The sequence below is a fragment of the Natator depressus genome, chromosome 24, assembly GCF_965152275.1.
Source record: "Natator depressus isolate rNatDep1 chromosome 24, rNatDep2.hap1, whole genome shotgun sequence".
In the NCBI taxonomy this organism is placed as follows: Eukaryota; Metazoa; Chordata; order Testudines; family Cheloniidae; genus Natator; species Natator depressus.
Window position 1 is genome coordinate 19,367,119 of NC_134257.1, and position 70,427 is coordinate 19,437,545.

The 70,427-nt window shown below is 53.9% G+C and overlaps 1 protein-coding gene and 1 long non-coding RNA gene across 3 annotated transcripts; both read right to left on the reverse strand.

The window, feature by feature from the left end:
- Positions 1–2,800: 2,800 nt before the first annotated feature.
- Positions 2,801–45,152, reverse strand: LOC141977103 (uncharacterized). The gene is made up of 3 exons (XR_012636172.1): positions 44,985–45,152; positions 5,415–5,579; positions 2,801–2,915 (listed from the first exon to the last, which is right to left on the reverse strand). It is a non-coding gene; the product is annotated as an uncharacterized LOC141977103 (long non-coding RNA).
- On the reverse strand, positions 22,385–46,249 carry LOC141977102 (phospholipase A2 inhibitor and Ly6/PLAUR domain-containing protein-like). 2 transcript variants are annotated; one of them, XM_074938413.1, is made up of 6 exons: positions 46,112–46,249; positions 31,480–31,606; positions 28,382–28,507; positions 26,263–26,427; positions 24,442–24,582; positions 22,385–23,399 (listed from the first exon to the last, which is right to left on the reverse strand). In XM_074938413.1, exons 2-6 carry the CDS (start codon positions 31,532–31,534, stop codon positions 23,395–23,397), a joined length of 492 nt encoding a protein of 163 aa, XP_074794514.1. In that variant the 5' UTR covers positions 31,535–31,606; positions 46,112–46,249; the 3' UTR covers positions 22,385–23,394. The 2 variants fall into 2 exon arrangements, with proteins under 2 accessions (XP_074794514.1, XP_074794513.1); XM_074938412.1 differs by lacking the exon at positions 46,112–46,249 and having other exon boundaries at positions 31,480–31,873.
- Between the last annotated feature and the right edge of the window lie 24,178 nt (positions 46,250–70,427).

Sequence of the window (70,427 nt, forward strand, 5' to 3'; positions counted from 1 at the left end):
CTATGTTCAAAGAACATCATATGGGGTGCCCGGTGTGTACATATACACAGACAGCCAAGCAAAGTCTTATATGTTTATGCCCAAATAAATTTGTTAGTCTTTAAGGTGCCACAGGACTCCTCGTTTTATATGGCTACTGCATCTGACAGGGCCCCAGTCTCCTGCGGACGGGCTCAGCAGCGAGCAACCCGAACGTAACCACACACCGGGGGCTTTATTTAGGATTCTGATTTATTCAGTGAATTTGCAAATCCACAGAGAGATTCCAGCCAGCCATGAGGTACTGGGACAGACGCACACACCCATACACCGTGCAGATCCTTGACTACGCAGCGGACCCTGTGCATTGTCCTGGCAGCACAAAGGCCTCCAGGGAAGGGTCAGTGCAACTGGAAATCCAGGCTTTTATTCTGTAGCCCATCGAGCCAGCATTAGCACTCATTTCATTCGGCAGTAGCCCAAGGAACCCACAGGCCTGTCTCCTGTAAGACGCTGAGTGCAGCTGTTAGGATAAGGCTTGGGACCTACGAACTCTGGCACAGATAAATGGCCCAACAATCACCCCTAAGTTCTGGGGGACTGGGAATAGAGTCTTTAAGGGGGAGGTTTCTCCATAACGACACCAGCCAGCCACAGGGACGTGAGCTAACACCGGCGTTGGGATGCTGTAGGACGGGAACATCTGCAGATGTCTGACCACAAGCCGGCCATGGCAAGGAATTGACATGTCTGATAATAAGCTGAGATCACTAACATACTAACCTATAGGAGACGGGACCCCAACATTGGCAGGGTGAGGAGAGACAGATCAGGAAGAGGGGAGAACCCCCTAAGGAATAGGCATTAGGCACAGTGACGTCGGGGTAACATTATAAAAGTCGTACCCCAGCCTGTGGGCAGGAGGCGGGCGAGATGTAGCGTTTGGGGGGTGCCTGGACCACGGCACCAGCTGGTGATGAGGAAGGTGATGGTGATGAGGAAGACGATAACTAACATTTCCGGTTGTTCTGCAAGGGGCGGTGCGAGTGTGGGGCGGGGCGGGTGGGCATTCTGTCTTACCGCTGTCCCCCAGGCATGTGGGACTCTGCTACAGATGCTGATCAATGATTAGAAATACAGGAGGGTTCCTCCAGTGCGAGGGCTGCGACCGGCCCCAGCGGGGTCCCCAGCTGAACGGCAATTTTAAGAACGCTGGGGCGGATCTAGGCACCAGAACCTGTCAGACCTCCCAGTGATCCCTGCAAATTTGTAAGTAATCAATAGAATTAACGAACGATATATTAGTTGGGCTCCAATGGGCAGGAATCGGGCGCTGCGGGGCCCGTGCAGGGCCGGGCTCAGGAGAGCAGCTTCCCCAGCAGCACCCAGTCAGGCCAGGCAGTTAGAGGGCAGAGGGGAATTGCTCCAGAGCCAGATCGATGGTTACTGTCTCCGCAGGTGTGGAGGTCACCTTTGTGAAGACATACACGTAGTCTGCCAAAGGCAGGGAGATTCCAGGGGTAACGTCTTTTATAGATGTAGTAGCACACCCTTTGCCAGAAAATCTTGATATATCCAAAGCAGGAACACCTGGAGAAGAAGATGGACCCGAGGGAGGAAACGAGCCTGTTATGAGGCGGGGGCAGCTCTGGTTCCTTCTCTGCCCCCAGAACCTCTGTCTCCACCATCCAGCGGTTCCCGCCTCTGCCCCCCGGTCCCACCCGCCCGGTGCTCTCCCTGCTCTCGCTGTAACCGGCCACGGCAGGCCGGGCGTCTGGTCCCCTCTTGCCTCCCCCGCGCCCCTTTCTGCAGCTCCACAAGAGACTGAAGCTGGAGTTTGGAACCCAGCTGATCGCCCGGGGGCGGATCCTTCCCCAGCGCGCGGCCCCCCGGGGAACATGCCCGGCTCTCAGCGTCCCCGGCAGCCCCGACCGCTTGGTTCAGTTATTTTATAAACACCCCAAAGCACTGGGAGTCCTGGACACACACTGAGAACAGGAGCTTCCGCACTGAGCAATGGCTTAGCTCCACCTTAAACATACAGCGGGTGGGGTCTAGTGGTCAGAGCAGTGGGGGCTGCTGGGTTCCCTCCCCAGCTCGGAGAGGGGGCAGGGTCTAGTGAGTTAGAGCAGTGTGTGGGAGGGCTGGAATCAGGACTCCTGGGTTCTCTCTCCAGCCCTCACAGGAGACTGGGGGCTAGCGATTAGAGCAGGGGGGCTGGGAGCCAGGACTCCTGGGTTCTCTCCCCAGCTCTGCATCATTGACATAACAACCCTTCCCGTGGCAAGAGACGGTGTTGTCATAACTCCAGGAGCCGGGCAGCATCACTGAGATGGGGGAGCTGGTCTGGAAGGGAAAATTTCCCAATTCCTCTCTCCTTGCCCCCAGCCAAAAACCCCTCTTGGCCGCCCCCACCCTCCCAAAGCTTCAGCACAGCCCGAGGGTCTGGGAGACTCTAGGGGCCTGTCTACACTACAGCTTGGGTAGGTACAAGTTATGTCACTCCAGGGTGTGAATAAGCCACCTCCTTCAGCGGGTGTAAGTTACGCCACCCTAAGTGCCGGTGCCCACTTCCCGCTGCCATCCCCACTGCTGCTCGCGGAGGTGGTTTTATTATGCCGACCAGAGAGTTCTCGCCCGTCAGCACAGAGCGTCTTCACCGGATGCGGTACAATGGCACCGCGGTCGCCCTTCTAGTGTAGACTGGCCCTAGGTTTCACCAGCCCTTTGGGGAGTTCCCGAGGCGTGAGGTTCCCGGGGTCGCTCCCGCACTGTGGCCAGCTGGCAGCATTTACCTTTGGCTCGAAACCCAGCGAAATCAATGCAATAGTTCTCATCCCCTGTACAAGGGGTGATTTGGCTGTTGCATGAATCAGAGTTCAGATCAAAGCAGGTGGGGCACTGTAGCCCGTTCCCGGCGGTGTTCTCCTCGGGCACTGAGAACCGAGAGAGAGAGAGACATGGTCACAGGGTGGGTTAAACTTCGTTCAAATTGCAAGGCGTGCCCGCCGACCTGCACTGGTCAAGCATGCGAAGGCCCCACCCCAGCCTGAGAGCATTGCTCCGTCTGTCTATCACACGGCAACCTCTGAATCTGGCAGCCGATCAATTCCAGCATTTCCAGGTACTTTCTAGGCCAGGGGTTCTCAAACTGGGGGTTAGGACCCCTCAGGGGGTTGCGAGGTTATTACATGGGGGGTTGTGAGCTGTCAGCCTCAAACCCAAACCCCGCTTTGCATCCAACATTTATAATGGTGTTAAATATATTAAAAAGTGTTTTTAATTTATAAGAGGGGTCACACTCAGAGGCTTGCTGTGTGAAAGGGGTCACCAGTACAAAGGTTTGAGAACCACTGTTCTAGGAACTCAGGGCCACCTGAGTGGAAGAAATCGGAAACACCCTCCTGCCATCTGATCAGAGCGGCCACCTCTGCAACTGTCTCAGATCAAACACCTGTTTGATGGCCCCACTGACATCCCCAAGCCCCCATCTCCACTTTGCCCAGTGTACATGGTTACACCCGGAATGACTGATCTCTCAGACAAAGAGAGGGAGGACAGTGGGGGTGAGGGGGAATGGGGAAGGAGGGGTTTGGGAGTGGGGCATTGAACCCATGGCAAACCAGGGGCATTCCACAGGCTTTATGCAGATATGCTTATGACTATGACTATGACATAACTGTAATATGCTTTATGCAAAATACTTCACGTGATCGATCACTGGAAAAATTGTAATCTACTGAATTGGGTTTTCTCATTTGCATGCAGGTATCATCTTTGTAGATGGTTACGAACATGGAGTATAACCCTGTGTTATTAATGTAGCCCTGCTAAGTGAGGGCCCTGAAGGGTACTTAAGGAACTCGGTGGCCCATTGGTGAACAAACAATGACCTGTAAATGGACTTGTTTTTCCTGTAAGCCTGTGATGGGCCCTGCAAAAGCATGAGACTGTCTCTGGATTCCTGATGCTGGAATCCATCTTGGATGCTTTTTTTTCCCACAAGAGCAGAGGAGTAGTTTAAACTGAGCACAAAGGATTCCCGCCTTTCGCAAAACCTATATAAAGGCGGGAAGCCAAACAACAGAGGCGGCTGCCAGTCGTGAGCACACCCTTGCTTACCAGCCAAGACGTCTGTGAAAATGAACATGGGGAAAGGGCAGAGCCCAGACTGGGAGTGAGTCTAGTCTGTGAAAGTGATTATTAGAACAACTGTTAGGTAAGATATTACATGTAACAAGTTTCTTTAGTGTATTCAACTTAGCTTGCGTGTTTGTTTATTTTGCCTAGTAACCTACCTACCTACCTACCCAGCAAGCCTGGACCCTGGATCCGTGTTGTAGCAGGCTAGTGTATCTGGCTCAGCAAGACAGGGATCTGGGGGTACTGCCAGACTGCTGCCAAGCTGGCAGGGAAAACAGATTCAGGGGTGTCTCAGCACATCAGGTGACAGCACCAAGGGGGTCCCAGTGACCAAACTCATCGCTGTTTTAAAAAAGCCACACCCACCTCTTCTTCCTGGTTAGCTGGTCTGTCGCCGACCCTCCCATGGCGTCCCCCCCACCTCCGCTTGCTACCCCTTTTATCCCGACCCGGAGACTTTCAACAAGTCCGTCTCCTATTCCCATCCCAGCCTCCGAGCAGGTGCAGACACCTTTGCTATACCAGCAACCCCTCCTCCCTTTGTCCCTGCCCGCCCGGAGCAAGCTGCGCCCCTCGGGGCCGATATCCCAGCCGTGTGTGTTCTCCCCCCACATCTCTGTGACGCCGGCGATGTCCCAGCTCTGATCACTCACTCATTCAAAAGCTGAAAGCAACAGGAAATCCAATTGTTTGGGGAAATGGCCAAATGGGTGATTTGGAATTTTTCGCACAAGGACCAACGGGGATAAACTGGCCAGCGATGAACAGCCCCGAGTCTCTGAACTCAGTTTCCAGCCATCAGAAGAGGGAGGGCTTGGAGCAGCTTCCCACGGTAAGTGGGGGGCAAAGCCCCCGGCGAGTTTGAAGTGGAGGCTGATAGGCTCAGGGAGGTTTAGATTTGAGCCCATCCCGGCTGCTGCCCCCTCTCTCGCCTGCAGCCCTCGCCTGTCTGATTTCAAATAGGCCCAGACCGCTCCACCCCCTGGTTTGGAGACCCGCCAGCTACAGGTATTTCAATGGCATTCGAGTGAATGGACATTGGGGGCAAGAAAGGGGAGAAATGGTCACAAATACAATTGTGTCGGGGCTTTTCCAAATGAACCATTCGACTGTGACAATGGGTGGGGGGACGTAAGGTTTGCTGGGGTGTGAATCGACCCTGCGCCAGCCTGCCACAGCCTAGCTGCCACGTGCACCCCGCTGACGCACGTGAACCCTTCGTTAATGTGCTTTGAGCTAGTGCCCTTCCAACAAGCCATGAAACGGCACCATAAAAACAGATCCCTACGTACCTGCCAGTACAGCCGAGTTACAGTCGTCTGTGCTGCACTGTGCGATGTTGACCCGGATATACTTGCCATTCCCAAGAGTGACAGTGACGGGGCCTTTTATGAAAGCAGTGAAGCCATCTAGACAGCCTTTGAAGACGCTTGTGGACTTTGCCCCGTCTGCTGTAGCTAAAAAAACAAACAGAACTGAGAGGCTGGGAGGGGAACCTCGAGGCGGAGCAGGGAGGTTATTTTACCTCCGAGTTTGGCTCTGGGGTGACGTTGCTGGGAGCCCGTGCCCAGTTCTGGCACCCACCATTCCAGAAAGAGTTTGCACACTTGGGGAGGGGTCAGAGAAGAGCCATGAGGATGATTAAAGGGCTAGAAAACCTGCATTAGAGCGAGAGGTGCCAGGAGCTCCATCCATGTAGCTGAACACAGAGCAGATTCAGGGGTGACGTGATCCCCGTCTGCCAGAACCCACCCGGGAACAAACATTTACTAACGGGCTCCTCAGTTGGGCGGTGGAAGGTCGGACGCCATCCAGTGGCTGGGAGTTGGAGCCAGACAGACTCAGACTGGAAATAAGGCGAATATCTCACAGGGAGGGTGATTAACCACTGGGACAATCTCCCAAGGGCCGTGGTGATTCTTCTTCAGTGACAATTTGTAAAGCCAGATGGGTTGCTCTTCTCTCACCTCTGCTCTTGGGGCTATCTGTGAACCCGAGTTAGCCACGCCCTGGTCTCAGCATCTGCACTGCTAAGCCTCCCGGGGGTTCGATCCACCCGGACACCACCAGGCCGGTGCTGCACTAACCCCGGGGCAGCGTTAGGCCTTTTGCAGGCATGTCCCATGGTTGTTAGCACTGCCCTGAGCTGTGCAATTCTCTGCCCTGAGTCTCTGTGACGGCGTCTCTGCTTGAGAGCCAGGTAGAGACGAAGCCGGCTGCAGGGAAAGTGGAGTTTAAAACGTCCCCAAGGGGTTGATAAACCGGAAGGTGATTTTGGTGCAGCAGAAGTGACTAGGCAGGAGGGCAGGAAAACATGGCCCCCAAGGAATTATGGGAAGGCATTGGAGGACTATTGGCAACTGTGTGAAATAAGCTAGTTTACAGCTGTGTCCCCACTGCAAAGTTAAAGTGGAACCCGGGTCTAAGCTACACCTTGAAATGCACAGCCAGCCTGAGCTCACAGCTCATGTCCACTCAGGTTAAACGGTCTGTGTGTGGTTAATAGGGACGGTGGCGGGGGTTAGAGCTAAACCCCGGGTCATGGTCCACGTTAACTGCAGTGAAGCCATACCCTGAGTGGGTGGAAGTTTTAATAAGCCCATTTGTGACTGTGCTGGGAAAATTTCCTGACTGTGGTCAGAAGGGTGTGGGGGGGGGGGGGATAGATAGATAGATCACATTAAAGCTGATTTGTGCTATGCATCCTTCTTACAGGGTAAATGAAAGGAAACATTAAATCTCTTTAATTCAAAGGAACGATGAACAAAACTAGGTCTGTAACTAAGGTTTTCAATTTCAAATGGGCAAACACTGAGAAGGGAACTAGTGAAATCTGCTGGCCTGATCCCAGGGAGTTGAAAATGGAGAAGGTTTGGAATCTCTTGAAGTCAAACAGGCAGAAACTATCTTGAATTTGCATCCCAAGCAAGGAGAAAAATCTTGTCAGGCCGGGCTCCAGCAGGTGACTAAGAGGTTCAGAGAGGATTCTGGGAGCCCGGTAGCGTACAAGGGGTCTCACTGAAAATTTCCTTTTTTTAACATAATTCAGAACGTGCATTTCCACCCAAAGCAGCTTCGCTTGCTGCAGCGCAGCCGTCCATTGTGGAGCTGAAAACGTAGTGAATAAAAATCCATAACTAAAGCCCAAGGGGTGAGATCCAGTTGTCACGGAGTGTGGGGGAGTCCAGGCCCTGCACCCCTCTTCCTGGGATTCACTGAGACTCCCAGCCAGCCAGTAAAACCGAAGGTTTATTGGACAACAGGAACACAGTCCAAAACAGAGCTTGTGGGTACACCCAGGACCCCTCAGTGAAGTCCTTCTGGGGGAGCAGGGAGCTTAGACCCCAGCCCTGGGGTTCCCTGTGTTCCTCCACCCAGCCCCAAACTGAAACTAAACCCACCGAGCAGGTTCCCTGCTGCAGCCTCCATCCACATTCCTGGGCAGAGGTGTTACCTCCCCCTCCCCCTCCTGGCTCAGGTGACAGGCTCTCAGGTCTCCCGTCCCCAGGGCACATTCCCAGGTCAACACTCCCCCCTCCCTGCTGCGTCACATCGTCACAATCCTGGCCCCACTGAAGTCAATGGGAGATCTGCAACTGGCTCCAAGGGGCAGGATTTCAGACCGCCCAGTCTTCCGGTCACAACACTGTAATGTTGCCTGAACAAATCAAGCGTCGAGCCCGGACTGAGTGTTCTGTGCCGGGTGAATGTGCTTTGTGGATGGATTGTGCTGGGGGTGGCCTTAGCGATGAGGATGTGTCAGACTGTGGGGTAGGATGTGCGTGGATTGACGGCAATGTCACCTACCCAGGGTATTTTCTTCTGCCGCCGTAACGCAGCCGCCTTTAGCCGTGTCTACTGTGCAGGTCCCTGCTGGAGACTGGCAGGAGTCTGCTGAGCCGAAGCACGCTTGGCATGTCGCTGTTTGTGCTGGAGAAAGAAGAACACGTGTTTCCTTTTTACTGTGGCGTAACAGTGTCACTCTGACACGTCCCTTAGCCCCAAGTCTTCCCCCTCTGCTCCAAACAAGCCGAGGGGTTAACGGACCCAGTTTTCTCTGGGACACTCGGCAGTTGCACAATTTCAGCCGCCCTGGGCCAGTGGTACCCAGGGGGTCAGCACGGGGACAGGTGAAGGGGATGGTGCTCTTCCCAAGCTCCGCCCACAAATTCAGCTCCGCCCACCCAAGATCTCATTCCTGTTTTAAAGGTATTCACAGTACCGGAGAATCGCTCACTTCTCAGCGTGCGTTGCCTGAATCCATTGCACCACCCAGGGCTCCTTGCAGCCCCCCATTGCCCTCACAAATTCGAGTTCCCCTCCCATCTCCTTCTATAGCAGGGTCGCCAGGCTCAGACCCCCATCCCCTACCTAATGCCAGGGGCTCTGTGTACCCTCCATTCCCCTGCCCCGTACCAAGGTCTCCTATTCTCTCCCCATGCCAGGGGTTCCGTGTGCCCCCCCAGTCCCATCCCCCATACCAGGGTCCTCCATTCTCCCCCATGCCAGGGGTTCTGTGTGCCCTCCTCCCCTCCCGCCCCCCATCATCCGTCTTTCTGCCTGGGAGATCAGCCACTCAGGGTGTAACATGTTAAGCTCCATGGGGACACTGGGCAGACCTGGGCTGGGGGGTGTTGATGGGCTGGAAGGTGTCAATGGCCCCATCAACCGGTTCTTTGATCTACACACAGCTACAGAGGGGGTTGAAGCTCTGGCTGGGCTGGCCAGACTCCAACAGCTCTGTGTGTCCCTGATTACCCTCTTCCGGTTTTCTGATTCCGTCTCCCACCCCCCAAAATCAATAGGGTTCTGCCCAGTGATGTCTAGAACATCCCCTGCAATTTAGGAGTTGATGGAACGCAGCATTCAAAAGTTACTTCATTGCACAGAAATAGGGAAATGCCATTGAGGTGAGTGCGGCCAGGTTGTCTGGGCTGCCAGCCGGCCAGCAGAGGGGTCTGACGGAAAGGTTTGGGGTGCAGAAGCCAGCTGTCTTGGCCCTTAGCTTCGCAGGGATTGCTCCCCTTTGGGAAGGCTCTGTGATGGGCTGGCCCCCAGGACTACAGCCAGTTACAGGCCCTAGGCTTAAGTTAAAGCCAACTTTGCCCACATCTCTGGATCATTTGCAGTATGTGGGGGATGGCAAGGATGGAAATTGCCAGGAAAAAACTGTGTTAAACAGCACAAAGGGACGTTCATTGTCTCTTGTTCCCCAAATTACCGTTGATACAAGTCATATTAACCACAGCGCATGGACCTCTTGGGGACATGTAAGTGGAGAATCTCTGCCCTTCAGTCCTTATGTGCAGCGCCCTGCACACGAGCTGTGTAAGTGCAGCATCTTCACAACTTTTCTTTTAGAGAGTCTAAGAGTTTCAGGCTCTGATGCTGATCTAGTCTGAGCTCCGGCCTAGCCCAAGGCAGAAAACCTCACCCAGCCCTTCCTCCATGCAGCCCATATCTGATGGTCGAGCTAGAGCCAATCTTCCAGAAGGACGTCCAATCCCAATGTACAGAGACCAAGAGATGGAGAATCCCCACCCCCACCCCCACCCCCACCCCTCCTTGAGAAGCTGGTGCCAGGATTAATTCCACCTTGGACTGATCTAAATTCAACTCCCACCATTGGATCTCATGCTGCCTCTGTTTGCTCGGTTGGAGAGCCCTCTGCTACAGGAAATTGTAGGCCTGATTCCAGGTTACACTCAGTCCCCTATTGTGTAATTTACCCCTCTATTAATTCCCCTTTATGCTGCCAAAGCAGTGCAGAGGGGCCATCGTGGGAATAAGAATTCAGGGCAGTGTCCAGTCACGGTGTCCCTCAGGTCCATGCCCAATAGATGGGTTGCTATGGCTGCGGCACTTGGGGAATTCACACCCTGAGCACTGCAGTGTGACCAATCTAACCCCTGGGAGAGATGGAGGTCGATGGGTGAATGCTTCCCTCAATTCGGCTGCCGTCGCTCGGGGAGGGGAGTTCCTAGAGGGATGGAAAACCCCGTCCATTGGGACACGAGGCATCTTCACTACGGGGCTCTGCTGGCCCAGCCACAGCTCTGTGGCTAAGCCACGACAGCAGCCGTAGTGTAGACAGGGCCCTGTACCCCACACAGAGCTAATCCCCCCTCCCTGCACATGCTGGATGTTCCCCTGACTGGGGATCCATGGGGGGTAAAGTGTCCAAGTCCAGGCGGGTTTCAATGGCCACAGCAGTGGGTGACTCACCTTGTGCACTCCTAGCTAGGAGAGCAGGGAGAAGGCAGAGAAGGAAGGAAACCATCCTGGTGCTGGCAGGCCCACGGGGCTGGGCTCGGAGCCGAACGGGGCCTTCTCACGGCTGACACAGCGAGCTCTGCCGGGGGGAGGAGGAGAGAGTCAAGAGCGAAATGAGGATGGAAAAGGACTTAGAGCCGAGATTCAGGGGGGGAAAGCACCAGGCAACAGAGATGCACAAATAACCGATTTTTTGGTTCACTGGCAGTTCTCAAAGATCTGGGGGTGGGGGGATCTTTTTTGGTGGGCCCAAAATTCTCATCTAACTAAAAAGCCAGGAAAAAATGGTTTTGTTTCATTTTCAAATATTTCAAAATATTTTTAAATTGGTTTTAAAATAAAAATTGCTGTCAATTTTGAAATGAAAAGACACAAATCAAAACATTTAATTCTGGAACTGTCCAGACAAAACGTTTCCTTTTTTCAGAATTTGTTTTTCTAGAATTTTTTCCAGCTGAAGAAATGCAGAGAAATCGACACAAATTCGTGAAACGTTTCAGTCTCCCCAAACCTGCATTTTTCAGTGGAGAAAAGTTTCGGTTGGAAAATTTCTCCCAGCTCCCGCATGGCCCAGACACGCCTCGCCGTAGCAGAGCGGGGGCTCCGGGACACCGGAGAAGGGCGCTCTGCGGAGCAATCCTCGTCATAGTCATGGCTCCGGACGGAATCGTGGTGACCGGCAAAGCGCAGATGTCAGATGGAGCCAGTGACAGTCACGGGGACATGACCTGCCCCTGCCTCTCATCCTGTTACACCAAATCGCTTCAATGTGGAAGGAAACAGTTAAACAGCAAGTCAGCCGCAGCCTGTGTGCTTATTGCCAGACGGCCAGGGCCCCAGCAAGCCTATGGGTCCATTGACTTCAACAGTTACACTGGTGTAAACCGGCTGGGATCTGCCCTATTGACTCCAATGGAGCTGTGGCCGATTGACCCCAGCTGGGGATCGGGCCCAGTTTTCACTCCCTCCTCCGTATTTGCTCCAGGTCTGCACCATCCCTTCTGACATGGGGCGACTGGCACGGCCTGTGGGGCGCCAGGGTCAGAGCATCCTGCCGATCTGCAGAGGGGCCCTACAGTGTTTCCACATTATCTCCACCCCCTTGGGCGGCCCAACGGCTTCTTCACTTTCCTCTTCTGCAGCGAGCTGAGGTGTCCATTGATCCTCCTACGGGGACGCTCCGGTCCCTTCCCTGGATCAGCCCGGTTCAGTTAGAACCTGTCAGGTCTCGGAGGCTTCAGACCCCGGCCCTGCCCATGTGCGTTACTTTGCATTGACCAAAACTCAGCTTCATCTGCCATCGCGTTGTCCGTTGACCCAACTCTGTTCGAGCTCCCTCAAGTTCCCGACTAACCTCAATACGTTGCCTTCTCTGCAGATTTCACCACCTCCTCGCTCACCCCCCGTCAGATCATCTGAGTACCGTGAACGCTGGGTCTAGCACAGAGCCTGGAGGCCTCCACTTTTAAGCTTTTGCCATCACACAAAATTCCCTTGAATTCCGGCTCTGTTTTCTAGAGACACCAGGTGGGGGGAAGAGACGAGCTTCCGAGCGACACCGAGCTCTGCTGCGGGTCAGCGGAGCTCGAGAGCTCGTGTCTCTCCCCAGCAGAAGCTGGTCCAATAAAAACTTTTCCCTCCCCCACCTTGTCTCTCTAATATCCCGGGACCCGAATGGCTACAACAACGCTGCAAACTCCTGTTTTCTGGCTGTTGACTTGTTTCTGCTCCAAGACAGTTCCTTGCCTACCACCCCAGGACGGCTTCGATTCCTTCCTGCCCTATGACAGGTTTCAGAGTGACAGCCGTGTTAGTCTGTATTCGCAAAAAGAAAAGGAGGACTTGTGGCACCTTAGAGACTAACCAATTTATTTGAGCATAAGCTTTCGTGAGCTACAGCTCACTTCATTGGATGCATCTGATGAAGTGAGCTGTAGCTCACGAAAGCTTATGCTCAAATAAATTGGTTTGTCTCTAAGGTGCCACAAGTCCTCCTTTTCTTTTTACTGCCCTATGGCGAGGGACTGTGCTGAAGTCTTTTTGACAGTCCAAATCAAGTACATCAACTGGCTCTTCTCTGCTCCCTGAACCTGGGACGTTCAAAGCATCTGAACGGAGTCCGAAGCGTGACTCCTGGGGAGTGTAAGCAGATGCTGGCCCCCTCGCGGCCATTTTTGCCTTTCAAAAGTTCCCTATTTCATTCACACACAATTCCATGAGTGGGGCTTCTTTTCCTTTGGAAAACTTGACCCGCTTTATCCCTGGAGCATGCATTTGAAATATATCTCCATCCTTTACACTCTTTCAGCAGAACATCAGTGATTACAAGCAATAATTTAACACACCTTAAAAACTCTTACCTTCAGCCGCACAACGGTTCCGTTCACCTCCAAGTTCTCTGTAGTATCAAAGAGATGCACTAACCTGTCTGGCACGGCCCCTTTCCTCTCTATATAGTCCAAAAATGCAACCAGATTAATCTAGAAACTGGGAGTAACCGTGAATGATTGACTGAAATGTAATAAATTGCACGACCCCTATACCTGGGCACTCCCTCTTTAAATACAATTCAGACTGACCCTTTCTCAATTCAGCAGCTGTTGTTTTATTGAACTTGTCCCATACAGTCTGCTGGTTTGTGTAACAGAGATAAGAGGTGGTACTCAGCTTAGTCACAAGGGTAGAGGTGTGACCATTTGCATATCAGAGGTGTTTATCCAGATCCTGAGGTGCTGTAAATGATAGAGGAACCGGAAAATTCACAGCAGCTGGGATCTGGCTCCACTGATTCCATTGAAGCAACGGCCAATTGACACCAAATGGGGGTGGGGTGAGATTGTCAGAATGAAGCTAAGGACGGCCATGGAGTTGGCTCCATGAGGACGGCTCTCCTTCCACTCCCAGAACAGGTTGTTAAATTCCTTCTCATTAAATTGAGCGTAAGCAGAGTCAGGATGAGCTCTACCCTGACATTTGGTGGCGAGTCATGGTGGGTTGTGGAAAAGAGCTTCAGCGGCTGATCTCATTTGCATAGGCACACCCACCCTGCCTAGATGGTCACTTTGGCTGCTGTAGGAGCCCCAGTTTCTCTGGGGCCAGGAGTAAACTGTTATTATCCTGATTATGTGACCCAAGGACAGCAGAACTGTACTTGGCCTTTTGTTATGATGAAGGGACTCGCCATCAACTAAAAGAAAAGGAGTATATGTGGCACCTTAGAGACTAACCAATTTATTTGAGAATGAGCTTTTGTGAGGTACAGTTTGTTTCATTGGATGCATACTGTGGAAAGTGTAGAAGATCTTATATACACACAAAGCATGAAAAAATACCTCCTCCCTCCCTGCTCTCCTGCTGGTAATAGCTTATCTAAAGTGATCACTTTAGATAAGCTATTATCAGCAGGAGAGCGGGGTGGGAGGAGGTATTTTTTCATGCTTTTTGTGTATATAATAAGCTCTTCTACACTTTCCAGAGTATGCATCCGAGGAAGTGAGCTGTAGCTCACGAAAGCTCATGCTCAAATAAATTGGTTAGTCTCTAAGGTGCCACAAGTTCTCCTTTTCTTTTTGCGAATACAGACTAACATGGCTGTTACTCTGAAACCTGCCATCAACTAAGTAGCACTCGCTAGTCAAGGGACATGGGTTCCAAAACTCAGTAGATAGGGGAAGGAAGGGATCACTTTAGGCCAGTAGGGCACCACCACCCCCCCGGAGTCGAAATCACTGAGTAGTGTGTTAAATAGTAGGGGGCCTGAAGATATATTGGTGAGTGACTCGCAGGATGGCTACCTGGGAAGAGCAGCTGGTGGAGTGGCTCGCTGGATGACTACCGGAGAGGAGCGGCTGGCGGTGAAGGCTGCAGCAGAGACCCACAGAAAAGCATTGATGCATTTGGGCTGTTGGAGCATGTAAGGTGCCCCTTTACTCCCCCCACCCCTCCATTTCCACACAGGCTGGGGGTGTTAAAACTCTGCAGGTGAACTTTTGAACTCTGGGCTCACCAAGGACAGAGACTGAGACTTTTGGGTTGCTGGACTTTGGGGTTGTTGGACTTTTGGGACTTTGGGGACTTTTGGGTTGCTGGACTCAAGAACCAAAGGGAAAGGGACATGGCCCAATTTGCTTGGGGTGGGTTTTTGCTCATGGGTTGTGTTATGAATCCTGTGGGTGGTGTTTCCCCCAACATAATGCCACATTGTTTCTCTCTGTTGTTAAAAGGCTTTTGCTACACTCAGACTCTGTGCTTGCGAGAGGAGAAGTATTGCCTCTTAGAGGGGGGTGGTATTGCCCAGGGCGGGTATATATTTGTCCCCGGTCACTCAGTGGGGGCTCGAGCCGGTTTTGCATTGTGTTATTGGAATGGAACCCCTAGATACTGAACCCGGCCCTTGTTGCTGCCAACTCTGAAGGGCAGAAGGGTTACATGTGTTAATATTCATTTGGTGACAGATTTTCTTATCTGCCCCATACCAGGGCGTTGCGTCAAACTGGATCCCAAGAGCACAACCTTGCACCCGGCTGGGGGAATACATGATACAGTTTTGTGGTGACCTAGAATCCTATTTTCGACGTCTCCGACTCAAGGAATATTTCCAAAATACCTCTGAACAACATAATGATCCACAGAGGCCTGCCTACCAACATTACAGAAAGAAGGATTCTAGGTGGACTCCTCCTGAAGGTCGAAACAGCAGACTGGACTTCTACATAGAGTGCTTCCGCCGACGTGCACGGGCTGAAATTGTGGAAAAGCAGCATCACTTGCCCCATAACCTCAGCCGTGCAGAACACAATGCCATCCACAGCCTCAGAAACAACTCTGACATCATAATCAAAAAGGCTGACAAAGGAGGTGCTGTTGTCATCATGAATAGGTCGGAATATGAACAAGAGGCTGCTCGGCAGCTCTCCAACACCACTTTCTACAAGCCATTACCCTCTGATCCCACTGAGAATTACCAAAAGAAACTACAGCATTTGCTCAAGAAACTTCCTGAAAAAGCACAAGATCAAATCCGCACAGACACACCCCTGGAACCCCGACCTGGGATATTCTATCTACTACCCAAGATCCATAAACCTGGAAATCCTGGGCGCCCCATCATCTCAGGCATTGGCACCCTGACAGCAGGATTGTCCGGGTATGTAGACTCCCTCCTCAGGCCCTACGCTACCAGCACTCCCAGCTACCTTCGAGACACCACTGACTTCCTGAGGAAACTACAATCCATTGGTGATCTTCCTGATAACACCATCCTGGCCACTATGGATGGAGAAACCCTCTACACCAACATTCCACACAAAGATGGACTACAAGCCATCAGGAACACTATCCCCGATAATGTCACGGCTAACCTGGTGGCTGAACTTTGTGACTTTTTCCTTACCCATAACTATTTTACATTTGGGGACAATGTATACCTTCAGATCAGCGGCACTGCTATGGGTACCCGCATGGCCCCACAGTATGCCAACATTTTTATGGCTGATTTAGAACAACGCTTCCTCAGCTCTCGTCCCCTAACGCCCCTACTTTACTTGCGCTATATTGATGACATCTTCATCATCTGGACCCATGGAAAAGAAGCCCTTGAGGAATTCCACCATGATTTCAACAATTTCCATCCCACCATCAACCTCAGCCTGGTCCAGTCCACACAAGAGATCCACTTCCTGGACACTACAGTGCTAATAAACGATGGTCACATCAACACCACCCTATACCGGAAACCTACTGACCGCTATTCCTACCTACATGCCTCCAGCTTTCACCCTGACCACACCACACGATCCATCGTCTACAGCCAAGCTCTGCGATACAACCGCATTTGCTCCAACCCCTCAGACAGAGACAAACACCTACAAGATCTCTATCAAGCATTCTTACAACTACAATACGCACCTGCGGAAGTGAAGAAACAGATTGATAGAGCCAGAAGAGTTCCCAGAAGTCACCTACTACAGGACAGGCCTAACAAAGAAAATAACAGAACGCCACTAGCCGTCACCTTCAGCCCCCAACTAAAACCCCTCCAACGCATTATTAAGGATCTACAACCTATCCTGAAGGATGACCCAACACTCTCACAAATCTTGGGAGACAGGCCAGTCCTTGCCTACAGACAGCCCCCCATCCTGAAGCGAATACTCACCAACAACCACATACCACACAACAGAACCACTAACCCAGGAACCTATCCTTGCAACAAAGCCCGTTGCCAACTGTGCCCACATATCTATTCAGGGAACACCATCACAGGGCCTAACAACATCAGCCACACTATCAGAGGCTCGTTCACCTGCAGATCTACTAATGTGATATATGCCATCATGTGCCAGCAATGCCCCTCTGCCATGTACATTGGTCAAACTGGACAGTCTCTACGTAAAAGAATAAATGGACACAAATCAGATGTTAAGAATTATAACATTCATAAACCAGTCGGAGAACACTTCAATCTCTCTGGTCACGCAATCACAGACATGAGGGTCGCTATCTTAAAGCAAAAAAACTTCAAATCCAGACTCCAGCGAGAAACTGCTGAATTGGAATTCATTTGCAAATTGGATACTATTAATTTGGGCTTGAATAGAGACTGGGAGTGGTTAAGTCATTATGCAAGGTAGCCTATCTCCCCTTGTTTTTTTTTTTTTCCTACAAACCCCCCCCCCCCCCCAAGACGTTCTGGTTAAACTTGGATTATTGCTGTGCACATTGTAAGATGAGCTATTGCCAGCAGGAGAGTGAGTTTGTGTGTGTGGTTTTTGGAGGGGGGTGCGTGTGTGTGTGTGTGGGGGGGGTGGCGGTGGTGAGAAAACCTGGATTAGTGCTGGAAATGACCCACCTTGATTATCATGCGCATTATAAAGAGAGGTTTCAAAGAGGGATGGGCTATTACCAGCAGGAGAGTGAGTTTGTATGTGTGTCTGTGGGGGGGCGGGGGGAAGGGTGAGAACCTGGATTTGTGCTGGAAATGGCCCTCCCTTGATGATCACTTTAGATAAGCTGTTACCAGCAGGAGAGTGGGGTGGGAGGAAGTTTTGTTTCATGGTCTCTGTGTGTATATAATGTCTTCTGCAGTTTCCACGATATGCTATGCATCCGATGAAGTGAGCTGTAGCTCACGAAAGCTCATGCTCAAATAAACTGGTTAGTCTCTAAGGTGCCACAAGTCCTCCTTTTCTTTGTTCTTTTTACGAATACAGACTAACACGGCTGTTACTCTGAAACCTGAGAGGAGAAGAGCGTTTCAGCCTTGGTTGCTTTACAGGCCAGCTTTGCTCCCTGAGGTTGTCGAGATGGGTAGGGGGCTTCCAGACGGAATCCAGGTGTTAGGATCTCCAGGAGTTGAGAGAGAGAGAGAGAGAGAGAGAGGGGGGGGGGGGGGGTGGTTGGAGATCGGCTGATGAACAGTGTGATGGAAAAGCTGGGGATTATTTACAAACACATATGAAGTCATGGCTCAGATTCAGCTAGGAGGTGGTGGTCTGGTAGCGTCACCTCATCAAACTTGCAGCCTTGTTCTCTGGAATCTCGGCTGTCATTGAACACACACGCGTAAGGCCGGGTCTACACCAGAAACTTTTGCTGGCACAGCTATGCAGGTCAGGGCGCGTGACCTCCTGGGACATCGCTGTGCTGCCTAAAGCCCATAGGGGCAGTTATACCAGCCAGAAAACCCCTCTTGCCCGGAGAGCTTATTTCAGCCTCCTACTGACGTTGTCCCACAGTGTGTAATTGAAACATCCATTGGAGCAAGAGCCTGAGTCTCCCAGGTCCAGTCCTTCTCTCTCTTGTGCGCTTGTTTGCTGGGGCCCAATAAACAGGGGGACTCTCACATAGGAGCAGGGAGGGGATTTTCCCTCTGGCTTTGGCCCTGGGGCGACACTGCTGGGATCCAGTGTCCAGTTCTGGGGCCCACAGTTCAAGGGGGAGGTTGGCTGATTGCAGAAGAGCTGCAAGAATGACAAAAGAATTAGAAAACCTGCTTCATAGTGACAGACTCCAGCAGCTCGATCCACTGAGCTGAACACAGAGAAGGTCCAGGGGTGACCTGATTCCAGCCTGTCAGTGCCTACACGGCGGGGTACCAATATTTATTAACAGGCTCCTCAGTCCAGCAAAGGAAGGTCTGACGCGATCCCATGGCTGGAAGCTGGAGCTGGACAAACTCAGACTGGAAATAAGGCGCACATGTCTACCAGGGAGGGGAATTACCCGATGGAACAGTTTCCGAAGGGTCCTGCTGGGTTCTCCGTCAGTGGCCGTTTTCACGGCAAGCCTGGGTGCTTTTGCTGAGAGACCTGCTCTCGGAATCCTGTGAGGGGCGTTCTCTGGCCTGTGACACAGGAGGTTGGACGTGATGGCCCCAGTGGGTCCCGTCGGGCCTGGTAATCTGTGACTATTTACATATTTTATCCCAAGTGGAAGAGCTGGAAAAGGAGAGATTGAGAGAGACCCCTGCCTGGAAGGACCTATAGCCTGGGGGTCAGGCCGTGCCCCTGGAAGGGATGGCCAGGTAGAGGAAAGCATCACACTAGCCTCTTCCACAGTCAGGATGAGTGCTCTAACCACTAGGCTGCTGGATAACACGAGGCTTCCTCCTCCGGACATACTGTGGGGGGGTCAGCATGCTCTGAGACACCTGCTGGACTGGGGCCTGCAGGTAAGGGGGGTTGCAGCAGCTCGGGCTGATTCTCTCCCCTTAGCTCTGCCCTGACCTTGTTACTATACCAGAGGATTTCTGTATGCTTTTTAATTTTATATAGTTTAAAGATCCCAAAGTAATGTTAATTAGAAGGCCTTTCCTTTTTCCTTTCTCTGTGAGCGGTTTGCAAGGCCAAACTGCTCAGCACATCCTGGGACAGAGTCTGTTCTCAGAAGAGATAAGACTTTGCAAAAACAACTGTTCCTCGGAACAGCACACAGAGAATCCCACTCTTCTCCCGTTCTTTATCTTGTTTGTTATGTTAAGCAGTTTCCTTACACCCTAAGAGTTGTTAAAGTCAGAAGAGATATGTGTCCAAATCAAGCTGGAGAATGCATGTGAATGGATGTTGTGTGTAAATAGAAGATGAATGGTTAGGAGTTTCAGCCTAAGAGTTACCACTTCAGTATCGATTGGCCGAAGAATGCGCTAAGTGGAGCTAACCGGATGACCCCCGGAGGGCAGACTGGAACCCACCCAACAGCCTCAAGGATGGGAGACCCAAAGAACAAGATAACATCTGGCAGCACGGAGCCGTCAGCGATGTGCCACCTGCTGATGGATTCAGCAACAGCATGATGAAGCCACCTCCATAGACTGGCATAGGAATAAAACTCCGATAAAAACAGACCCTAAAGACGAAGGACTTTGAGTCTAGTTCTACAACCACCCTCCAGGAGCATCGGATGCGCATCTGACAAAGACTCCGCTCCACCCTCAAGCCCAGGTTACCTGGCCAGTAACTTGGGGTGAGCAACCTCTAGGCTGGTAACTATAACTCCAACTTTGCAGAACTTTTATGTGTATGTGTGTGGTGTTAGGATATAGATATTCAGGCCTGTCTGTAAAGGCCTAGACTCCAAGAATTTAGGTGTATTCTTATCACTTCGCTAGTTCTAGAGGTATAAAAGAAAGAATCAAAATCCCTGGCTGCCGGTGTAAGGGCTTCTCTTCCTGTGACAGCCTGAGGCCCTGTGCTTAGGCTAAGGCCGCTGGCCAAGCAGCAGGGGCAGCCCCAAGCTGGGAAGCGACCGGTCACCTCCTCACATCCCAAACTAGTCACCCTGGAAGAAGGTGCCATGGGGCTGTTAGGATACAATCCTGTCCTGATAGTGCCGATCACCTCCAGAGAAAGGGAAGTGCCTAGAAAGTGTAAAAGGAAACTTAGTTTGAGAGCATCCTGCCTGGCAAGAACTCACTTCTCAAGAGCTGGGATGTGAAATCCTCATTTCTGTGTTGTTCTGTCACTGTAGTCCCCATTTCCCCATTGTTTGTCTGTATCATCTCGGTCTGGTTCTGTGATTGTTCCTGTCTGCTGTATAATTAATTTTGCTGGGTGTGAACTAATTAAGGTGGTGGGATATAATTGGTTACATAATCATGTTACAATATGCTAGGATTGGTTCATGAAATTTCAAGAAAATGATTGGTTCAGGTAGAGCTAAGCAGAACTCAGGTTTTACGATATAGTCTGCAGTCAATCAGGAAGTGGGGGGTGGGTGTGGGGGGGGATGGGAACAGGGAATGGGGGTGGGGGAATGGGAATCATGTTTTGCTAAGCGGGGGGGACGGGAACAGGGCCACAGGTGAAAGGCTCTGTGGTGTCAGAGCCGGGAAGGGGGACACTAAGGAAGGAAACGGGAATCGTGCTTGCTGGAAGTTCACCCCAATAAACATCGAATTGTTTGCACCTTTGGACTTCGGGTATGGTTGCTTCCTGTTCGTGCGAGAAGGACCAGGGAAGTGAGCGGGTGAAGGAATAAGCCCCCTGACATGTGGGAGCGAATGGGATGGAGTAAATATGACTGTTTACTTGCTTTGCCTCTTGTGGTATTTTGTGTGAGTACCTGGGCTACGTGATTACGTGTTTACTGTGTCTCTTTCTGCATTCACACTGAACGCGGCATTTTGCCTTATCCCCTTTTACAAGATCCCGTTGGGTTTTATTTTATTGCCATAACACCCTGCCTCAGCCAGCCCCAGCTCACACGGAGGACGGGCCCTGGGCTCCTGACTCCTGCATTGGCCTGCTGCCCTGTCAATCAGGCTGACCGGAAGGCTGGCCTCTCCGCATTGGCCCTGGGGCCTGTCAGTCTCAGGATAATGACTCCTCTTCAGCCCTTCCCCTTTCTTTGGGTCCTGGGAGAGGGCACACCAACCCCTCCCCCCCTCACATTTCAGGGGGGGGCCAACAATGCGGGTGACCAGATGTCCCGATATTAGGGGCTTTGTCAAATATACACATCTATCCTCCTCCCCCCCCCAAAAAAAGTGTCCCGATTTTTCACTCTTGTTCTGTGGTCACCCTACCCATGGCCCCCGACATTAGGAACCGAGGAGCCAGTCTGGCCCAGTGGGGTGGGCAGGGGGCTCGGAGCACTGGTTGCCTGGCAATTGTCAGGCGTTCTGCGGGTCTGGTGCCAAGGCGGGGATTTGCAGGCGGACAATAAACTGGGTGAAGTTTCCACCGGAAGCTTTTCTCAGCGAGGCACATGGCCCCGGGGACCTGGAGATGCGCCATGAATTCTTGCCATGAAATCTCGAGCTAACGAGTGCCAGGGTCGGGACTTCCACCTCTGCCCTAGGGAACTGTTGGATGGTTAATTCCCCTCCCTGCTAAACATTTGGATTTTGCCCACTTTGGCCCAGGACAGCCCCAGGCATCTGCCATGCCCACCCCAAAGTTGCGTGGGGTGCCCCTCACCCCAGCACTGTGCGGCATCACTCCCCTGCTTGGTCAACGATTAACATCAGGACAAACAGCTGCTTAGTTGAACCCAGGAGTCCTGACTCCCAGCCCCCCCCACTCCGCGCTCTGACCACTAGACCCCCCTCCACTCCCCGAGCTGGGGATGGAACCCAGGAGTCCTGCCTCCCAGGAGATAGGGACAGGGTGGATTCTCCATTCTTAAATGAAGACACCTCTTTCTAAAGGATGTGGCTCATTTCCATCCACACACACACACCCGCCACCTCCAAGCGAGAAGAAAAAGACGTACTGAATGAAGCAGGGCTGCGGTGGAAAAATACAGTATGTGATCATGTAATCGCAGGTTGTAGCAGAATGCAAACGCGCCGGGGGATTGGATTACGCTTGCACTGACAACCTGGCATTTCCTAACTTCTGACTGCTCGCCTGTGACTCCACGGGGTTCTTGGAATGTAGATTTTTAATACAGATTATATATATTTACACACACACATACACAGAAAAACCAGCAAATTCTTATGTGGCTCAGCAATGGGTAACCGGAACATAACATAAGGCTTGGGGCCTATGAACTTTGGCACAGATAAATGGCCCAATGGTCATCCCTAAATTTGGGGGGATTGGGAACAGAGTTTTTAAAGGGGAGGTTTGTCCATAACGACACCAGCCAGCCACAGGGACGTGAGCTAACGCCGGCTTTGGGATGCTGTAGGACGGGAACATCTGCAGATGTCTGACCACAGGCTGGCCATGGCAAGGAATTGACATGTCTGATAAAAAGTTGAAATCAGTAATATCCTAACCTACAGGAGAAGGGACCCTGACATCAGCAGGGTGAGGAGAGACAGATAAGGAGGAGGGGAGAACCCCCTACGAAATAGGCATTAGGCACAGTGGCGTTAAAAGTGTTACCCCAGCCTGTGGGCAGGGGGCAAGCAGGATGTAGCGTTTGGGGGACATGGAGGTCATCGAGGAAGGTGATGGTGAGGAGGAAGACAATGGCTAACGATTCCGGTTCTTCCACAACGGGCGGTGGGCGGGGATGGGCAGACGGACATTCTGCGGTATCGCTGTCCCCAGGCTGGGCTGAAGCATGTGGGATTCTGCTACCGGGTGTTGATCAACAATTAGAAACAGAAGGTTCCTCCAGTGCGAGGGCTGCGACCGGCCCCATCGGGGTTCCCGACTGAACGGCAATTTTAATAACGCTGGGACGGATCTAGGGACCAGAACCTGTCAGACCTCCCAGTGATCGCTGGGACTTCGTAAGTAATCAATAGAATTAACATAGGACTCATAGATTGGGCTCCAGTGTGCAGGAATCAGGTGCCACGTGGCCCGTGCAGGGCGGGGGTCAGGAGAGCAGCTTCACCAGCAGCAGCCCAGTCAGGCCAGGCAGGTAGAGGGCAAAGGAGAATTTCCCCAGAGCCGGGCTGGCTCCGCTGGGAGCAGGGCTGGAGGTCGCCTCTGTGAACGCGAACCCGTAGACTGCAGAACTCAGGCTGTCTCCGGATTTAATGCCCTTCACAGACTCAGTAGCGCAGCCTTTTGCAACAAATGTTGATATCACTGGAGGTCAACCTGAGGGAGGAAACCAGCCTGTTATGAGGCGGGGGCAGCTCTGGTTCCTTCTCCACCCCCAGAACCTCTGTCTCCACCATCCAGCGGTTCCCGCCTCTGTCCCCCAGTCCCACCCGCCCGGTGCTCTCCCTGCTCTCGCTGTAACCGGCCACGGCAGGCCGGGCGTCTGGTCCCCTCTTGCCTCCCCCGCGCCCCTTTCTGCAGCTCCACAAGAGACTGAAGCTGGAGTTTGGATCCCAGCTGATCACCGGGGGCGGCTCCTTCCCCAGCACACGGCCCCCCGGGGAACACGCCCGGCTCTCAGCGTCCCCGGCAGCCCCGACCGCTCGGTTCAGTTATTTTATAAACACCCCAAAGCGCTGGGAGTCCTGGACACACACTGAGAACAGGAGCTTCCGCACTGAGCAATGGCTTAGCTCCACCTTAAACATACAGGGGGTGGGGTCTAGTGGTCAGAGCAGTGGGGGCTGGGAGCCAGGACTCCTGGGTTCTCTCCCCAGCTCTGCATCATTGACATAACAACCCTTCCCATGGCAGGAGACGCGTTGTCATAATTCCAGGAGCAGGGCGGCATCACTGAGATGGGGGAGCTGGTCTGGAAGGAAAAAATTCCCAATTCCTCTCTCCTTCCCTCCGGCCAAAACCCCTCTTGGCGGCCCCCACCCACCCAAGGGTTCAGCACAGCCCGAGGGACTGGGAGACTCTAGGGGCCTGTCTACACTACAGCTTGGGTAGGTACAAGTTATGTCACTCCAGGGTGTGAATAAGCCACCTCCTTCAGCGGTGTAAGTTACGCCACCCTAAGTGCCGGTGCCCACTTCCCGCTGCCATCCCCACTGCTGCTCGCGGAGGTGGTTTTATTATGCCGACCGGAGAGTTCTTGCCCGTCAGCACAGAGCGTCTTCACCGGATGCGGTACAATGGCACCGCGGTCGCCCTTCTAGTGTAAACTGGCCCTAGGTTTCACCAGCCCTTTGGGGAGTTCCCGAGGCGTGAGGTTCCCGGGGTCGCTCCCGCACTGCGGTCAGCTGGCAGCATGTACCTGTCACTAGGTACCCAGCGAAACTGATGCAATAGTTCTCATTCCCTGTACAAGGGGTGTCTTGGCTGTCGCAGGGATTGGTGTTCAGAGCAAAGCAGGTGGGGCACTGCAGCCCATTCTTGGTGGTGTTCTCCTTGGGCACTGAGAAAGGAGAGACACACGGTTACAGGGTGGGTTTAAGTTCATTTACCCCACATTGTGCGTCCACTCCCCTGCATTGCCCAAGTGTGTAAAGGCCCCTATCCCCAACCCGACAGCATTGCTCCGTCCGTCTGTCACACGGCAACCTCTGAAGCCTACAGCCGATCAATTCCAGCATTTCCAGGCACTTTCTGGGCCCCCAGGGCCAGAACCCTGCTGTCTTTGGGAGAAATCAGAACATGCCACCCCTCCCTCCCCCCACCAGCCGATTAGCCCAGCCACCTCTGCAACTGTCTCAGATCAAACAACTGGTCGATGGCCCCATTGACACCCCCATCTCCGTTCTGCCCAGCATCCCAGGGGTGTAACATGGTGACACCCGGAATGGCTGATCTCCAAGACAGAAAGGAGGATGGTGGGGGGAAGGGGAATGGGGGAGAGGGGTATGGGGGAGGGGCACTGAATCCATGGCAAGGCAGGGGAGATTGGAATAGAAAGTTATCTCCAATGCACCCCAAGAACTTGTTGGATGATCTGTGCCCAGCTGTGTTATTTTCCCAAACGATCTCTGGGTGGTTGAAAGACCCCGTCCCCACCACGGCCTGGGCTTTGCATGATTTTGTGAGTTGTTTTAAAAAAGCCTCACCCATCTCTTCTTCCTGGTTAGCTGGTCTGTCGCCAACCCTCCCATGGGGTCCCCTCCCCCCGCTTGTTACCCCTTTTATCCCGACCCGGAGACTTTCAACAAGTCCGTCTCCTATTCGCATCTCAGCCTCCGAGCAGGTGCAGACACCTTTGCTATACCAGCAACCCCTCCTCCCTTTGTCCCTGCCCGCCTGGAGCAAGCTGTGCCCCTCGGGGCCGATATCCCAGCCGTGTGTGTTCTCCCCCCACATCTCTGTGACGCCGGCGATGTCCCAGCTCTGATCACTCACTCATTCAAAAGCTGAAAGCGACGGGAAATCCAATTGTTTGGGGAAATGGCCAAATGGGCGATTTGGAATTTTTCGCACAAGGACCAACGGGGATAAACTGGCCAGCGATGAACAGCCCCGCGTCTCTGAACTCAGTTTCCAGCCATCAGAAGAGGGACGTCTTGGAGCAGCTTCCCACAGTAAGTGGGGGGCAAAGCCCCCGGCGAGTTTGAAGTGGAGCCTGATAGGCTCAGGGAGGTTTAGATTTGAGCCCATCCCGGCTGCTGCCCCCTCTCTCACCTGCAGCCCTCGCCCGTCTAATTTCACATGGGCCCCGACTGCTCCACCCCCTGGTCTGGAGACCCGCCAGCTACAGATATTTCAAAGGGGACAAAAATGACATTCGAGTGAGTGGACTCTAGGGCAATAAAGGGGAGAAATGGTAACAAATACAATCGTGCCGGGGCCTGTCCACATGAACCAGTCGACTGTAGCAAGCGGGGGAGGTGACTAAGCTCCACTGGGGTCTGAATCGACCCTGCACCAGCCTGCCACGGCCCAGCTGTCCACGTGCGCCCTGCTGACGTGCGTGAACCCTTCGTTAATGTGCTTTGAGCTACTGCCCTCCCAGCGCCCTCGAATGAGCTGTTCATGAGCATCGGCAGGGGGCACACGGAGAGTGAGATTCACACCCCAGCTCAGCGCCGTCTACCTGTTTGTGTGGACAAGCCATGAAACGGCACCGTAAAAACAGATCCCTACGTACCTGCCAGTACAGCCGAGTTACAGTCGTCTGTGCTGCACTGTGAGGTGTTGACCCGGATATACTTGCCATTCCCAAGAGTGGCAGTGACGGGGCCTTTTATGAAAGGAGAGAAGTCACCTACGCAGCCTTTGGAGACGCTTGTGGACTTTGTCCCGTCTGCTGTAGCTAAAAAAACAAAGAACAGAACTCAGAGGCTGGGAGGGGAACCTCGAGGCGGAGCAGGGAGGTTATTTTACCTCCGAGTTTGGTCCTGGGGTGACGTTGCTGGGAGCTCGTGCCCAGTTCTGGCACCCACCATTCCAGAAAGAGTTTGCACACTTGGGGAGGGGTCAGAGAAGAGCCATGAGGATGATTAAAGGGCTAGAAAACCTGCATTAGAGCGAGAGGTGCCAGGAGCTCCATCCATGTAGCTGAACACAGAGCAGATTCGGGGGTGACGTGATCCCCGTCTGCCAGAACCCACCCGGGAACAAACATTTACTAACGGGCTCCTCAGTCGGGCAGTGGAAGGTCGGACGCCATCCAGTGGTCTGGGAGTTGGAGCCAGACAGACTCAGACTGGAAATAAGGCGAATGTCTCACAGGGAGGGTGATTAACCACTGGGACAACCTCCCAAGGGCCGTGGTGATTCTTCTTCAGTGACAATTTGTAAAGCCAGATGGGATGCTCTTCTCCCACCTCTGCTCTTGGGGCCATCTGTGAATCCAATTTACCACGCCCTGGTCTCAGCATCTGCACTGCTAAGCCTCCCGGGGGTTCGATCCACCCGGACACCGCCAGGCCGGTGCTGCACTAACCCCGGGGCAGCTTTAGGCCTTTTGCAGGCATGTCCCATGGTTGTTAGCACTGCCCTGAGCTGTGCAATTCTCTGCCCTGAGTCTCTGTGACGGCGTCTCTGCTTGAGAGCCAGGTAGAGACGAAGCCGGCTGCAGGGAAAGTGGAGTTTAAAACGTCCCCAAGGGGTTGATAAACCGGAAGGTGATTTTGGTGCAGCAGAAGTGACTAGGCAGGAGGGCAGGAAAACATGGCCCCCAAGGAATTATGGGAAGGCATTGGAGGACTATTGGCAACTGTGTGAAATAAGCTAGTTTACAGCTGTGTCCCCACTGCAAAGTTAAAGTGGAACCCGGGTCTAAGCTACACCTTGAAATGCACAGCCAGCCTGAGCTCACAGCTCATGTCCACTCAGGTTAAACGGTCTGTGTGTGGTTAATAGGGACGGTGGCGGGGGTTAGAGCTAAACCCCGGGTCATGGTCCACGTTAACTGCAGTGAAGCCATACCCTGAGTGGGTGGAAGTTTTAATAAGCCCATTTGTGACTGTGCTGGGAAAATTTCCTGACTGTGGTCAGAAGGGTGTGGGGGGGGGGGATAGATAGATAGATCACATTAAAGCTGATTTGTGCTATGCATCCTTCCTACAGGGTAAATGAAAGGAAACATTAAATCTCTTTAATTCAAAGGAAGGATGAACAAAACCAGGTCTGTAACTAAGGTTTTCAATTTCAAAAGGGCAAACACTGAGAAGGGAACTAGTGAAATCTGCTGGCCTGATCCCAGGGAGTTGAAAATGGAGAAGGTTTGGAATCTCTTGAAGTCAAACAGGCAGAAACTATCTTGAATTTGCATCCCAAGCAAGGAGAAAAATCTTGTCAGGCCGGGCTCCAGCCCTGAGCAGGTGACTAAGAGGTTCAGACAGGATTCTGGGAGCCCGGTAGTATACAAGGGGTCTCATTGCCAATTTCCTTTTTTTAACATAATTCAGAACGTGCATTTCCACCCAAAGCAGCTTCGCTTGCTGCAGCGCAGCCGTCCATTGTGGAGCTGAAAACGTACTGAATAAAAATCCGTAACTAAAGCCCAAGGGGTGAGATCCTGGCCCCACTGAAGTCAAGGGGAGATCTGCAACTGGCTCCAAGGGGCAGGATTTCAGACCGCCCAGTCTTCCGGTCACAACACTGTAATGTTGCCTGAACAAATCAAGCGTTGAGCCCAGACTGAGTGTTCTGTGCCGGGTGAATGTGCTTTGTGGATGGATTGTGCTGGGGGTGGCCTTAGCGATGAGGATGTGTCAGACCGTGAGGTAGGATGTGCGTGGATTGACGGCAATGTCACCTACCCAGGGTATTTTCGTCTGCCACCGTAACGCAGCCGCCTTTAGCCGTGTCTACTGTGCAGGTCCCTGCTGGAGGCTGGCAGGAGGAGTCTGCTGAGCCGGAGCACTTTTTGCATGTCACTGTTTGTGCTGGAGAAAGAAGAACACGTGTTTCCTTTTTACTGTGACGTAACAGTGTCACTCTGACACGTCCCTTAGCCCCAAGTCTTCCCCCTCTGCACCAAACAAGCCAAGGAGTTAACGGACACAGTTTCCTCTGGGACAGTCGGAAATTGCACAATTTCAGCCGCCCTGGACCAGTGGTACCCAGGGGGTCAGCAAGGGGACGGGTGAAGGGGATGGTGCTCTTCCCAAGCTCCGCCCAAAAATTCAGCTCCGCCCACCCAAGATCTCATTCCTGTTTTAAAGGTATTCACAGTACCGGAGAATCGCTCACTTCTCAGCGTGCGTTGCCTGAATCCATTGCACCACCCAGGGCTCCTTGCAGCCCCCCATTGCCCTCACAAATTCGAGTTCCCCTCCCATCTCCTTCTATAGCAGGATCACCAGGCTCAGACCCCCACCCCCAACCTAATACCAGGGGCTCTGTGTACCCTCCATTCCCCTGCCCCGTACCAAGGTCTCCTATTCTCTCCCCATGCCAGGGGTTCTGTGTGCCCCCCCCAGTCCCATCCCCCATACCAGGGTCCCCCATTCTCCCCCATGCCAGGGGTTCTGTGTGCCCTCCTCCCCTCCCGCCCCCCATCATCCGTCTTTCTGCCTGGGAGATCAGCCGCTCAGGGTGTAACATGTTAAGCTCCATGGGGACACTGGGCAAAGCTGGGCTGGGGGGTGTTGATGGCTGGAAGGTATCAATGGCCCCATCAACCGGTTCTTTGATCTACACACAGTTACAGAGGGGGTTGAAGGTCTGGCTGGGCTGGCCAGACTCCAACAGCTCTGTGTGTCCCCGATTTCCCACTTCCAGTTTTATGATTCCATCCGCCCCCCCCCCCAAAAAAAAAATCAACAGGGTTCTGCCCAGTGATGTCTAGAACATCCCCTGCAATTTAGGAGTTGATGGAACACAGCATTCAAAAGTTACTTCATTGCACAGAAATAGGGAAATGCCATTGAGGGGAGTGCAGCCAGGTTGTCTGGGCTGCCAGCCGGCCAGCAGAAGGGTCTGACGGAAAGATTTGGGGTGCAGAAGCCAGCTGTCTTGGCCCTTAGCTTCGCAGGGATTGCTCCCCTTTGGGAAGGTGTCACGGAGTGCCCGGGCGATGCTCTGGAACTGCTCCCTATGAAGCCAGTCAGGACTCTGGGGCAGTCGCCTTCCGGTGAGCAGCCTGTCCGCAGGGCAAACAGCTCACACGGCTTCCACCTTCCTAGGTCTGACCACGGAGCATTCAGCATCCTCTGCCCCTCCGTGTGCTTCCCACAGCGAGACCGCTCAGGCGGGGCTCCTGGGGAAGCCAGAGGGTCCTGCACCCCAACTCCGCAGTCAGACGGGACTCTCAGCCAGCCAGTAAAACAGAGGTTTATTAGACGACAGGAACATGGTCTAAAACAGAGCTTGCAGATGCAGAGAACAGGACCCCTCAGCTGGGTCCATTTTGGAGGGCAGTGAGCCAGACAACCACGTCTGCACTTCACTCCATGTCCCAGCCAGCCCCAAACTGAAACTCCCTCCAGCCCCTCCTCCTCTGGGCTTTGTTCCTTTCCCAGGCCAGGAGGTCACCTGATTCCTTTGTTCTCCAACCCTTTAGCTCTCACCTTGCAGGGGGGAAGGGTCCAGGCCATCAGTTGCCAGGAAACAGGGTGTCGGCCATTCTCTGTGTCCAGACCCCTGCACACACCTGCCCTCTAGGGCTCTGCAGTGATCATACACCCTTACCCCACCACCTAGATACTTAAGAACTGCATAAGGGAAATTGAGGCACCCCCACAATATTCGGAGGAACCATTAAGAACAGTCCCACTTCGTCACAGAAGGCTCTGTGATGGACTGGCCCCCAGGACTACAGCCGGTTACAGGCCCTAGGCTTAAGTTAAAGTCAACTTTGCCCACATCCCTCTGGATCAGCCCAGGCATTTGCAGTATGCGGGGGATGGCAAGGATGGAAATTGCCAGGCAAAAAACTGTGTTAAACAGCACAAAGGGACGTTCATTGTCTCTTGTTCCCTGAATTACCATTGATACAAGTCATATTAACCACAGCGCACGGACCTCTTGGGGACATGTAAGTGGAGAATCTCTGCCCTTCAGTCCTTATGTACAGCGCCCTGCACACGAGCTGTGTAAGTGCAGCATCTTCACAACTTTTCTTTTAGAGAGTCTAAGAGTTTCAGGCTCTGATGCTGATCTAGTCTGAACTCCTGCCTAGCTGAAGCCAGAAAACCTCGCCCAGCCCTTCCTCCATGCAGCCCATATCTGATGGTCGAGCTAGAGCCAATCTTCCAGAAGGACATCCAATCCCAATGTACAGAGACCAAGAGATGGAGAATCTCCACCACCACCCCCACCCCTCCTTGAGAAGCTGCTGCCAGGATTACTTCTCTGCTACCGGAAACTGTAGGCCTGATTCCAGGTCACACTCAGTCCCCTATTGTGTAATTTACTCCTCTATTAATTCCCCTTTATGCTGCCAAAGCAGTGCAGAGGGGCCATCGTGGGAATAAGAATTCAGGGCAGTGTCCAGTCACGGTGTCCCTCAGGTCCATGCCCAATAGATGGGTTGCTATGGCTGCGGCACTTGGGGAATTCACACCCTGAGCACTGCAGTGTGACCAATCTAACCCCTGGGAGAGATGGAGGTCGATGGGTGAATGCTTCCCTCCACTCGGCTGCCGTCGCTCGGGGAGGGGAGTTCCTAGAGGGATGGAAAACCCCGTCCATTGGGACACGAGGCATCTTCACTACGGGGCTCTGCTGGCCCAGCCACAGCTCTGTGGCTAAGCCACGACAGCAGCCGTAGTGTAGACAGGGCCCTGTACCCCACACAGAGCTAATCCCCCCCCGCCCCCCGCACATGCTGGATGTTCCCCTGACTGGGGATCCATGGGGGATAAAGTGTCCAAGTCCAGGCGGGTTTCAATGGCCACAGCAGCGGGTGACTCACCTTGTGCACTCGTAGCTAGGAGAGCAGGGAGAAGGCAGAGGAGGAAGGAAACCATCCTGGTGCTGGCAGGCCCACGGGGCTGGGCTCGGAGCTGAACGGGGCCTTCTCACGGCTGACACAGCGAGCTCTGCCAGGGCGAGGAGGAGAGAGTCAAGAGCGAAATGAGGATGGAAAGGGACTTAGAGCCGAGATTCAGGGGGGGAAAGCACCAGGCAACAGAGATGCACAAATAACCGATTTTTTGGTTCACTGGCAGTTCTCAAAGATCTTTTTTGGTGGGCCCAAAATTCTTATCTAACTAAAAAGCCAGGAAAAAATGGTTTTGTTTCATTTTCAAATATTTCAAAATATTTTTAAATTGGTTTTAAAATAAAAATTGCTGTCAATTTTGAAATGAAAAGACACAAATCAAAACATTTAATTCTGGAACTGTCCAGACAAAACGTTTCCTTTTTTCAGAATTTGTTTTTCTAGAATTTTTTCCAGCTGAAGAAATGCAGAGAAATCGACACAAATTCGTGAAACATTTCAGTCGCCCCAAAGCTGCATTTTTCAGTGGAGAAAAGTTTCGGTTGGAAAATTTCTCCCAGCTCCCCCATGGCCCAGACAGGCCTCGCCGTAGCAGAGCGGGGGCTCCGGGACACCGGAGAAGGGCGCTCCGCGGAGCAATCCTCGTCATAGTCATGGCTCCGGACGGAATCGTGGTGACCAGCAAAGCGCAGATGTCAGATGGAGCCAGTGACAGTCACGGGGACATGACCTGCCCCTGCCTCTCATCCTGTTACACCAAATCGCTTCAATGTGGAAGGAAACAGTTAAACAGCAAGTCAGCCGCAGCCTGTGTGCTTATTGCCAGATGGCCAGGGCCCCAGCAAGCCTATGGGTCCATTGACTTCAACAGTTACACTGGTGTAAACCGGCTGGGATCTGCCCTATTGACTCCAATGGAGCTGTGGCCGATTGACCCCAGCTGGGGATCGGGTCCAGTTTTCACTCCCTCGTCCGTATTTGCTCCAGGTCTGCACCGTCCCTTCTGACATGGGGCGACCGGCACGGCCTGTGGGGCGCCAGGGTCAGAGCATCCTGCCGATCTGCAGAGGGGCCCTACAGTGTTTCCACATTATCTCCACCCCCTTGGCTGGCCCAACGGCTTCTTCGCTTTCCTCTTCTGCAGCGAGCTGAGGTGTCCATTGATCCTCCTACGGGGACGCTCCGGTCCCTTCCCTGGATCAGCCCGGTTCAGTTAGAACCTGTCAGGTTCTAACACAGCTGCTACTCTGAAACCTGTCAGGTCTAGGAGGCTTCAAACCCCCGCCCTGCCCATGTGCGTGACTTTGCATTGATCAAAACTGATCAATGCAAAGTAACATTGATCAGGAAATTAGGTTGGATATTACGAAAAACTTTTTCACTAAGAGGGTGGTGAAACACTGGAATGCGTTACCTAGGGAGGTGGTAGAATCTCCTTTCTTAGAAGTTTTTAAGGTCAGGCTTGACAAAGCCCTGGCTGGGATGATTTAGTTGGGGATTGGTCCTGCTTTGAGCAGGGGGTTGGACTAGATACCTCCTGAGGTCCCTTCCAACCCTGATATTCTATGATTCTATGAAAACTCAACTTCATCTGCCATCACGTTGCCCATTGACCCAGCTCCGTTCGATCTCCCTGAAGGTCCTGACTAACCTCAATACGTTGCCTTCTCTGCAGATTTCACCACCTCCTCGCTCACCCCCCGTCAGATCATCTGAGTACCGTGAACGCTGGGTCTAGCACAGAGCCTGGAGGCCTCCACTTTTAAGCTTTTGCCATCACACAAAATTCCCTTGAATTCCGGCTCTGTTTTCTAGAGACACCAGGTGGGGGGAAGAGACGAGCTTCCGAGCGACACCGAGCTCAACAGCTCGTGTCTCTCCCCAGCAGAAGCTTTTCCCTCCCCCACCTTGTCTCTCTAATATCCCGGGGCCCAAACGGCTACAACAACCCTGCAAACTCCTGTTTTCTGGCTGTTGACTTGTTTCTGCTCCAAGACAGTTCCTTGCCTACCACCCCAGGATGGCTTCGATTACTTATGGCGAGGGAGCTCGCCAAAGGCTTTTTGACAGTGCAAATCAAGTACGTCGACTGGTTCGTCTCTGCTCCCTAAACCTGGGACGTTCAAAGCAGCCAAAGGGAGACCGAGGCTCGACTCCCAGGGAGTTTCAGCAGACACTGGCCCCCTCGCTGCCGGTTTTGCCTTTGAAAATCTCCCTGTTTGGTTAACACACCACTCCAGGAGTGAGGCTTCGTTTCCTTTGCACAGACTGAGCCGCTTTATTCCTGCTATTTCATCATTATGATGTTTTACAACAGGAGCTTGCATTTGAAATGTATCTCCATCCTTTACACACTTTGCAGCAGGTCATGAAAGATTACAAGGAATAATTTTTAACTCTGCTAAAAAACTCTTACCTTCAGCTGCACAATGGTTCCGTTCACCTCCAGGTTCTCTTTGATATCGAAGAGATGCACTAACCTGTCTAGCTCGGCCCCTTTCCTATATATATAGTCCAAAGACAAAATCTGATTCATCTAGAAATTGGAAGTAGAAGTGAATGATTTACTGAAATGTAGCAAATTACATGACCCTCATGCCTGGGCACTCCCTCTTTAAATACAAGTCTGATTGAATCTTCTCAACCCATCAGCTTGTGTTTTATAGAACTTGTTCCATACAGTCTGCTGGTTCGTGCAACAGAGATAAGAGGTGGTACTCAGCTTAGTCACAAGGGTAGAGGTGCAACCGTTTGCACATTAGAGGTGTTTATCCAGATCCTGAGGTGCTGTAAATGATCAAGCAAGGAGCAATGGTAAATTCACAGCAGCTGGGGATCTGGCTCCACTGATTCCACCAGAGCAAGGGCCAATTGACACCAAATGGGGGTTGGGTGAAACTGTCAGACCGAAACTAAGGATGGCCATGGAGTTGGCCCCATTACAACAGCTCCCCTCCCATTCCCAGAACAGGTTGTTAAATTCCTTCTCATTAAATTGTGTAAATATTCACTGGGGACAGATTTTATCCGCCCCAGATCAGGGGGTTGCGTCAAACTGGGTCTCAAGAGCACGACATTGCACCCAGCTGGGGGAATTTAATTACAGAATAACTGAGGGGAGAAGAGTGGTTCGGCCTTGGTTGCATTCCAGGCCAGTTTTGCTCCTGGAGGTTGTCGAGATGGGTAGGGGGCTTCCAGACGGAATCCAGGTGTCTAAAGAGAGAGAGGGTGGTTGGAGATTGGCTGATGAACAGTGTGATGGAAAAGCTGAGGATTATTTATAAACACATATGAACTCCCGGCTCAGATTCAGCTAGGAGGTGGTGGTCTGGTAGTGGCACCTCGCTGAATTTGTAGCCTTGTTCTCTAGAATCTCGGCTGTCATTGAACACACACAAGTAAGGCCGGGTCAACACCAGAAACTTTTGCCGGCATAGCTATGTGGGTTAGGGCGCGTGATGTCCTGTGACATCGCTGTGCAGGCTAAAGCCCATAGGGGCAGTTATACCGGCCAAAAACCCCCTTTACCCATAGACGTTATTTCTGCCTCCTACTGACGCTGTCCCACACTGTCTAACTCAAATATGTATTGGAGCAAGAGCTAGAGTCTCCCAACCTCCAGGTCCAGTCCTTCTCTCTCTTGTGCGCTCGTTCTCTGGGGCCCAATGAACTGGGGGGAATCTCACATAGGAGCAAGGAGGGGATTTTCCTTCTGGCTTTGGCCCTGGGGCAACGCTGCTGGGACCCAGTGTCCAGTTCTGGGGCCCACAGTTCAAGAGGGAGGTTGGTCAATTGCAGAAGAGCCACGAGGATGAAAAAATTAGAAAACCTGCTTCATAGTGACAGACTCCAGCAGCTCGATCCACTGAGCTGAACACAGAGAAGGTCCACGGGTGACCTGATTCCAGCCTGTCAGTGCCTACACGGTGGGGTACCAATATTTATTAACAGGCTCCTCAGTCCAGCAAAGGAAGGTCTGACGCAATCCCATGGCTGGAAGCTGGAGCTGGGCAAACTCAGACTGGAAATAAGGCACACATGTCTACCAGGGAGGGGAATTACCCGATGGAACAGTTTCCGAAGGGTCCTGCTGGGTTCTCCGTCAGTGGCTGTTTTCACGGCAAGCCTGGGTGCTTTTGCTGAGAGACCTGCTCTCGGAATCCTGTGAGGGGCGTTCTCTGGCCCGTGTGACACAGGACATCGGACGCGATGGCCCCCGTGGGTCCCGTCGGGCCTGGTAATCTGTGACTATTTACATATTTTATCCCAAGTGGAAGAGCTGGAAAAGGAGAGATTGAGAGAGACCCCTGCCTGGAAGGACCTACAGCCTGCAGGTCAGATCGTGCTCCGCGAAGGCAGAGGCACCAGTGAGGGGGGGAGGCTACGCGGGTCACGTGCAGCCCCCACGTCAGCGCAGCCCACGCGGGCCCCTCCCCTTTTTTCCGGCAGCCTCCGTGGGGCCCCCCACTTTTCCGGCGGTGCCCCCCCAAGCTCCAGTGGTGAGCCCCACTCCCGCCATTTTAATGAGTGGCCAACAACTAGGGTGACCAGACGTCCTGATACGAGCGGCTTTGTCTTATATACGCAACCATACACACACACACAGGAAAAAAAGTGTCACGATTTTTCACACTTGTTCTCTGGTCCCCCTACCAATAGCCTCCAACATTAGGAAACGAGGAGCCAGTCTGGCCCAGCATGGCAGGCAGGTGGCTCAGGGCCCTGGCAGCCTGGCAATGCTCAAGCTTTCCGCGAGTCTGGTGCCAAGGAGTGGATGGTACCAGGGAGGGCATTTGCAGGCAGACAATGAACTGGGTGAAGGTTTCTAACTGAAGTTTTTCTCGGCAAGGCACGCGGCCCCCTGGGCCTGGAGACGCACTGCGAATTCTTGCCAGGAAATCTTCAGCTAATGCATGCCAGGGGCAGAGCTCCCACCCCCGCCCTTGGGAAGCTGTTGGATGGTTAATTCCCCTCCCTGCTAAACATTTGGATTGTGCCCAGTTGTGCCCAGAAGAGCCCCAGGCATCTGCCATGCCCACCCCAAAGCTGCGTGGGGAGCCCCTCACCCCAGCACTCTGCAGCATCACTCCCCACCTGTGTCAGCAATTAACACCAAGACAAACTGCTGCCTAGTTGAACCCAAGAGTCATGACTCCCTGCCCCGCGCTCTAACCACTAGACCCCCCCCCCTCCCCTCCCCTCCCCGAGCTGGGGATGGAACCCAGGAGTACTGGCTCCCAGGAGATAGGGACAGGGTGGTTTCTCCATTCTTAAATCAAGACAGCTCTTTTTAAAGGATGTGGCTCATTTGGTAGACTCTACCAAATGAAATCAGCTTCAAGAACCCAGTCCCCCTGCCTGGCTTCAGCTCTGTGACATCTCATCGACGTTCACCTGCCTCAGCTGGCTTCCCTCAGTGAGGCCTACAGAAACACGGAGAGGGTGGGTTAGCGAAGGGTTAAATCCGAGCAGGTGTCTCGGGAAAGGAGTGGCACCTGGTTTCCCATCATTCCAGCCCTCTTTTTGAGAAATTCTTATCTGCTGTGTTATTGGAAATCGTTATCAGAAAGTGATTCCACTTTCTATACGACACAGGGGCCTGCTGCATATATATGAAGCTCAGGCCGGGAGAAGGAAGGAAGAAACCCCATCTATGTTCTGCTAAGTGAAACACGGAGGGCTGAAGGTAAGAGAGTCCTCTGCATAGAACTGAAGGCCAAAGAACCATTAATGATAATCCAGTCTGGTTTCCTGCACAGCCCAGGCTAGCGAATGTCCCCCCATGAGGTCCCCCTGCACCCCATGACATCTGGCACGGAAAGAGGCGCCCACATGTGACTGGCCGAGTCGTTTACGATCTGGCTTGGTCCATGCTGAAAACGTAGGTGGACAGAATGGTAAGGCTCAGCTGAGTGCCGGGCCCCGGGCGTCACCCCGGCAAGGTCGATGGAGAAACGCTTCTGGGGGCATAGCTACCGTCACTTGCAGGGGTGGAGCTCTGATGCCGACGGAAACCCCTTGCCATGGCTGCAGGCGGTGTTTGCACCCCAGGGCGATGCCAGCGTCACGGGGGCGCCGTGGCTAGGCCGATGTAATCTCCGGGGTATAGACCCGGGCTCAGCTCCATGGCTTTTCCCTTCTGTATGGCACCCGACCACGTGCAAATATTCAGGGGACATTCGAGGCACCAGTGACCAGCTTCCAGGTGACGAGGAGGGATTGGAAAACTGGGAAAGGGGAAGATGGGGGTACACACAGAGCCCCCGGCATCTGGTGAGCAGACCCCTGGCTTCGAGCATCTCTGCAGTGGTCTGCAGCTCAAAGAGCAGGTTGACGGCCCCATTCCAGCGTCACAGCCTCCCCCATCTCGTTTCTACTCACCCTCCCACTGGGGTGTAACAGGCTGGCCCCCGAAGGGCTGATCCCCCGGACAGAGGAAGGAAATAAGAATGGTGGGGAGGAGGTGGGAATTGGGGGCACACAGAGCTCCTGGCATGGAGGGAGGGGGAGGGAAGTTGTAGGGAATCCGTGAAATAGAGGGGGATGGGAGAGGCACATGCAGAGCTGCCAGGAGGCATGGGGGGTGCAGGGAGCACCAGTGGGGTGCAATACACCCAGCCAGCACAAGTTACACAGTGTTCTCTGCCCCCCAAGGCCTGTGGGGCCTATGGGGCGGATCTGGGGCGTGGCTGGAGGGCACAGTGCTTTGGCTATTCCCTGCCCCCCGAGGCCCATAGGGGGTGGACCGGGGCAGGCTCAGGGTGCCCGGCATAGCTGCGATCTAGCTATTCTCTGCCCCCAGCTCTCCTTGATACACAGCCCTGCAGGCCCTCTGTCAGGTGACTCCCAGAGCTGGCTGCTCACCTGCCCGGAGCTCCCTACCAGAAGGGAGCCCCCGTCAGGAGCCCCCGCCTCATGCGGCCACCCCAACTGACCCGAAGGGGGCCTTGCGCTAGAAGGATGTTTCCAGAAGTTAAATGATCAATTCCAGGCTTGGTGAACTGCAAAAAGATGATAGAAAGTCATCTAGATTTTTCTACAGTTGTTTCAGTTGTTGCATTCAAGAGTTAGTAAAGTAATGTAAGGGGCCTGAGACTGAGCCCCCAGGAACACCGGGGAGAGGCCAATGCCCCAGGTCAGCCTGAGTGACAGGGCGGGCAGGCTAATGAGGGAGTCAGGTCCCCTCCTGCGGGTGAGCTGGATTTGCCTGGGTCAGACAGACAGAGTGGGGCCGAGCTAAGGAGAAAGCCGGGGCCCGAGCTGAGCTGGGGGGCAGAGCTGGGCCAGAGCCAGAGGGGCCAGAGGCGCAGCCCAGAGGGAGCAGCCCCTGTCCTGGGAGCGGAGCTGCAGCACCCAGAGCCAGAGGGGCCAGAGAAGCAGCCCAGGGAGCTGGGGGCAGAGCAGCAGAGACCGAGTGGTGCAGCTGGGGCTGGAGCCGTCCGGAGCTGGGTGCGGTGAGCAGCTGGGGAGAGCGAGGGGGACCCTGGGGAGCAGGCCCAGCCCAGGGAGACGCCTCAGCCAAGAGGCTCTGCAGGCCAGGCTTGGATCGTAACCCCGACAGGGCGGGGGCGACACTGGGAAGAAGGGTCCTGCCACTTAGAGCCTGAGAGCGTGTGGCCACCACCAGAGCAAGTGTCCAACCCCCAGCATCCCTGCAGCACGGCCAGGGCTGGAGCAGGGGGCCTGGGACCTACAAGGAACAGACTGTGAACTGCCCTGACACTCCAGAGACACTGTTTGTGATGTTCCCTGCCACAGAGCAGGGTGATGTGTTTCCTTTCACCTTTCCCATTTTCCCTTATTCTTTTTAACATTAATTGTCAATTAAATAACTTGCTGTCACGGAGTGTGGGGGAGTCCAGGCCCTGCACCCCTCTTCCTGGGATTCACTGAGACTCTCAGCCAGCCAGTAAAACCGAAGGTTTATTGGACAACAGGAACACAGTCCAAAACAGAGCTTGTGGGTACACCCAGGACCCCTCAGTGAAGTCCTTCTGGGGGAGCAGGGAGCTTAGACCCCAGCCCTGGGGTTCCCTGTGTTCCTCCACCCAGCCCCAAACTGAAACTAAACCCACCGAGCAGGTTCCCTGCTGCAGCCTCCATCCACATTCCTGGGCAGAGGTGTTACCTCCCCCTCCCCCTCCTGGCTCAGGTGACAGGCTCTCAGGTCTCCCGTCCCCAGGGCACATTCCCAGGTCAACACTCCCCCCTCCCTGCTGCGTCACATCGTCACATCTCTCCCCCCTTCGAGACTGAACTGAGCGGGGTCACTGTGACCAGTGACCTGGGGAAGTTCGGGGCCCCCTCTCCGGGACAGCGCATCCGCTATCAGGTTGGCACTTCCCTTCACGTGGACCACGTCCATGTCGTAATCCTGCAGGAGCAGGCTCCACCTCAGGAGCTTGGCGTTGGCTCCTTTCATCTGGTGCAGCCAGGTCAGGGGAGAGTGGTCGGTGTAGACGGTGAAGTGTCGCCCGAAGAGATAGGGCTCTAGTTTCTTGAGGGCCCACACCATGGCCAGGCACTCCTTCTCGATGGCCGCGTAGTGTTGCTCCCGGGGTAGCAACTTCTTGCTCAGGTACACGATGGGGTGTCTCTCCCCCTTTTCATCCTCCTGCATTAGCACCGCCCCCAGTCCCGTGTCGGAGGCGTCGGTGAACACCACAAAGGGCTTGTCAAAGTCTGGGTTTGCTAGAACTGGGCCACTGACCAGAGCCTCCTTCAGCGCCCGGAAAGCCTCCTGGCACTGCTCGGTCCAGACCACCTTGTCTGGCTTCCCCTTCTTGCATAGCTCAGTGATGGGGGTGGCTATGGCGCTAAAGTGGGGCACAAATCTTCGGTAGTATCCTGCCATCCCAATAAAGGCTTGGACCTGCTTTTTGGTGTGGGGAGCGGGCCAGTCTCTGATCACCTCCACCTTGGCCGGTTCCGGCTTTAGGCGGCCGCTCCCCACCCGATGGCCCAGGTAAGATACTTCAGCCATCCCCACCTTGCACTTCTCCGCTTTGACAGTCAGCCCAGCCCCCTGGAGTCGGTCCAGCACTTGTCTAACCTGGGACACGTGGTCCTCCCAGGTCTGGCTAAAGACACAGATGTCGTCAATATACGCCACGGCAAAACTCTCCATCCCCCTCAGGAGCTGGTCCACCAGGCGCTGGAAGGTGGCCGGCGCTCCCTTGAGGCCGAAAGGCAGGGTCAGAAACTCATAGAGCCCCAGAGGGGTGATAAAGGCCGATTTCAGCCGGGCATCTGCATCCAGCGGCACTTGCCAGTAGCCCTTTGTAAGGTCCATGGTGGTAAGGTACCGAGCTCCTCCCAGCTTGTCTAGGAGCTCGTCCGGCCTGGGCATGGGGTAGGCATCCGATACAGTGATGGCATTGAGCTTCCGATAGTCCACACAGAACCGGACTGACCCATCCTTTTTGGGGACCAGCACCACCGGCGAGGCCCAAGGGCTGGCCGATGGCTGGATCACCCCCAAAGCCAGCATGTCCCGGACCTCTCTTTCCAGGTCCTGAGCAGTTTTCCCTGTGACTCGGAAGGGGGAGCATCTTATCGGCGGGTGCGACCCTGTCTGCACCCGGTGGACAGTCAGATTAGTGCGTCCAGGCTGGTTGGAAAACAGCTGTCGGTACGGATGCAGCACCCCCCTGACCTCAGCTTGCTGGGCAGGGGTGAGCTGATCCGAGAGGGGGATTGTTTCCAGGGGGGAACCAGCTCTGGTCCCAGGGAATAGATCTACTAAAGGGTCATCTCCCTGCTCCTCCCACTGACCACACACAGCTAACACCACATTCCCCCTGGCATAATATGGCTTCATCATATTCACATGGTACACCCGGCGGTGGTGTGCCCGGTTCGACAGCTCCACCACATAGTTTACCTCATTGAGCTGCTTGACGACCTTGAACGGGCCCTCCCAGGCGGCCTGTAGTTTGTTCTTTCTCACGGGGATGAGAACCATCACCTGATCCCCGGTGGCGTAGGCACGGGCCCGCGCCGTGCGGTCATACCAGACCTTCTGCTTCCTCTGGGCTCTGGCCAGATTCTCCCTGGCCAGGCCCATGAGTTCAGCCAGTCTCTCTCGGAAGGTCAGGACATACTCCACCACTGACTCTCCATCGGGAGTGGCCTTCCCCTCCCACTCGTCTCTCATCAGGTCCAGGGGGCCCCTCACCCTCCTTCCATATAACAGTTCGAAAGGCGAAAATCCGGTAGACTCCTGGGGCACCTCCCTGTACGCGAACAGCAGGTGAGGTAAGTACTTGTCCCAATCCTGCGGGTGCTGGTTCATAAAGGTTTTCAGCATCATCTTTAGCGTCCCGTTAAACCTCTCCACCAGCCCATTGGACTGGGGGTGATACGCTGAGGCCCAGTCATGCCGGACCCCACATTTCTCCCACAAGCACCGGAGCAGGGCCGACATGAAGTTGGAGCCTTGGTCTGTCAAGACTTCCCTGGGGAACCCCACTCGGCTGAAAATGGTCAGGAGCGCATCTGCCACGGTGTCTGCTTCAATGGAAGCTAAGGGCACTGCCTCGGGGTAGCGGGTGGCGAAATCTACCACCACCAGAATGTATTTCTTCCCCGACCGGGTCGTCTTGCTGAGAGGCCCCACGATGTCCATGGCCACCTTCTGGAAAGGCTCCTCTATGATGGGCAAAGGTCTCAACGCCGCTTTCCCCTTGTCCCGGGCCTTCCCCACCCTCTGACAGGGGTCACAGGATCGGCAATACTGCCGGACCGTGGTAAAGACCCCGGGCCAGTAAAAGTTCTGTAGCAACCTCTGCCGGGTGCGCCGGATTCCCTGGTGCCCTGCGAGGGGGATGTCATGGGCCAGGGACAGGAGCTTGCGGCGGTACTTCTGGGGGACCACCAGCTGCCTCCTGATCCCACAGGACTCCCCTTCCCCTGGGGGAGCCCATTCTCGGTACAGGAACCCCTTCTCCCACAGGAACCTCTCCTGGCAGCCTCTCCTCATGGTCCGTCCCTCACTGAGGTCGGCCAGGTCCCTGAGCTTCTGCAAGGAGGGATCTTTCCTCAACTCGGCCTGGAACTCAGCGGCTGGGGAAGGGATGGGGCCCGGTTCCCCCTCCGTGGCCAGGTCTGAGGCCGCAGCCTCTCTGAGCCGTGCCCCTCGGCGCTCCCTCCCCACCCGAGTAGGGTCTCGCGCCTCCAGTGTGGTACCCTCCCCAGGGTCAGGTCGCAGTGCCCCTCGCCGGCTCTGGCTACGGGTCACAACCAGGGCGGTCTGGGGGTCGCTTGGCCAGTCCTCTAGGTCTCCCCCCATCAAAACTTCAGTGGGCAAATGGTGGTGTACCCCCACATCCTTGGGGCCCTCCTTGGCCCCCCATTTCAGGTGTACCCTTGCCACGGGCACCTTAAATGGGGTCCCGCCCACCCCCGTCAGGGTCAGGTAGGTGTTGGGCACCACCCGATCTGGGGCCACCACCTCGGGCCGGGCCAGCGTCACCTCCGCGCCCGTATCCCAGTATCCATTGACCTTCCTCCCATCCACCTCCAGGGGAACAAGGCACTCTCTCCGGAGGGACAGCCCCGCACCCACCCTGTAAACCGAGCACCCTGAGTCCAGAGCCTCCAGCCCTCTGGCGGGGCTGGCTGGGGGTACTCTTCCCTCCTGAGCAGGTGGCAAACTGGTAGCCCCCCTTTCCTGGGTCGCCTGCCCCTCGTCCAGCTGAGTCCCTACCCAGTTAACCCTGGGTAGGTTGGGTCTGCTCAGTTTGTCCCTGAGCCCGGGGCACTGGGCCCGTACGTGGCCTCTCTGGCCACAGTGATAGCAGCTCAGGTCACGTTGGTCCCCTCGAACGGGTCGGAGGGGCCCGACACCAGGCGTTCCCCTTTGGAGGGGGTTCTCCCTATTTCCCCGCTGGGAGGCCCCATGGTGGCTCTCTCTCTGCATCGGGGGGGGCCTGTTCTTTTGGGACTCCTCCCGGCTACCCCCTGACCGACTGTTCACAAACTCGTCGGCCAGCTGCCCTGCATGCTGGGGGTTCGCGAGCTTTTTGTCCACCAGCCACAGCCTCAGGTCGGAAGGGCACTGTTCATACAGGTGCTCCAGTACAAACAGGTCAAGCAGGTCCTCTTTAGTTTGGGCCCCCGCTGTCCACTTGCGGGCATATCCCTGCATCCTGTTGACCAGTTGTAGGTAGGTGACCTCAGGCGTTTTACGCTGACTCCGGAACCTTCTCCGGTACATCTCGGGGGTCAGCCCAAACTCACGGAGCAGGGCCTGTTTGAACAGTTCATAGTCCCCTGCCTCTGCCCCGGTCATCCGGCTGTAGACCTCCACGGCTTTGGGGTCCAGTAAGGGGGTGAGGAACTGGAGCCTGTCTGCAGGGTCAACCCTGTGCAGCTCGCAGGCATTCTCAAAGGCCGTCAGGAAGCTATCTATGTCCTCCCCCTCCTTCCGCTGGGCCAGGAAGCACTTATCAAAGCTCCTTGCAGTCTTGGGTCCCCCCTCACTCACCGCAGCCGGGGCCCCACTGCTCCTCAGCCTGGCCAGCTCCAGTTCATGCTGTCTTTGTTTCTCCTTCTCCTGCTGCTCATGTTGACGTTCCCTCTCCTTCTCCTGACGCTCCCTCTCCTTCTCCTGACGTTCCCTCTCCTTCTCCTGACGCTCCCTCTCCTTCTCCTGACGCTCCCTCTCCTTCTCCTCCTGCTCATGTTGACGTTGTTTCTCCTTCTCCTCCTGCTCATGTTGACGTTGTTTCTCCTTCTCCTCCTGCTCATGTTGACGTTGTTTCTCCTCATGTTGACGTTGTTTTTCATGATCCTCCAGCTCCCTCATTTTCCTCTCCCTCTCCCATTCCAGCCGCATCCGCTCCAGGGATGGGGAGCTCCGCTGGGAGGATCCCCTGCTGGCTGCTGGGGTCAGGGGGCCCTCGGTATTCGCTGGGCTTCCCACAACCCCTCCCCCAGGCATAGGTAGGAAGGGTCTCGGGGTGTCCTGGGCAGCAGTCTGACCCCTCCCAGCCTGGTCAGGCCCCAGGGCCCACGCTGCGTCCGCCGGGCGGCTTCCCTCAGGGACAGGGATCGGGTCATCCAAGCGATCCCTCTCCTCCAGCTGGGCAATCAGCTGTTCCTTGGTGGACCTCCCGACGCGCAGCCCCCTCTGCCTGCACAGCTCCACCAGGTCGCTCTTAAGGCGTTTAGCGTACATCTCCCGGCTGGCCACTCGCAGGCCGGGCAGCTGTCCACGGTTTCCAGGAAAAGCCCCTAGTGTGCCAGTCCTTCTTGAGGTCACCACCTCTTTGCCAGGGTCGAGTTGCAGACTCCTCCGCCCCTGGGACCGCTCGCTGCAATCCCCCGGGGGACCCTGTTACTGCAAAAGTCCTTCTCTCTGGTCACACACTCCCAGGGGTTAACCGCCCCCTGAAACCGTCTCTCTCTCTGAATCTTCAGCACGCCTGGTCCCCGTCAATCCCCCTTCGTTTTACTGTTCCCCAGTCACTTACTGCAGGAAGCGCCGTTCACGGGGTGCAGTAGATCCCACCGCTGCCACCAGTTGTCACGGAGTGTGGGGGAGTCCAGGCCCTGCACCCCTCTTCCTGGGATTCACTGAGACTCTCAGCCAGCCAGTAAAACCGAAGGTTTATTGGACAACAGGAACACAGTCCAAAACAGAGCTTGTGGGTACACCCAGGACCCCTCAGTGAAGTCCTTCTGGGGGAGCAGGGAGCTTAGACCCCAGCCCTGGGGTTCCCTGTGTTCCTCCACCCAGCCCCAAACTGAAACTAAACCCACCGAGCAGGTTCCCTGCTGCAGCCTCCATCCACATTCCTGGGCAGAGGTGTTACCTCCCCCTCCCCCTCCTGGCTCAGGTGACAGGCTCTCAGGTCTCCCGTCCCCAGGGCACATTCCCAGGTCAACACTCCCCCCTCCCTGCTGCGTCACATCGTCACACTTGCATTTGCTTTAACTTGTATGTAATGGTCAGTGGGTCAGAGAAGTGCCCAGTGCAGAGAGAGCCCCCCGGAGTGGGGACACCCTAGCCCCTGTCCTAGGTGACCACAGCAGGGTTGGGGGTCGAGCCCCCCAGGAATCCTGGGCCCAGCCTTGTCGGGGTTGCGAGGACTCTGCCAGACAGGAGAGTGGAAGGGGAGCCCTCGAGGGCAGGGAGGCCACTGGGTAAAGGAAGTGGGAGCGAGGACTCAGATCCTTTCGCTAGCCCACTTCACCGGGGTCGTGCAGAAGCCAGGAAAGTTCCCCACAACAGCGGGACTATTCCCCCGCTTACAGTAAGAATATACATTAAAATTTTAAAGCTAACCAGTGTCCCTTAAGGGACTTGACATAAGATGTGAGAACATGTTACTTTTAGAGCTGAGTGGGTCTCATATTAATTTAATTTACTTTCTTTATATAGGAATTAGATACAGGGCTCCTGTCAGATAATAATTTCTAAGTTATTATCTGCAAAAAAACCTAGAGTTTTCAGCTCCCCAAGTAGCCTCTGGAATCACAGTTAAAGTTGCCTCCCCACCACAGATCTGAAATGGCGGCCATGATGGGTGAGAGGGTCTTTTATCAGTTCTCTGTGTGAATTCATTCGAAAGCGTAGGGACTGTCTGGGTTCACCCACCTTGTGGTTGCAGGATGGGGTACTCCACATCCCATAGGCGTGTGCAGGATCCAGGGAACCTGATGAGTGCCTTGTGGGGGGACGGGTGTTGGTCATGGTAGCAGCGGAGATCCGGCTGCAGGGTTTGCGTCTGTCGCTCTGACCATCAGAGGCTGGATGGTCTGGAGCAGTAGAAGGCGAAGCAGCCTAACTAGTGTGAAGACAGAGCGTGACAGACAGAGTGAGACAGACGGTGAGTTTGTCTCACATCCCAGAGACAGCTGGTTGGGGTGTCCCTGGCCTACAGGGCAGGGTCCTTGTTCCTTTAACCTCCTGGTGTTGAACGAGCACCCTGGGGTGGGGACACCGTAGCCCCTGGCCTAAGTGACCACGATGAGACTGGGGGATGCAGCCCCTCAGGGGTCCCGGGCCCAGCCTTGTCGGGGTTACGAGGACTCTGCCGTGCAGGAGGGAGGACGGGGAGCCCTCGAGGGCAGGCTGGCCGCTGGGTGAAGAGAGTGGGAGTGAGGACTCGGATCCTGTCGCCGTCCGATTCCAGCTGGGCAGTGCAGAAACCAAGAAAGTTGCCCACAAGAGCGGGACCATCCCCTCGCTTACATAGACACAGCCTCAGAGTGCCTCTGCTGTATCGGGGTGAGGGAAGTGGGGGCCCACCTAGTGTGAGCATCACACCAGGACTTGGACGTGAGCTGGGGGGGTTGAGTGGGAGGACTCCCTGTATCCGTGCCTCAGTTTCCCGGGTCCCACAGGGCTGTTGCGAAGACCAAGCCATGAATGTTTGCGACACCCTCAGATACCGTGGCGAGCACTCCGGAGACAGGCATAAATTAACAATTCAGTGCTGCGCGGGGTTGGAACAGCGGGTGGGAAATACGGCCTGGGGTGCCCCCTCCCCCAAGGGAGAAGAAAAAGACGTATTGACCGAGGCAGGGCTGCGGTGGCGAACACACAGTGGGTGAGTGTGAATCAAAGGCTGGAGCACAATGCAAATGCGCCGGGGGATTGGATTAAGCTTGTACTGGCAACGTGTGTTCTGGCATTTCCGAACTTCTCAGAGCTTCAGTGTGCAACCTCCATGGTGTGCTTGGAATGTCGATTTTTAATTACATTACATTAAACAATTAAATACATTTAATTACATTAAATAATTTTAATTAGTTACACACACACACACACAGAGCCAAGCAAATTCTTATGTGGCTAAATTAATCTGACAGCGCCCCAGTCTCCTGCGGACGGGCTCAGCAACGGGCAACCTGTACTTAACAACACACCGGGGGCTTTTATTTCGGATCCTGATTTATTCAGTGAATTTGCTAATGCACAGAGAGATTCCAGCCAGCCGTGAGGTACCAGGACAGACGCAGACCCGTATTCTGGGCAGACTCTTGGTTACGCAGCGGCCACTTTGCATCGCCCCGGCAGCGCGGAGGGGCCTCGGAGGGGGCTCTGCTGGGAATTCAAGCCTTTATTCCCAGGCACCAGGTGCCGTGAGGCCCGTGCAGGGCGGGGGTCAGGAGAGCAGCTTGACCAGCAGCAGCCCAGTCAGGCCAGGCAGGTCGAGGGCAAAGGAGAATTTCCCCAGAGCCGGGCTGGCTCCGCTGGGAGCAGGGCTGGTGGGTGTTTTCTCCGCCGGAGCGTCGGTTGCCCGTGAACAGAGGAATCTGGAGGGTCCTGACGCCAGGAAGGTTCCAGGTTTAATGTCCTGAGCAGACGCAGGAGCGCAGCCTTTCGCTTGAAATGGCGAAGAAGATGGACCCGAGGGAGGAAACCAGCCTGTTATGAGGCGGGGGCAGCTCTGGTTCCTTCTCTGCCCCCAGAACCTCTGTCTCCACCATCCAGCCGTTCCCGCCTCTGCCCCCCGGTCCCACCCGCCCGGTGCTCTCCCTGCTCTCGCTGTAACTGGCCACGACAGGCCGGGCGTCTGGTCCCCTCTTGCCTCCCCCGCGCCCCTTTCTGCAGCTCCACAAGAGACTGAAGCTGGAGTTTGGAACCCAGCTGATCGCCCGGGGGCGGCTCCTTCCCCAGCGCGCGGCCCCCCGGGGAACACGCCCGGCTCTCAGCGTCCCCGGCAGCCCCGACGGCTCAGGTCAGTTATTTTATAAACACCCCAAAGTGCTGGGAGTCCTGGACACACACTGAGAACAGGAGCTTCCGCACTGAGCAATGGCTTAGCTCCACCTTAAACATACAGGGAGTGGGGTCTAGTGGTCAGAGCAGTGGGGGCTGGGAGCCAGAACTCCTGGGTTCTCTCTCAGCTCGGCATCATTGACATAACAACCCTTCCCATGACAAGAGACGCGTTGTCGTAACTCCAGGAGCCGGACGGCATCACTGAGCCGGGGGAGCTGGTGAGGAAGGGAAAACTTCCAAGTTCCTCTCTCCTTCCCTTCAGGCAAAACCCCCCCTTGGCTGCCCCCACCCGCCCAAGAGCTCAGCACAAACTCTAGGTTTCACCAGCTCTCTGGGGAGTTCCCGAGGCGTGAGATCCCCGGGGGAGCTCCCGCACTGTCCCCAGCTGGCAGAATTTACCGTTCAGTATCTCCCAGTGAAATCGATGCGATGGGTCTCGTCCCCTGCACAAGGGGTGATTGTGCCTTGCAGGTATCGGACTTCAGATCAAAGCAGGCGGGGCACTGCAGCCCGTTCCTGGTGGCGCTCCCTTTGGGCACTGAGAGACATAGTTACCGGTAGATTAAACCTCATTCAAACAGGGGGGGGGGGTGCCCGCTGCCCTGCATTGCTCGGCCCTGTGAAGGCCCCACCCCAGGCCGTGGGCACAGCGACCTCTGAACCTGACAGCCGATCGATTTCAGAATTTCTGGGCATTTTCTAGGCCCCCAGGGCCAGAAGTCTGCTCCTCTTTGGGAGAAATCAGAAACACCCCCCCACCATCTGATCAGCCCAGCCACCTCTGCGATTGTCTCAGATCAAACACCGGGTCGATGGCCCCAGTGACACCCCATCTCCGCTCTGCCCAGCGTCCCCGGGGGTGTAACACGGTAACACCCCCAATGACCGATCTCCCAGACAGAAAGAAGGAGGATGGTGGGGGGAGGGGACATGGGGGTGAAGGGGAATATACACAGACCTAGCGGGGGGGGGGGGGATGGGGGAAGAGGGGCATGGGGGGTGCTCTGAATCCATGGCAAGATGGGGGAGATTGCCATAAAAAGTGTCTCCAAGGAATTCCCAGACTTAATTGGATGATCTGTGCCCTGCTGTGTTATTTTCCCAAACGATCCCCGGGTGGCTGAAATCCCCCGTCACCACCACGGCCTGGGCTTTGCAGGATTTTGTTGTTTAAGAAAAGCCTCACCCACCTCTTCTTCCTGGTTAGCTGGTCTGTCGCCGACCCTACCGTGGCGTCCCCCCCGCTTGTTACCCCTTTTATCCCGACCCAGAGACTTTAGACATGTCTGTCTCCTATTCCCATCTCAGCCTCCGAGCAGGTGCCGACACCTTTGCTATACCAGCAACCCCTCCTCCCTTTGACCCTGCCCGCCTGCCCGGAGCAAGCTGTGCCCCTCGGGGCCGATATCCCAGCCGTGTGTGTTCTCCCCCCACATCTCTGTGACGCCGGCGATGTCCCAGCTGTGATCACTCACTCATTCAAAAGCTGAAAGCGACGGGAAATCCAGTCGTTTTGGGAAATGGCCAAACAGGAGGTTTTGAATTTTTCGCACCAGGATCCACGGGGATAAACTGGCCAGCGATGAACAGCCCTGGGGCTCTGAACCAGGTTTCCAGCCACCAGAAGAGGGAGCTTTTGGAAGGGCTTCCCAACTGGAGGAGGGGAGACGCAAAGCCCCCAACGAGTTTGCAGGTCGATCTTGACAGGGGTATGAATAAGGTCCTACTTGAATTGCGGGATGATTGTCAAAAAATTGCATCTGAGTTGAGGACAAGCCATGGAAAATTGTGGAGAAGTCATAATGGACCTTATTATTTGCGGTAATAAAGTCCACGATGACTTTTCTGTGATTTTCCACTGTCGACTGCCTGGGGCCGAGAGCGGGGGCCCAGGGTTGAGAGCAGGGGCATTTGCTGTCAGCCCTGAGGTGGCCAGGGCTCCCACTGTCAGCCCCATGCACGATGGGGGCTTCCATTGCCAAACTTGTGGTGGAAGCCTAATGTTGCAGAATCTGCCATTTCTGCAGTAATATTGCAAGTTACGTACGGTGTTAGTTACGAAGGTTTAGATGGAAGCATATCCTGGCTGCTTGCTGCTGCTTCTCTCAGATGCAGCCCTCACCCTTCTGATTTCAAATACATTTTAAAATAGGCCCCAACTGTTCTCCCCACCCGGCTTGGAGACCCGCCAGCTACAGGTATTTCAATGGACGACAGAAATGACATTTGAGTAAATGGACGCGTAGGGCAATAAAGGGGAGAAATGGTCACAAATACAATCATGCCGGGGGTTTCTCCACATGCACAATTCGACTGTGGCAAGTGGGGGGGGTCTAAGGGTCCGCTGGGGTGTGAGTCTACCCTGCGCCTGTCCACATGCACCCATCTGACGCGTGTGAACTGTTCGTTACTGTGCTTTGAGCTAGTCCCCTTTCAAGGCGCTCTAATGACCTGTTCATGTGCACCAGCAGGGGGCGCACAGATGGATTCACACCCCAGCTCACCGCCGTCTAATTGTTTGGGTGAACAAGCCCTTAAACAGGGACGGTAAAAACAGATCCCCACGCACCGTCCAGTACAGCCGAGTTATCTGTGTCGTTGCATCAGGTGGTGTTGATCCTCAGATCCGTGCCATTCCTGCCGGTAAAAGTGATGGGGGATTTTATGCCACTGTTCTAGTCATCTATACATTCTTTGTAGAAGTCAGTGGTTGGTGTCTCACCTGTTTTAAAGAGAGAAAACAAAGAACAGAACTGAGAGGCTGGGGGGGGAACCTCGAGTAGGATCAGGGAGGTTATTTTACATCCGCTTTTGGCCCTGGGGTGACACTGCTGGGATCCTGGGCCCAGTCCTGAGCCCCATGATTCAGGAATGAAGTTGGTCGGGGGTCAGAGAAGAGCCACGAGGATGATTGAAGGGTTAGAAAACCTGCTTTAGCGTGAGTTCAAAGCTCGTATCCACTGAGGTTAAAGGATTCGGTGTGTGGATAGTAGGGGGCTGTGTGTGTGTGTGAGCAGGGGGCGGTGGGAGTCAGGGCCAAACCTGGGTTACAGCCCACATTAACTCTGCAGTGAAGAGAAACCCTGAGTGGGTGGAAGTTTGAATAAACCCATTTGTGACTGTGCTGGGAAAATTACCTGAGTGTGGTCAGAGAGAGAGTGAGAGCTGGGTGCATGGAGATAGATAGATAGATGGGGTGTGTGGGGATAGATAGATAGATAGAGGGGGTAGATGGGGATAGATAGATAGATAGATAGATAGATAGATAGATAGATAGATAGATAGATGGGGTGTGTGGGGATAGATAGATAGAGGGGGTGGATGGGGATGGATGGATAGATAGAGGGGGTGGATGGGGATAGATAGATAGATAGAGGGGGTGTGTGGGGATAGATAGATAGATAGATATTATGTTAAAGCTGATGGTGTCCTATGCATCCTTCTGTGATGGGGTGTACCTACCCTGCACCGGCCCCGAAAGGGTTAACTCTGCTTTTCAGGCTGAGGAAGCCCCGCCCCTCCGACTCTGCTGCACATGCTCAGCCTGGAGGCAGGGTATAAAAGGAAGCAGCCCAGCTCAGCCTGGGCAGGCTGCTGAAGGGGGAGGATGCAGACAGCAGGCTCTCTCCAGGGAGCTGCTACTGGCTTCACTTGCAGAGCCACGGCACGCAGAGCTCCAGACGGGCTCCAGGCGGCCTGACGAGCCCAGGGAAGAGACTGTGCCGGCAGGAGCTTCGCCACTTGAGGACCCCCGAGACCCGTGAGAACCGTGGAGCCTCATCAAGGGAGAAAGGGTCGGAAGCAGCCCAGGGGACTTAGACTTTCCTCCAGTGAGTGAACTGGGGAACCAGTCAGCGTGTTTCGGGGGCATCTCTGCTGACTCAGTGGTGGGCACCCACTCTGCTGCCTGGCCCCTGGGCTGGGGCTCGGAGGAGCAGGGAGGGCCTGAGTCCCCCTACCCATAGGCCACACACCACTAAGTGGTGCCCCACTTCCCCGACGGGCCAATCAGCCATGCAATCCCACAGAGATGGGTCACTTTATTGACTCTGGCCACTAAGCCGCACTACCACGTTTTACAGTCAGGGTCATGAATACAGGACCTAACGGGCTGCTATTCAGTTTTTTTCCTTCTTCTCACCCTACGTGGTCCTGCACAGGAGATGGAGTGTACCTACCCCGTGACACCTTCTTACAGGGTAAATGGAAGGAACCATTAAATCTCTTTAATTCATTGGAAGCATGAACAAAAACGGGTCTGTAACTAAAGTTTTCGAAGAGCTCAAGGAGTTGAACTTGGAGAAGGTTTGGAATCTCTTTAAGTCAAAGGGGCAAAAATTATCTTGAGTTTGCATCCCAAGCAAGCAGAATAAACGTGTACGGCCGGGCTCCAGACCTGAGTAGGAGACTAACCGCTTCCTACAAGATTTTGGGAGCAAGGCGACTGTCTACAAGGGATCTCATCACCGATTTCCCTTTTTTAACACGATCAGAAAGTACATTTCCACCTAAAGCACCTTCACTTTTTGCATCGCAGCCGTCCATTGTGGAGGTGAAAACGTAAATAAAGCCCAGGGGGTGAAATCCAGGCCCCAGTGAAGTCAATGGGAGATTTATAATTTGGGTCCAGGATTCCAAACCTCTGTGTCTTCAGGTCGCCATGTAAGACACAGTAACGCTGCCTGAATAAATCAAGTGTCTAGCAACAAATGGATATAAACTGGTGTAGCAGGGTGGCTACCCTGCTCCTAAATAGGAGGGGTTAAAAGCAGCCCTGGGGAGGGCTGTGGCTGGGGATGGCCATGCCCCAATCAGGCCCCAGCTGGCCTGTATCAAAAGGCTGGGAGCCAGAGGCCCAAGGAGTTTCTCTCCGGGCTGGGAGGGTACTGAGGGTGGTGCCGTGCTGGGGAAGGAGCAGGCTGAGCGGGGGCGCTCCAGGCTGGCAACTCCCCAGGCTGTAGGGCCTGGTCCAAGGCCCATAGAGATACTGGGAGGCAGAGGAAGGCAATAGGTCCGAACCCCCTTGCCTATGATGAGTGGCCTTTACACTGCAGTCTGCCCCAGGGAGTGGGGGCTTGGTGATGACTGGCAGTAGCCCAGACGGAGGCAAGGTGGGGATAGTGGATTGGGGGTTCCCCAGGAAGGGGAGACCCAGAGACAGAGTGTGGGGGTGCTGCCAGGGGGCAGAACCCAGAGAAAGGGGCACCGGGGTCTGTGAGGGACACGGGGGCCAGAGCTGTGCGGATCGCCGGCCTGCAGAGGGCGCTCCGCGCTGGAAAGAGCTAATTCCCCAATGACCAGCAGGAGGCGCCGCAGGGGTGAGTCCGAACCTTTACACTGGCCATCACCCAGTTTAGTCTTAAAATTAGAGGAAGGGCTGTAAACATCAGAGGGGAGCAGTGGGAGCAAAAACCAAACTGGCTTCAAGCCTGAGCTTGATAAGTTTATGGAGGGGATGGGAAGCAAATATCTCTAACGGCTGGTGATGGGACGCTAGCTGGGAAGGGCTCTGAGTTACGGCAGAGAATTCTTTCCCAGGTGTCTGGCTGGTGGGTCTTGCCCCTATGATTCTATGACTCTATGCTCAGGGTCTAACTGATCGTCGGATTTGGGGTCAGGCAGGAATTTTCCCCTGGGTCAGATTGGCAGAGGTTTCCATCCCCTGAGGTTTTTTTGCCTCCTCCTACAGCATGGGGCACGGGTCACTTTCAGGTTTAAACTAGAGTAAATGGTGGATTCTCTGTAACTTGAAGTCTTTAATCCATGACTTGAGAATGTCAGTGACTCAGCCAGAGGTTAGGGGTCTGCTGCAGGAGGCGGTGGGTGAGGTTCTTTGGCCTGCGATGTGCAGGAAATCAGACTAGAAAGATGATCACGATGGTCCTCTTTGGCCTTAAAGTCTACGAGTTCTGCGCCGGGTGACTGTGCTTTGTTGATGGACCATGTTGGGGTTGGCCTGAGCGATGATGAGGGTGGTGACACAGACTGCAGGGTGAGATGTGCCTGGGTTCCCGGCAATGTCACCTACCCAGTGTCGATTCTCCTGCCCCTGAGATGCAGCCTCCTGTAGCCTTCGTTGCTGTGCAGGTCTCTTTAGGAGGTTGGCACGTGTCCACTGAGCCAGAGCACTTCTCACATTTCAGGGTTCCTGTTGGAGGAAGAAGAAGAAGAAATGCTTCCTTCTTATTGGGGATAACAGTGTCACTCTGACACGCCCCTTAACCCAAGTCTTCCCCCTCTGCTCCAAACAAGCCGAGGGGTTAATGGACCCGATTCCCTCTGGGACACTCAGCAATTGCACAATTTCAGCCCCTGGGCCAGCAGTACACGGGGGGTCAGACTGGGGATGGTTGAAGGGGATGGTGCTCTTCCCAAGCTCCGCCCACAGAATAAGCTCCTCCCACCCCAGATGTTGCTCCTGGTGTGCAGGTAATCACAGTACTGGGAGAGTTGCTCGCTTCGCAGCGTGCATTGGCTGAGTCCATTGCATGGCCTGGGGGTCCTGGCAGCCCCCCATGGTCCTTACAGACTCCTCGGGTGCCCCTTCCATCTTCTTCTATTGCAGGGACGTCATGAAAGCCCCTCCACCTCCTACTTCATGCCAGGATCTCTGTGTGCCCCCCATTTCCCATCCCCCATACCAGGGCCCCCATTCTTCCCCCCGCCCCATGCCAGGGGCTCTCTGTGCCTCCCATTCCCTATCTGTGGCGAAGGGGAAGGATGAAAATTCCCAAGCGAAAAACTTTGTTAAGAAGAAGAAAAGGACATTCATTCTCCATTGTTCCCCAAATTACCATTCATACAAGTGGCATTGACCACAGCACATGGACATGCACAGACCTCTTGGGGACCTGTAAGTGAACAATCTCTGCCTTTTAGTCCCTATGTACAGCGCCCTGCACGCAAGCTGTGCGAGTGCAGCTGCTTCACACCTTTTCTTTTAGAGAGGCGTAGATTTTCAGGCTCTGATGCTGATCTAGTCTGAGCTCCGGCCTAGCCCAAGCCAGAGAACCTCTCCCAGCCATTCTGCCATCCAGCCCATATCTGATGGTTCAGCTAGAGCCAGTCTTTTATTAGGGCAGCCAATCCCAATGTTCCACCCTGCCTCTTGAGAAGCTGCTGCCAGGGTTAATTCCACCTTGGACTGGTCTAAATTCAAATCCCAGCCACTGGATCTCATTCTGCCTTTGTTTGCTCGGTTGGAGAGCCCTCTGCTACTGTAGGCCTGATTCCAGGTTACATTCAATCCCCAAGCAGTGTAATTTAGTCCTATATTTAGTCCCCTTCATGCTGCCAAAGCAGTGCAGAGGGGCCTTCGTGGGAATAAGAATTCAGGGCAGTGTCCAGTCACGGTGTCCCTCAGGCCTGGTCTACACCAAACAGGTTGATTTCGCTACGGCACTCAGAGGGAATCCACACCCTGAGCACCACAGCGAGGCCAACCCAACCCTTGGAGTAGATGCAGGTCGACAGGCGAATGCTTTCCTGGGGTTGGCTACCATCACTTGGGGAGGTGAGTTCCTAGAGGGATGTTTCCATTGGGGCAGGCGGCATCTTCACTATGGGGCTCTGCCGGCCCACCTACAGCGCTGGGACATGACAGCAGCCGTAGTGTAGACAGGGCCCTGTACCCCACACAGAGCTAATCCCCCCTCCCTGCACATGCTGCATATTCCCCTGACTGGGGGTCTGGGGGGTACAAAGGGTCCAAGCCTAGGCGGGCTTAGACGGCCACAGCAGTGGGTGACTCACCTTGTGCACTCGTAGCTAGGAGAGCAGGGAGAAGGCAGAGGAGGAAGGAAACCGTCGTGGTGCTGGGAGGCCCACGGGGCTGGGCTCGAAGCCGAACGGGGCCTTCTCCCGGCTGACACAGCGAGCTCTGCCGGGGGGAGGAGGAGAGAGTCAAGACTGAAATGAGGTGGGAAAGGGACTTCCAGCCCAGATTCAGGGGGGGAAGGCACCAGGGATCAGAGCTGCACAAATAATCGATATTTTGGTTCACTGGCAGTTCTCGAAGATCGGGAAACAAATCGTTCTGACCCAATTTCTCGTCCAACTGAAAAGCCGAAGGAAAAATGGTTTTCTTTCGTTTCCAAGCGTTTGGAAACATTTTAATTCGGCTTAAAAATAAATGGTGCCATCGCTTTTGAAATGGAAAGACATTTTGAGTTGAAAAAATCAAAACGTCTAATTCTGGAAATGTCCAGACAAAATGTCTCCATTTTTTAACGATTTTTTTCCCGATGATTTTTTTTTTCTGCTGAAGCAATACGGCAAATTTGAGGCAAAGTCACGAAATGTTTCAGTCACCCCAAACCCGCATTTTTCGGTGGAGAAAAGTCTGGGTCAAAAAATTTCTCTCAGCTCCCCCATGCCCAGTAACCACAGAGTGGGCGCTCCAGGGAGGAGCCCGGCATGGGACTGGTTTTTTTAATCCCACTCCCAGCCACTCCCACGTTGTTTCTTGCATTTCTATTTCACTCCCACCCATAATCATCTTAGATCTCGCAAATCCCACGAGAGAGAGAGAGAGATTTCCTTGTGCCACTTTCAAACAAAATAGTCTGGTTAATATATTATACATATAAACGGAAGTCAGACATAATTCTTACCGCTAAAAGTATAAAACAAATCTTACTTAAACCATGTAAAAAGTTATTTAAGTGCTGTTATAATGGACATCAAATCGCTTTCTATCCTTTGCTTAAATTTAAGTATAAACACTTTTATTTTTAAAAAGCCAATTTGCTTTCTATTGCTGAAATTCTACTGATGACAAGCTGCTGCCCTGTGTTTTCCCGCATATTACCGCAGTCGGCTTTCTTTGCCCACCCAATCCCACCTGCAACAAAGCACTTTTACCCATTCCTGCTATTCTGGCAGCAGGTCCTGTGGGTCCCGTGGGATCCCAGTCCTGCTGCAGAGCTCTAGCCTGACCCAGGTTTCACTCCCTCATCTGTATTTGCTCCAGGTCTGCACCGTCCCTTCTGACATGGGGCGACTGGCACGGCCTGTGGGGCGCCAGGGTCAGAGCATCCTGCAGATCTGCAGAGGGGCCCTATAGCGTTTCCACATTATCTCCACCCCCTTGGGCGGCTTCTTCGCTTTCCTCTTCTGCAGCGAGCTGAGGTGTCCATTGATCCTCCTATGGGGACGCTCTGGTCCTTCCCTGGATCAGCCCGGTTCAGTTAGAACCTGTCAGGTCTAGGAATGCTTCAAACCCCATCCTTTACGCCGGTGGTTCTCAGCCAGGAGTACGTGTACCCCTGGAGGTACGCAAACGTCTTTGGGTATGTCAGCTCATCTGGATATTTGCCTAGTTTTACAACAGGCTACATAAAAAGCACCAGCAAAGTCAGTGCAAACTAAACTTTCCTACGGACAATGATGTGTTTCTACTGCTCTATCGACTATACTGAATGTAAGTACAATATTTATATCCCAATCGATTTATTTTATCATTACATGGTAGAAGTAAAAAAGTCAGTCATTTTTCAGTAATAGTGTGGCTATGACACTTTTGTATTTTTATGTCTGATTTTGTAAGCAAATAGTTTTTAAGTGTGGTGAAACTTGGGGGTGCGCAAGACAAATCAGACTCCAGAAAGGCGTACAATAGTCTGGAAAGGTTGAGAGCCCCTGATTTACACGCTTTGCGGCAGAGCATGAAAGATTACAAAGAATAATTTAACACAGCATTAAAAAATCTTAACTTCAGCAGCACAGTGGTTCCGTTCACCTCCAAATTCTCTGTAAAACCGAAGAGACACACTAACCTGTCTAGCATGACCCCTTTCCTCTCTCTATAGTCCAAAGACAGGTTTCAGAGTAACAGCCGTGTTTATTATCATACACATTGTAAGGAGAGTGATCACTTTAGATGAGCTATTACCAGCAGGAGAGTGGGGTGGGCGGAGGTATTTTTTCATGCTTTGTGTGTATAAAAAGATCTTCTACACTTTCCACAGTATGCATCCGATGAAGTGAGCTGTAGCTCACGAAAGCTTATGCTCAAATAAATTGGTTAGTCTCTAAGGTGCCACAAGTCCTCCTTTTCTTAGTCCAAAGACAGGATCAGATTCATATATACATTGGGAGTAACTGTGAATGACTTACTGAAAGGTAACATGTTATACGACTCTCATGCCTGGGCACTCCCTCTTTAAATACAGTTCAGATTGACCCTTCTCAAACCACTGTGTTTTATAGAACTTGTCTCACACAGTCTGCTGGCTCATGTAACAGAGATAAGAGGTGGTACTCAGCTCAGTCACAAGGGTAGAGGTGCGACTGTTTGCACATGAGAACTCTTTAGCTAGATCCTGAGATGGTGTGGATCGTAGAGCGATGGCAAATTCACAGCAGGTGCGGATCAGGCCCCATTCACTTCAATAGAGCTAGGGCCAATTGACACCAAATGGGGGGGTCCAGTGAAACTATCACAAGGAAACTGAGGATGGCCATGGAGTTGGCTCCATGACAACTGCTCCCCTCCCACTCCCAGAACAGGTTGCTAGCTTCCTTGTCGTTGACTTGTGTAAATATTCACTGGGGACAGATTTCTTACCCGACCCATATCAAGGGTGTTGCGTCAAACTGGATCCCAAGAGCACAACCTTGCTCCCGGCTGGGGGAATTTAGTTATAGAATAACTGAGCAGAGAAGAGTGTTTCGGCCTTGGTTGCATTCCAGGCCAGTTTTTCTCCCTGAGGTTGTCGAGAGGGGTAGGGGGCTTCCAGAGAGAAGCCAGGGTTAGGATCTCCAGGAGCCTAAAGAGAGACCCGAATAGCTCCATGTATAATGTTTTTCATGCTTTAAAAAAGCAATTTTTAAAATGGTAATGTTTTGCTTTAAATACAACATTTCTATACTTTTGAAAAAAAAATATCTAGGTGTACTTTCTCTGAAGCCCTTGACCACCAAGAGTAGGATTGATCAAGAAATTTTTTGACATTATCCCTCTGTCTGTATCCGTGTCTGTGTTTACAATATATATGTCATCCCTTTGTCTTCAGCTCAGCCTGTTATATTACACCTTGTGTGCTTGAATTTTGATTCAGTGATAAGGATAATAACCTGACTGTTTCATTTTGTGTTCTTAATCAGTATTCCTTCGTTTTAAGTGTTTTCAGCATTTGTGTACACGTTTACAGTAGATGATTTCAAGAGTAGATAAGCTACTTATTGACAGCAGAAGATTTCAAGTGTGGATAGGCTACATAGTGAGCAGATAGATCACTATGAAGAGGAGATTTGAAAGTGGTGCAAGCAAGAGACGGCGAAAACAACTGAGTGAAGCAGCAGCTAAGAGCTCAAAGACAATGACTTCATTTCTCAAACCACTGGAAAACGCACCTGTGAGGATGTGACGCAGCAGGGAGGGGGGAGTGTTGACCTGGGAATGTGCCCTGGGGACGGGAGACCTGAGAGCCTGTCACCTGAGCCAGGAGGGGGAGGGGGAGGTGACACCTCTGCCCAGGAATGTGGACGGAGGCTGCAGCAGGGAACCTGCTCGGTGGGTTTAGTTTCAGTTTGGGGCTGGGTGGAGGAACACAGGGAACCCCAGGGCTGGGGTCTAAGCTCCCTGCTCCCCCAGAAGGACTTCACTGAGGGGTCCTGGGTGTACCCACAAGCTCTGTTTTGGACTGTGTTCCTGTTGTCCAATAAACCTTCTGTTTTACTGGCTGGCTGAGAGTCTCAGTGAATCCCAGGAAGAGGGGTGCAGGGCCTGGACTCCCCCACACTCCGTGACAACTGGTGGCAGCGGTGGGATCTACTGCACCCCGTGAACGGCGCTTCCTGCAGTAAGTGACTGGGGAACAGTAAAACGAAGGGGGATTGACGGGGACCAGGCGTGCTGAAGATTCAGAGAGAGACGGTTTCAGGGGGCGGTTAACCCCTGGGAGTGTGTGACCAGAGAGAAGGACTTTTGCAGTAACAGGGTCCCCCGGGGGATTGCAGCGAGCGGTCCCAGGGGCGGAGGAGTCTGCAGCTCGACCCTGGCAAAGAGGTGGTGACCTCAAGAAGGACTGGCACGCTAGGGGCTTTTCCTGGAAACCGTGGACAGCTGCCCGGCCTGCGAGTGGCCAGCCGGGAGATGTACGCTAAACGCCTTAAGAGCGACCTGGTGGAGCTGTGCAGGCAGAGGGGGCTGCGCGTCGGGAGGTCCACCAAGGAACAGCTGATTGCCCAGCTGGAGGAGAGGGATCGCTTGGATGACCCGATCCCTGTCCCTGAGGGAAGCCGCCCGGCGGACGCAGCGTGGGCCCTGGGGCCTGACCAGGCTGGGAGGGGTCAGACTGCTGCCCAGGACACCCCGAGACCCTTCCTACCTATGCCTGGGGGAGGGGTTGTGGGAAGCCCAGCGAATACCGAGGGCCCCCTGACCCCAGCAGCCAGCAGGGGATCCTCCCAGCGGAGCTCCCCATCCCTGGAGCGGATGCGGCTGGAATGGGAGAGGGAGAGGAAAATGAGGGAGCTGGAGGATCATGAAAAACAACGTCAACATGAGGAGAAACAACGTCAACATGAGCAGGAGGAGAAGGAGAAACAACGTCAACATGAGCAGGAGGAGAAGGAGAGGGAACGTCAGGAGAAGGAGAGGGAACGTCAGGAGAAGGAGAGGGAGCATCAGGAGAAGGAGAGGGAACGTCAACATGAGCAGCAGGAGAAGGAGAAACAAAGACAGCATGAGCTGGAGCTGGCCAGGCTGAGGAGCAGTGGGGCCCCGGCTGCGGTGAGTGAGGGGGGACCCAAGACTGCAAGGAGCTTTGATAAGTGCTTCCTGGCCCAGCGGAAGGAGGGGGAGGACATAGATAGCTTCCTGACGGCCTTTGAGAATGCCTGCGAGCTGCACAGGGTTGACCCTGCAGACAGGCTCCAGTTCCTCACCCCCTTACTGGACCCCAAAGCCGTGGAGGTCTACAGCCAGATGACAGGGGCAGAGGCAGGGGACTATGAACTGTTCAAACAGGCCCTGCTCCGTGAGTTTGGGCTGACCCCCGAGATGTACCGGAGAAGGTTCCGGAGTTAGCGTAAAACGCCTGAGGTCACCTACCTACAACTGGTCAACAGGATGCAGGGATATGCCCGCAAGTGGACAGCGGGGGCCCAAACTAAAGAGGACCTGCTTGACATGTTTGTACTGGAGCACCTGTATGAACGGTGCCCGTCCGACCTGAGGCTGTGGCTGGTGGACAAAAAGCTCGCGAACCCCCAGCATGCAGGGCAGCTGGCCGACGAGTTTGTGAACCGTCGGTCAGGGGGTAGCCGGGAGGAGTCCCAAAAGAACAGGCCCCCCCCCGATGCAGAGAGAGAGTCACCATGGGGCCTCCCAGCGGGGAAATAGGGAGAACCCCCTCCAAAGGGGAACGCCTGGTGTCGGGCCCCTCCAACCCGTTCGAGGGGACCAACGTGACCTGAGCTGCTATCACTGTGGCCAGAGAGGCCACGTACGGGCCCAGTGCCCCGGGCTCAGGGACAAACTGAGCAGACCCAACCTACCCAGGGTTAACTGGGTAGGGACTCAGCTGGACGAGGGGCAGGCGACCCAGGAAAGGGGGGCTACCAGTTTGCCACCTGCTCAGGAGGGAAGAGTACCCCCAGCCAGCCCCGCCAGAGGGCTGGAGGCTCTGGACTCAGGGTGCTCGGTTTACAGGGTGGGTGCGGGGCTGTCCCTCCGGAGAGAGTGCCTTGTTCCCCTGGAGGTGGATGGGAGGAAGGTCAATGGATACTGGGATACGGGCGCGGAGGTGACGCTGGCCCGGCCCGAGGTGGTGGCCCCAGATCGGGTGGTGCCCAACACCTACCTGACCCTGACGGGGGTGGGCGGGACCCCATTTAAGGTGCCCGTGGCAAGGGTACACCTGAAATGGGGGACCAAGGAGGGCCCCAAGGATGTGGGGGTACACCACCATTTGCCCACTGAAGTTTTGATGGGGGGAGACCTAGAGGACTGGCCAAGCGACCCCCAGACCGCCCTGGTTGTGACCCGTAGCCAGAGCCGGCGAGGGGCACTGTGACCTGACCCTGGGGAGGGTACCACACTGGAGGCGCGAGACCCTACTCGGGTGGGGAGGGAGCGCCGAGGGGCACGGCTCAGAGAGGCTGCGGCCTCAGACCTGGCCACGGAGGGGGAACCGGGCCCCATCCCTTCCCCAGCCGCTGAGTTCCAGGCCGAGTTGAGGAAAGATCCCTCCTTGCAGAAGCTCAGGGACCTGGCCGACCTCAGTGAGGGACGGACCATGAGGAGAGGCTGCCAGGAGAGGTTCCTGTGGGAGAAGGGGTTCCTGTACCGAGAATGGGCTCCCTCAGGGGAAGGGGAGTCCTGTGGGATCAGGAGGCAGCTGGTGGTCCCCCAGAAGTACCGCCGCAAGCTCCTGTCCCTGGCCCATGACATCCCCCTCGCAGGGCACCAGGGAATCCGGCGCACCCGGCAGAGGTTGCTACAGAACTTTTACTGGCCCGGGGTCTTTACCACCGTCCGGCAGTATTGCCGATCCTGTGACCCCTGTCAGAGGGTGGGGAAGGCCCGGGACAAGGGGAAAGCGGCGTTGAGACCTTTGCCCATCATAGAGGAGCCTTTCCAGAAGGTGGCCATGGACATCGTGGGGCCTCTCAGCAAGACGACCCGGTCGGGGAAGAAATACATTCTGGTGGTGGTAGATTTCGCCACCCGCTACCCCGAGGCAGTGCCCTTAGCTTCCATTGAAGCAGACACCGTGGCAGATGCGCTCCTGACCATTTTCAGCCGAGTGGGGTTCCCCAGGGAAGTCTTGACAGACCAAGGCTCCAACTTCATGTCGGCCCTGCTCCGGTGCTTGTGGGAGAAATGTGGGGTCCGGCATGACTGGGCCTCAGCGTATCACCCCCAGTCCAATGGGCTGGTGGAGAGGTTTAACGGGACGCTAAAGATGATGCTGAAAACCTTTATGAACCAGCACCCGCAGGATTGGGACAAGTACTTACCTCACCTGCTGTTCGCGTACAGGGAGGTGCCCCAGGAGTCTACCGGATTTTCGCCTTTCGAACTGTTATATGGAAGGAGGGTGAGGGGCCCCCTGGACCTGATGAGAGACGAGTGGGAGGGGAAGGCCACTCCCGATGGAGAGTCAGTGGTGGAGTATGTCCTGACCTTCCGAGAGAGACTGGCTGAACTCATGGGCCTGGCCAGGGAGAATCTGGCCAGAGCCCAGAGGAAGCAGAAGGTCTGGTGTGACCGCACGGCGCGGGCCCGTGCCTACGCCACCGGGGATCAGGTGATGGTTCTCATCCCCGTGAGAAAGAACAAACTACAGGCCGCCTGGGAGGGCCCGTTCAAGGTCGTCAAGCAGCTCAATGAGGTAAACTATGTGGTGGAGCTGTCGAACCGGGCACACCACCGCCGGGTGTACCATGTGAATATGATGAAGCCATATTATGCCAGGGGGAATGTGGTGTTGGCCGTGTGTGGACAGTGGGAGGAGCAGGGAGATGACCCTTTAGTAGATCTATTCCCTGGGGCCAGAGCTGGTTCCCCCCTGGAAACAATCCCCCTCTCGGATCAGCTCACCCCTGCCCAGCAAGCTGAGGTCAGGGGGGTGCTGCATCCGTACCGACAGCTGTTTTCCAACCAGCCTGGACGCACTAATCTGACTGTCCACCGGGTGCAGACAGGGTCGCACCCGCCGATAAGATGCTCCCCCTTCCGAGTCACAGGGAAAACTGCTCAGGACCTGGAAAGAGAGGTCCGGGACATGCTGGCTTTGGGGGTGATCCAGCCATCGGCCAGCCCTTGGGCCTCGCCGGTGGTGCTGGTCCCCAAAAAGGATGGGTCAGTCCGGTTCTGTGTGGACTATCGGAAGCTCAATGCCATCACTGTATCGGATGCCTACCCCATGCCCAGGCCGGACGAGCTCCTAGACAAGCTGGGAGGAGCTCGGTACCTTACCACCATGGACCTTACAAAGGGCTACTGGCAAGTGCCGCTGGATGCAGATGCCCGGCTGAAATCGGCCTTTATCACCCCTCTGGGGCTCTATGAGTTTCTGATCCTGCCTTTCGGCCTCAAGGGAGCGCCGGCCACCTTCCAGCGCCTAGTGGACCAGCTCCTGAGGGGGATGGAGAGTTTTGCCGTGGCGTATATTGACGACATCTGTGTCTTTAGCCAGACCTGGGAGGACCACGTGTCCCAGGTTAGACAAGTGCTGGACCGACTCCAGGGGGCTGGGCTGACTGTCAAAGCGGAGAAGTGCAAGGTGGGGATGGCTGAAGTATCTTACCTGGGCCATCGGGTGGGGAGCGGCCGCCTAAAGCCGGAACCGGCCAAGGTGGAGGTGATCAGAGACTGGCCCGCTCCCCACACCAAAAAGCAGGTCCAAGCCTTTATTGGGATGGCAGGATACTACCGAAGATTTGTGCCCCACTTTAGCGCCATAGCCACCCCCATCACTGAGCTATGCAAGAAGGGGAAGCCAGACAAGGTGGTCTGGACCGAGCAGTGCCAGGAGGCTTTCCGGGCGCTGAAGGAGGCTCTGGTCAGTGGCCCAGTTCTAGCAAACCCAGACTTTGACAAGCCCTTTGTGGTGTTCACCGACGCCTCCGACACGGGACTGGGGGCGGTGTTAATGCAGGAGGATGAAAAGGGGGAGAGACACCCCATCGTGTACCTGAGCAAGAAGTTGCTACCCCGGGAGCAGAACTATGCGGCCATCGAGAAGGAGTGCCTGGCCATGGTGTGGGCCCTCAAGAAACTAGAGCCCTATCTCTTCGGGCGACACTTCACCGTGTACACCGACCACTCTCCCCTGACCTGGCTGCACCAGATGAAAGGAGCCAACGCCAAGCTCCTGAGGTGGAGCCTGCTCCTGCAGGATTACGACATGGACGTGGTCCATGTGAAGGGAAGTGCCAACCTGATAGCGGATGCGCTGTCCCGGAGAGGGGGCCCCGAACTTCCCCAGGTCACTGGTCACAGTGACCCCGCTCAGTTCAGTCTCGAAGGGGGGAGAGATGTGAGGATGTGACGCAGCAGGGAGGGGGGAGTGTTGACCTGGGAATGTGCCCTGGGGACGGGAGACCTGAGAGCCTGTCACCTGAGCCAGGAGGGGGAGGGGGAGGTGACACCTCTGCCCAGGAATGTGGACGGAGGCTGCAGCAGGGAACCTGCTCGGTGGGTTTAGTGTCAGTTTGGGGCTGGGTGGAGGAACACAGGGAACCCCAGGGCTGGGGTCTAAGCTCCCTGCTCCCCCAGAAGGACTTCACTGAGGGGTCCTGGGTGTACCCACAAGCTCTGTTTTGGACTGTGTTCCTGTTGTCCAATAAACCTTCTGTTTTACTGGCTGGCTGAGAGTCTCAGTGAATCCCAGGAAGAGGGGTGCAGGGCCTGGACTCCCCCACACTCCGTGACAGCACCTTACCCAGCAAACACTGCTACAGATAATGCAAACGCCGAACTGCAATAGGTGATGTTTCAATGCCAATACCGGATCACGAGGACAGTAGTCAAGAAGGAGATGTGCCAACAGTTAACAGATACAGCAGATGATCAAGAAACTCAACAGCAACAGGAAGATGTAGATCTTACGCAGCAAGAGCAATTCATGAGTACTACGGGTTTGACTCTGACTGACGTTGGAATTATTGACAAGATCAATGCTGCCCAAATGCAAACTTTTCTTCAAATTAGTTGTTTTGAAATTCCAAGTAACGTTCCACGAGATGCTGATAATCATGCTCTCCCTACTCATCTGCTGACAGAAACTCTTCCAGATGGTGAGACCTGCACAAGAGACTGGTTATGCTGGAGTACGGAAAAACAATCTCTGTACTGTGCACCCTGCTTCATTTTGAACAACAGTGCTGCAAATGCACCAGTTCTCTCTGATCAATCAGGATGGAGCATCAACAGAGGTTGGAGGAAGTTGAAAGACCAGATATCATCACATGAGAGTTCAACGTCACACAAAGCCCTGGTCTACACTGGGGTGGGGATCGACCTAAGATACGCAACTTCCGCTATGAGAATAGGTTTCAGAGCAGCAGCCGTGTTAGTCTGTATCCGCAAAAAGAACAGGACGACTTGTAGCACCTTAGAGACTACCAAATTTACTAGAGCATAAGCTTTTGTGGGCTACAGCCCATTTCATCGGATGCATAGAATGGAACATATAGTAAGATAGATAGATAGATAGATAGATAGATAGATATACACACAGATAAGTTGGAAGTTACCATACAAACTTGCATCCGATGAAGTGGGCTGGAGCCCACGAAAGCTTATGCTCTAATAAATTTGTTAATCTCTAAGGTGCCACAAGTCCTCCTGTTCTTCTAGCTACGAGAACAGCGTAGCTGAAGTCGATGTATCTTAGGTTGACTTACCTCGCGTCCTCACAGTGCAGGGTCGACTGCCGCTGCTCCCCGTCGACTCTGCTTCTGGCTCTTGCCGTGATGGAGTACAGGAGTCAACGGCAGAGCGATCGGGGATTGATTTTATCTCATCTACACTAGATGCGATAAATCGATCCCCGATAGATTGATCCAGCAGGTAGTGTAGACATACCCAAAGAAAACTATGTTACATGGAAATCAGCCAGTAGGGCAGCATCAGCTGAAAGTTCAGTTGAGAATTTACTCTTGACTGAACTCTGTACAGAAACTAATAACTGGAAAAAAAACTTCTTGAGCGCATCCTGGATGTCATCCTTGTTCTTCCTGAGCAGGGATTGCTTTCTTTGGTTCCAGTCAATGTATTGGTGATCGTTCAAATGGAAGCTTTCGAGGCATAGTTGAGCTCCTCAGCAAATATGACCCACTTTTATGAGAGCATGTTAAATGTGTTCGAGAATCGCAAGAGAATCCATAGCACATGCAAGTCCATTGCCTCTCCACACGCAGACAAAACGAGTTTATTAAGCTATGTGGGTCATTCGTACAAACAGCCATTCTTGATGAGATGTGAAATGCCAAGTATTTTTCAATCAGTGTTGATGCCACTCCAGATTATTCTCACAAGGAACAGACTACTATGGTTATTCGATATGTTAAGACTGTAGACAGCTGAAAATTTTCAATTGAAGAAAGATTTATTTTGTTTGATAATTTCACGAGAAAAACTGGAAAAGAAATTGCTGCTCAAGTACTAGCAACTCTAGAAGGTTTTAAGTTAGATTTTCAAGTCTGCATTGGTCCAGCCTATGACAATGGATCTAATATGGCTGGGAAGTACCAAGGTGGACAAGCAGTTCTGCCTGAGCATAATTCAAACTATTTTCTCCAGCTGTGGAAACCACACACTAAACCTTGTAGGTGTTGACTGTGCTGAATCATGCGAGGCAATTACTTACTTCGGAGCTATTCAGCAAATGTACAATCTCTTCAGTAGCAGTCCACAAAGGTGGGAAATTCTGAAGCAATCTCTTCCTGTTTCACTGCAGGGGATGTCCCAAACTAGATGGTCTGCACGGATTGATGGGGTTCAACCAGTTGCGCCGCATTTGAATTCTGTGAGAAAGGCTTTAAATGAGCTTGAATCCCTCAATCTCACTGCAAAGGCTCGAACTGAACTTCAGTCTATTCAGAAGCATATGTCCAAATTTGAAAGCATTCTGATGTCATCTTTGTGGATGAAGCTACTTACAATGATCCACCAAACTAATCTGGGAGTTGAAGCACCCAATGCTAGACTGGATGTTGAGAGGGATAACACTGAAAGTCTTATCAATGACATTCAACAGATTCATGAACAAGGGGATGCGATCCTGACTGAGTCCAAATTAGTAGCACAGAATATTGGCATTTCTTCTGAGTTCTCCACCAATGGCAACTTACCTACTGAATCCGGTGCCGAGCAGCATTATAGGGTCAATGTCTCCCTTGTCGTCATTGACTCTATTGTACCCTTTGGGGGTTTCTTTGGCAGTTCATCAGACTGAGTAATGAAGATTGACTTTCTGCAGCTGAACAATTTCAGCAACAGTACAACGAAAAAATCTCAAAAGATCTCAGTGAAGGAGTTCATCTTCCTCAAACGAATATATTCCACGAACTTTAAATTGGATTGCAAGCCAAAGGAATTGCTTCAAGAAATACTTGAATGTGGACTCTCTGGGGTGTTTCCTAATATCACAATTTCATTGCGTATTTTTGTCAGTTTGTCTCCATCAGTGGCTTCCGGTGAACGCACCTTCAATGTGTTGAAGCAGGTAAAGAACTATCACCATTCAACTATGGGACAAGAGCATTTGAATGGGCTCACCATGCTTAATGTCAACTGTGACATTGCACGAAAGCTAGATTTTTTCCTCAATAATTAGTGCATTTGCCCAGAAAAAGGCTAGAAACGCATTTGTTAAATAAAAAAATATTCAAATTATGTCTCACTCTTTTTTTGGTGCCTTATTTTGTTTTCATGTGTCGTCATTATTTATTTTTATTATGGCTAGGGGCCTCAAAAGCTGGAAGTGGCCCAGGCCTCTCTGGACCTCTGAGAGGGCCTGGTCTTTATTTCAGGGGTGATGGTGTCGATGTGGTGTTTACGGACAGGCACGTAATGCGGTTTATCCTAGGGGATGGTGACAAACTCGTTCCTTCCTCGGACGGGGACGCAGCATAACAGGGGAATGGAAAAGTCCCCCACAAGCTCTTTTGGTTTTAGATAGTCTCACATGGTCGCCTTTTCTAAAAGGGGCAACAACCGGTTTTATTTTAAAACTGTCTCTGTAAACCATTTTCCAAACTGTGGCAGGCGGACTAGTTCCAGAGGCCCCCTGCTAGAGGCCTCGCCGTCCTATATCACCCTGCCCCAGAGTAGAGCAGAGAGAAGTTCTCCAGGCAGCCTAGAGTGGCTGCAGAGGAGCGGCCAATCAGAGGGGCTGATGGATCGACCAATAGGGGGCCAGAAGGGCCAGATAAAAGGCAAGCCGCAGAGCAGAGCCTTCAGTGGCTGTGCGAGACCTGACGAGGGAGGACCGGGAGCCTGGCTGGCTAGACGAGCAGCAAGCCACGGGCAGCTCACCACAGAGAGCTCACCGGGCAGAACCGGGCCCAGGGAAGGCTGCCAAAGACCGGGCGCCTGGCTGGCTGGATAGAGCAGCAGCAGGACCATGAAAACGTCAGTGCGGGCTGTGAACGCTCTGGCTGTCACTCTTTATAAACTCAGGGAACACGTCGAGGTAGTGAACGTGTGGTGGGATGCAAAATATCTCCACAGCTGAGATTTTAAAGTTCTGTTAAATGGCTCCACAACCCCCGCTTTGACTTCATTGTTAGTAACAAAATGGGGAACGCCATTAACGCCGCTTCAGCAATCTGCTTGAAGGGTTGTTTAAAAATGCTTTTCCCTGATTGGTTTGTAATTTTTGAGGCATGCAACCTTCGCTGAAAATAACCTTAAAGGCCATGGATACTTCACTGCCCGTCTTGTCTTTTAGGTCTAAGGCCCAGGCTTATTTAGGCCGAATGTCTGTTGCTGTTAAGATGTACTTAAAATCACTCTCAAACGCCAGAGATTTGCGGGGGGGTTCCAGCCTAGACCCTCACACTATACCTATTCTAATTGTACGTTTCCCTTCTCGACGCCCTAAGGGGGGCTGAAACCCCCTTGGTAGAGGACGGTGGTGGGAGTCCTTAGAGGGGTCACACAGCCCTCTTTCGGGATGGTCACCCCACCCCAGAACCTGCCCTGATTGGTCAAGTCTTCTCTCAGGCAGGTCCTATGGGCTGAGACCAACCCCACTTAGTAGAGGAGTTCTTAGAGGGGTCACACACCATCCCTTGCTTCCAGCCATGTGTCCATCTTGACCGCTGAAGTAATACCCCAAGGGGTGAGTCTTATGGTGACAAGTGGGTGGGGCCTGAGGGGGAAAAGGGCAGGTTCAATGTTTGTACTACTTATCTGTCCCCATACACCCCCCTAACTAGTGTGGTTAGATGTTGATAGATGTTTGATTGCATGTGTGTGTTCCCCCTGTGTGCCGCCCCAGTCCTGCACAGACATCTGGCAGGGCAAACCTCGCGCGAATTGCCCAATGACCACAAGATCCATTAAAGGATGAAGGCACCAGGCCAGGTTTATTGTCGACGAAGCACGGTACTAGTATCCCGCAGACTCTACCGGACCACTAACACAGGTATGCCTGTAACAATGGACCGGCTCAGTGACCGGCGGGACTTTCCGTTCCTCCCTAGGCCAGACAAAGACACT

Excerpts from the sequence above, each read along its gene's own strand:
- LOC141977102 (XM_074938413.1), bottom strand. The coding sequence starts at position 31,534 with ATGGTTTCCTTCCTCCTCTGCCTTCTCCCTGCTCTCCTAGCTACGAGT. Across the intron at positions 26,428-28,381 it reads GGCAGACGAAAATACCCTGG|CTACAGCAGACGGGACAAAG; the intron begins GTAGGTGACATT and ends TTGTTTTTTTAG. Across the intron at positions 24,583-26,262 it reads TAACTCGGCTGTACTGGCAG|TGCCCAAGGAGAACACCACC; the intron begins GTACGTAGGGAT and ends CTCCTTTCTCAG.